At 34.5% G+C, this 72,089-nt stretch overlaps 3 protein-coding genes across 3 annotated transcripts; all 3 read right to left on the bottom strand.

Annotated features, from left to right (window-relative positions):
- Positions 1–49,108: 49,108 nt before the first annotated feature.
- LOC115142221 (olfactory receptor 52B2-like) lies at positions 49,109–51,869 on the bottom strand. Its single transcript, XM_029681680.2, has one exon. It carries the CDS (start codon positions 51,832–51,834, stop codon positions 50,896–50,898), a length of 939 nt encoding a protein of 312 aa, XP_029537540.1. The 5' UTR covers positions 51,835–51,869; the 3' UTR covers positions 49,109–50,895.
- A 9,583-nt stretch (positions 51,870–61,452) lies between these two features.
- On the bottom strand, positions 61,453–62,992 carry LOC115142220 (olfactory receptor 52J3-like). Its single transcript, XM_029681679.2, has one exon. It carries the CDS (start codon positions 62,961–62,963, stop codon positions 61,968–61,970), a length of 996 nt encoding a protein of 331 aa, XP_029537539.2. The 5' UTR covers positions 62,964–62,992; the 3' UTR covers positions 61,453–61,967.
- Positions 62,993–63,623: 631 nt separating this feature from the next.
- On the bottom strand, positions 63,624–66,477 carry LOC115142219 (putative gustatory receptor clone PTE01). Its single transcript, XM_029681678.2, has one exon. It carries the CDS (start codon positions 66,458–66,460, stop codon positions 65,525–65,527), a length of 936 nt encoding a protein of 311 aa, XP_029537538.1. The 5' UTR covers positions 66,461–66,477; the 3' UTR covers positions 63,624–65,524.
- Between the last annotated feature and the right edge of the window lie 5,612 nt (positions 66,478–72,089).

Below are 72,089 nucleotides of genomic sequence, written 5' to 3'. Positions count from 1 at the left end.
AGGACCCAAAAGCGGTTTAACAGAAACAGAGTCTTTTAATGTCCAAACACAGGGAAGACATAAATCCTCTTCAGATGTATCGGTTGACAAAATAGACAACCCGCAGAGAGGGCGACAAATAAATCATAAAGTCCTCTGATCTTTACAGGAGAGTCCCCTTCTAGCAGCAGAGGAGAATAGCAGGGTTAGCGGCAACAGACTGCTGGTCTCTCCGGGTAGGCGCGGGTTGTAGAGGACAGAGGTACCTGATCACACGTAGCATCTGATGAAGAGGCAGATTACGACAGGACGGGACAAGGGTGAAGCAAACGAGAATCTGACAAAGACAGAAGCAGAAACAGAGAGAGAAATAGAGACCTAATCAGAGGGAAAAAAGGGAACAGGTGGGAGAGAGTAAACGAGGTAGTTAGAGGACATGAGGAACAGCTGGGGGAAGGAAAGGGAGAGAAGGTAACCTAATACGACCAGCAGGGGGAAACGAAGTGAAGAGAAAGAACAGGAACAAGACATAACATGACAATACATGACAGATTCATTTGATATTGACAAATGCTCCACATAAATATTCTGCGGTTGGTGTTTTTTGTTATGATTTAAGTGACCAATGTGCTGTTGTTGCTGTTAGAAATACTAAGGTTCCTAAGACAAATCCAAGTTTTATTCGTAAGAGAAATTTTAAGTGTTTTAATGAGCAGGCTTTCTTTCATGATTTGTTTTATTTTGACTGGAGCAAGATTGAGCTTATCCCTGATGTGGAAACTGCCTGGAAATTCTTCTAAACCCAGTAGTATATGGTATTAAAACTAAAGAGAAGATAGTGAAATTACTTCAGCTTTTCTCCATATCAAAAGGCTCAGTTAGAGCAGTAAAAGTCAACGTTCATTCTTCATTGTTCTGTTTGTTATACACTGAGTGTACAAAACATGAAGAACTTTCCTAATATTGATTTTCACCCTTCCCTTTTGCCATCAGAACAGCCTCAATTCATCGGGGCATGGACTCTGCAAGGTGTCAAATGTTCCACAGGGATGCTTTTCCATGTTGACTCCAATGCCTCCCACAGTTGGCTAGATGTCCTTTGAATGGTGGACCCTCAGTGAAACACACAGGAAACTGTTGAGCGTGAAAAACCCAGCAGCGTTGCAGTTCATGGCACAAAATAAACGTAAAGAAAATAATACTCAAGTGTATGTTAGAAACTATAGGGACGTCAATATATATTAGAAACCATAGGAATGTCAATATATATTAGAAACCATAGGAACGTCAATATATATTAGAAACTATAGGGACGTCAAAATATATTAGAAACTATAGGGACGTCAATATAAATTAGAAACTATAGGGACGTCAATATATATTAGAAACCATAGGGACGTCAATATACTGTATATTAGAAACCATAGGGACATCAATATATATTAGAAACCATAGGAACGTCAATATATATTAGAAACCATAGGGACGTCAATATATATTAGAAACTATAGGGACGTCAATATATATTAGAAACCATAGGAACGTCAATATATATTAGAAACCATAGGGACGTCAATATATATTAGAAACTATAGGGACGTCAATATATATTGGACACCATAGGGACGTCAATATACTGTATATTAGAAACCATAGGGACATCAATATATATTAGAAACCATAGGAACGTCAATATATATTAGAAACTATAGGGACGTCAATATATATTAGAAACCATAGGGACGTCAATATATATTAGAAACCATAGGGACGTCAATATATATTAGAAACTATAGGGACGTCAATATATATTAGAAACCATAGGGACGTCAATATATATTAGAAACCAAAGGGACGTCAATATATATTAGAAACCATAGGGACGTCAATATATATTAGAAACTATAGGGACGTCAATATATATTAGAAACCATAGGGACGTCAATATACTATATATTAGAAACCATAGGGACATCAATATATATTAGAAACCATAGGAACGTCAATATATATTAGAAACCATAGGGACGTCAATATATATTAGAAACTATAGGGACGTCAATATATATTAGAAACTATAGGGACATCAATATATATTACAAAACCATAGGGACGTCAATATATATTAGAAACCATAGGGACGTCAATATATATTAGAAACCATAGGGACGTCAATATATATTAGAAACTATAGGGACGTCAATATATATTAGAAACTATAGGGACGTCAATATATATTAGAAACCATAGGGACGTCAATATATATTAGAAACCATAGGGATGTCAATATATATTAGAAACCATAGGGACGTCTATATATATTAGAAACCATAGGGACGTTAATATATATTAGAAACCATAGGGACGTCAATATATATTAGAAACCATAGGGACGTCAATATATATTAGAAACCATAGGACGTCAATATATATTAGAAACCATAGGAACGTCAATATATATTAGAAACCATAGGGACGTCAATATATATTAGAAACCATAGGGACGTCAATATATATTAGAAACTATAGGGACATCAATATATATTAGAAACCATAGGGACGTCAATATATATTAGAAACCATAGGGACGTCAATATATATTAGAAACCATAGGGACGTCAATATACTGTATATTAGAAACCATAGGGACATCAATATATATTAGAAACCATAGGGAAGTCAATATATATTAGAAACAATAGGGACGTCAATATATATTAGAAACTATAGGAACGTCAATATATATTAGAAACCATAGGGACGTCAATATATATTAGAAACTATAGGGACGTCAAAATATATTACAAAACCATAGGGACGTCAATATATATTAGAAACCATAGGGACGTCAATATATACTAGAAACCATAGGGACATCAATATATATTACAAAACCATAGGGACGTCAATATATATTAGAAACCATAGGGACGTCAATATATATTAGAAACCATAGGGACGTCAATATATATTAGAAACCATAGGGACATCAATATATATTACAAAACCATAGGGACGTCAATATATATTAGAAACCATAGGGTCGTCAATATATATTAGAAACCATAGGGACGTCTATATATATTAGAAACCATAGGGACGTCAATATATATTAGAAACCATAGGAACGTCAATATATATTAGAAACCATAGGACGTCAATATATATTAGAAACCATAGGGACGTCAATATATATTAGAAACCATAGGGACGTCAATATATATTAGAAACTATAGGGACATCAATATATTTTACAAAACCATAGGGACGTCAATATATATTAGAAACCATAGGGACGTCAATATATATTAGAAACCATAGGGACGTCAATATATATTAGAAACCATAGGGACGTCAATATATATTAGAAACCATAGGAACGTCAATATATATTAGAAACCATAGGGACGTCAATATATATTAGAAACTATAGGGACGTCAATATATATTAGAAACCATAGGGACGTCAATATACTGTATATTAGAAACCATAGGGACATCAATATATATTAGAAACCATAGGAACATCAATATATATTAGAAACCATAGGGACGTCAATATATATTAGAAACCATAGGAACGTCAATATATATTAGAAACCATAGGGACGTCAATATATATTAGAAACTATAGGGACGTCAAAATATATTACAAAACCATAGGGACGTCAATATATATTAGAAACCATAGGGACGTCAATATATATTAGAAACCATAGGGACATCAATATATATTAGAAACCATAGGGACGTCAATATATATTAGAAACCATAGGAACGTCAATATATATTAGAAACCATAGGGACGTCAATATATATTAGAAACCATAGGGACGTCAATATATATTAGAAACTATAGGGACGTCAATATATATTAGAAACCATAGGGACGTCAATATATATTAGAAACCATAGGGACGTCAATATATATTAGAAACCATAGGGACGTCAATATATATTAGAAACTATAGGGACGTCAATATATATTACAAAACCATAGGGACGTCAATATATATTAGAAACCATAGGGACGTCAATATATATTAGAAACCATAGGGACGTCAATATACTGTATATTAGAAACCATAGGGACATCAATATATATTAGAAACCATAGGGACGTCAATATATATTAGAAACCATAGGGACGTCAATATATATTAGAAACCATAGGGACGTCTATATATATTAGAAACCATAGGGACGTCAATATATATTAAACCATAGGGAAACCATAAACCATAGGGACGTCAATATATATTAGAAACCATAGGGACGTCAATATATATTAGAAACCATAGGGACGTCAATATATATTAGAAACCATAGGGACGTCAATATATATTAGAAACTATAGGGACATCAATATATATTAGAAAACCATAGGGACGTCAATATATATTAGAAACCATAGGGACGTCAATATATATTAGAAACCATAGGGACGTCTATATATATTAGAAACCATAGGGACGTCAATATATATTAGAAACCATAGGAACGTCAATATATATTAGAAACCATAGGGACGTCAATATATATTAGAAACCATAGGGACGTCAATATATATTAGAAACCATAGGGACGTCAATATACTGTATATTAGAAACCATAGGGACATCAATATATATTAGAAACCATAGGAACGTCAATATATATTAGAAACCATAGGGACGTCAATATATATTAGAAACCATAGGAACGTCAATATATATTAGAAACCATAGGGACGTCAATATATATTAGAAACTATAGGGACGTCAAAATATATTACAAAACCATAGGGACGTCAATATATATTAGAAACCATAGGGACGTCAATATATACTAGAAACCATAGGGACATCAATATATATTAGAAACCATAGGGACGTCAATATATATTAGAAACCATAGGGACGTCAATATATATTAGAAACCATAGGGACGTCAATATATATTAGAAACCATAGGGACGTCAATATATATTAGAAACTATAGGGACGTCAATATATATTAGAAACCATAGGGACGTCAATATATATTAGAAACCATAGGAACGTCAATATATATTAGAAACCATAGGGACGTCAATATATATTAGAAACCATAGGGACGTCAATATATATTAGAAACCATAGGGACGTCAATATATATTAGAAACCATAGGGACATCAATATATATTACAAAACCATAGGGACGTCAATATATATTAGAAACCATAGGAACGTCAATATATATTAGAAACCATAGGGACGTCAATATATATTAGAAACCATAGGGACGTCAATATATATTAGAAACTATAGGGACGTCAATATATATTAGAAACCATAGGGACATCAATATACTGTATATTAGAAACCATAGGGACATCAATATATATTAGAAACCATAGGAACGTCAATATATATTAGAAACCATAGGGACGTCAATATATATTAGAAACTATAGGGACGTCAATATATATTAGAAACCATAGGAACGTCAATATATATTAGAAACCATAGGGACGTCAATATATATTAGAAACCATAGGGACGTCAATATATATTAGAAACCATAGGGACGTCAATATATATTAGAAACCATAGGGACGTCAATATATATTAGAAACCATAGGGACGTCAATATATATTAGAAACTATAGGGACATCAATATATATTACAAAACCATAGGGACGTCAATATATATTAGAAACCATAGGGACGTCAATATATATTAGAAACCATAGGGACGTCAATATATATTAGAAACCATAGGGACGTCAATATATATTAGAAACCATAGGGACGTCAATATATATTAGAAACCATAGGGACGTCAATATATATTAGAAACCATAGGGACGTCAATATATATTAGAAACCATAGGGACGTCAATATATATTAGAAACCATATATATTAGAAACCATAGGGACGTCAATATATATTAGAAACCATAGGGACGTCAATATATATTAGAAACCATAGGGACGTCATTATATATATTAGAAACTATAGGGACGTCAATATATATTAGAAACCATAGGGACGTCAATATATATTAGAAACTATAGGGACGTCAATATATATTAGAAACTATAGGGACGTCAATATATATTAGAAACCATAGGGACGCCAATATACTAGTCAATATATATTAGAAACCATAGGGACATCAATATATATTAGAAACCATAGGGACGTCAATATATATTAGAAACCATAGGGACGTCAATATATATTAGAAACCATAGGGACGTCAATATATATTAGAAACCATAGGGACGTCAATATATATTAGAAACTATAGGGACATCAATATATATTAGAAACCATAGGGACGTCAATATATATTAGAAACCATAGGGACGTCAATATATATTAGAAACCATAGGGACGTCAATATATATTAGAAACCATAGGGACGTCAATATATATTAGAAACCATAGGGACGTCAATATATATTAGAAACCATAGGGACGTCAATATATATTAGAAACTATAGGGACGTCAATATATATTAGAAACCATAGGGACGTCAATATATATTAGAAACCATATAATATATATTAGAAACCATAGGGACGTCAATATATATTAGAAACTATAGGGACATCAATATATATTACAAAACCATAGGGACGTCAATATATATTAGAAACCATAGGGACGTCAATATATATTAGAAACCATAGGGACGTCAATATATATTAGAAACCATAGGGACGTCAATATATATTAGAAACCATAGGGACGTCAATATATATTAGAAACCATAGGGACGTCAATATATATTAGAAACTATAGGGACGTCAATATATATTAGAAACCATAGGGACGTCAATATATATTAGAAACCATAGGGACGTCAATATATATTAGAAACCATAGGGACGTCAATATATATTAGAAACCATAGGGACGTCAATATATATTAGAAACCATAGGGACGTCAATATATATTAGAAACCATAGGGACGTCAATATATATTAGAAACCATAGGAACGTCAATATATATTAGAAACTATAGGGACGTCAATATATATTAGAAACCATAGGAACGTCAATATATATTAGAAACCATAGGGACGTCAATATATATTAGAAACTATAGGGACGTCAATATATATTAGAAACCATAGGGACGTCAATATATATTAGAAACCATAGGGACGTCAATATATATTAGAAACCATAGGGACGTCAATATATATTAGAAACCATAGGGACATCAATATATATTAGAAACCATAGGGACGTCAATATATATTAGAAACCATAGGGACGTCAATATATATTAGAAACCATAGGGACGTCAATATATATTAGAAACCATAGGGACGTCAATATATATTAGAAACTATAGGGACGTCAATATATATTAGAAACCATAGGGACGTCAATATATATTAGAAACCATAGGGACGTCAATATATATTAGAAACCATAGGAACGTCAATATATATTAGAAACCATAGGGACGTCAATATATATTAGAAACTATATATATATAAAAACTATAGGGACGTCAATATATATTAGAAACCATAGGGACGTCAATATATATTAGAAACCATAGGGACGTCAATATATATTAGAAACCATAGGGACGTCAATATATATTAGAAACTATAGGGACGTCAATATATATTAGAAACTATAGGAAATATATATTAGAAACCATAGGGACGTCAATATATATTAGAAACCATAGGGACGTCAATATATATTAGAAAACGGGACGTCAATATATATTAGAAACCATAGGGACATCAATATATATTAGAAAAACCATAGGGACGTCAATATATATTAGAAACCATAGGGACGTCAATATATATTAGAAACCATAGGGACGTCAATATATATATTAGAAACCATAGGGAAACAATATATATTAGAAACCATAGGAACGTCAATATATATTAGAAACCATAGGGACGTCAATATATATTAGAAACCATAGGGACGTCAATATATATTAGAAACTATAGGGACGTCAATATATATTAGAAACCATAGGGACGTCAATATATATATAGAAACCATAGGGACATCAATATATATTAGAAACCATAGGAACGCAATATATATTAGAAACCATAGGGACGTCAATATATATTAGAAACTATAGGGACGTCAATATATATTAGAAACCATAGGGACGTCAATATATATTAGAAACCATAGGGACGTCAATATATATTAGAAACCATAGGGACGTCAATATATATTAGAAACTATAGGGACATCAATATATATTACAAAACCATAGGGACGTCAATATATATTAGAAACCATAGGGACGTAATATTAGAAACCATAGGGACGTCAATATATATTAGAAACCATAGGGACGTCAATATATATTAGAAACCATAGGGACGTCAATATATATTAGAAACCATAGGGACGTCAATATATATTAGAAACTATAGGGACGTCAATATATATTAGAAACCATAGGGACGTCAATATATATTAGAAACCATAGGGACGTCAATATATATTAGAAACCATAGGGACGTCAATATATATTAGAAACCATAGGGACGTCAATATATATTAGAAACCATAGGAACGTCAATATATATTAGAAACCATAGGGACGTCAATATATATTAGAAACTATAGGGACGTCAAAATATATTACAAAACCATAGGGACGTCAATATATATTAGAAACCATAGGGACGTCAATATATATTAGAAACCATAGGGACATCAATATATATTAGAAACCATAGGGACGTCAATATATATTAGAAACCATAGGAACGTCAATATATATTAGAAACCATAGGGACGTCAATATATATTAGAAACCATAGGGACGTCAATATATATTAGAAACTATAGGGACGTCAATATATATTAGAAACCATAGGGACGTCAATATATATTAGAAACCATTAGAAACCCATAGGGACGTCAATATATATTAGAAACCATAGGGGCGTCTTAGAAACCATAGACGCCAATATATATAGAAACCATAGGGACGTCAATATATATTAGAAACCATAGGGACGTCAATATATATTAGAAACCATAGGGACGCCAATATATATTAGAAACCATAGGGACGTCAATATATATTAGAAACCATAGGGACGTCAATATATATTAGAAACTATAGGGACGCCAATATATATTAGAAACCATAGGGACGGAAACCATAGGGACGTCAATATATATTAGAAACCATAGGGACGTCAATATATATTAGAAACCATAGGGACGTCAATATATATTAGAAACCATAGGGACGTCAATATATATTAGAAACCATAGGGACGTCAATATATATTAGAAACCATAGGGACGTCAATATATATTAGAAACTATAGGGACGTCAATATATATTAGAAACCATAGGGACGTCAATATATATTAGAAACCATAGGGACGTAATATATATTAGAAACCATAGGGACGTCAATATATATTAGAAACCATAGGGACGTCAATATATATTAGAAACCATAGGGACGCCAATATATATTAGAAACTATAGGGACGTCAATATATATTAGAAACCATAGGGACGCTAATATATATTAGAAACCATAGGGACGTCAATATATATTAGAAACCATAGGGACGTCAATATATATAGAAACCATATATATATTAAAACCATAGGGACGTCAATATATATTAGAAACCATAGGGACGCAATATATATTAGAAACCATAGGGACGTCAATATATATTAGAAACCATAGGGACGTCAATATATATTAGAAACCATAGGGACGTCAATATATATTAGAAACCATAGGGACGTCAATATATATTAGAAACCATAGGGACGTCAATATATATTAGAAACCATAGGGACGCCAATATATATTAGAAACTATAGGGACGTCAATATATATTAGAAACCATAGGGACGTCAATATATATTAGAAACCATAGGGACGTCAATATATATTAGAAACCATTAATATATATTAGAAACCATAGGGACGTCAATATATATTAGAAACCATAGGGACGTCAATATATATTAGAAACCATAGGGACGTCAATATATATTAGAAACCATAGGGACGTCAATATATATTAGAAACCATAGGGACGCAATATATATTAGAAACCATAGGGACGCCAATATATATTAGAAACCATAGGGACGCCAATATATATTAGAAACCATAGGGACGTCAATATATATTAGAAACCATAGGGACGTCAATATATATTAGAAACCATAGGAAACCATAGGGACGCCAATATATATTAGAAACCATAGGGACGTCAATATATATTAGAAACCATAGGGACGAAACCATAGGGACGTCAATATATATTAGAAACCATAGGGATATATATTATATAGGGACGTCAATATATATTAGAAACCATAGGAACGTCAATATATATTATAGGGACGTCAATATATATTAGAAACCATAGGGACGTCAATATATATTAGAAACCATAGGGACGTCAATATATATTAGAAACCATAGGGACGTCAATATATATTAGAAACCATAGGGACGTCAATATATATTAGAAACCATAGGGACGCTAATATATATTAGAAACCATAGGGACGTCAATATATATTAGAAACCATAGGGAAACCATAGGGACGTCAATATATATTAGAAACCATAGGGACGTCAATATATATTAGAAACCATAGGGACGTCAATATATATTAGAAACCATAGGGACGTCAATATATATTAGAAACCATAGGGACGTCAATATATATATATATTAGAAACCATAGGGACGTCAATATATATTAGAAACCATAGGGACGTCAATATATATTAGAAACCATAGGGACGTCAATATATATTAGAAACCATAGGGACGCCAATATATATTAGAAACCATAGGGACGTCAATATATATTAGAAACCATAGGGACATCAATATATATTAGAAACCATAGGGACGTCAATATATATTAGAAACCATAGGGACGTCAATATATATTAGAAACCATAGGGACGTCAATATATATTAGAAACCATAGGGACGTCAATATATATTAGAAACCATAGGGACGTCAATATATATTAGAAACCATAGGGACGTCAATATATATTAGAAACCATAGGGACGTCAATATATATTAGAAACCATAGGGACGTCAATATATATTAGAAACCATAGGGACGTCAATATATATTAGAAACCATAGGGACGTCAATATATATTAGAAACCATAGGGACGTCAATATATATTAGAAACCATAGGGACGTCAATATATATTAGAAAAACCATAGGGACGTCAATATATATTAGAAACCATAGGGACGTCAATATATATTAGAAACTATAGGGACGTCAATATATATTAGAAACCATAGGGACGTCAATATATATTAGAAACCATAGGGACGTCAATATATATTAGAAACCATATAATATATATTAGAAACCATAGGGACGTCAATATATATTAGAAACCATAGGGACGTCAATATATATTAGAAACCATAGGGACGTCAATATATATTAGAAACCATAGGGACGTCAATATATATTAGAAACCATAGGGACGTCAATATATATTAGAAACCATAGGGACGTCAATATATATTAGAAACCATAGGGACGTCAATATATAGGGACGTCAATATATATTAGAAACCATAGGGACGCTCAATATATATTAGAAACCATAGGGACGTCAATATATATTAGAAACCATAGGGACGTCAATATATATTAGAAACCATAGGGACGTCAATATATATTAGAAACCATAGGGACGTCAATATATATTAGAAACCATAGGGACGTCAATATATATTAGAAACCATAGGGACGTCAATATATATTAGAAACCATAGGGACGTCAATATATATTAGAAACCATAGGGACGTCAATATATATTAGAAACCATAGGGACGTCAATATATATTAGAAACCATAGGGACGTCAATATATATTAGAAACCATAGGGACGTCAATATATATTAGAAACCATAGGGACGTCAATATATATTAGAAACCATAGGGACGTCAATATATATTAGAAACCATAGGGACGTCAATATATATTAGAAACCATAGGGACGTCAATATATATTAGAAACCATAGGGACGTCAATATATATTAGAAACCATAGGGACGCCAATATATATTAGAAACCATAGGGACGTCAATATATATTAGAAACCATAGGGACGTCAATATATATTAGAAACCATAGGGACGTCAATATATATTAGAAACCATAGGGACGCGTCAATATATATTAGAAACCATAGGGAAATATATATTAGAAACCATAGGAACGCCAATATATATTAGAAACCATAGGGACGCTCAATATATATTAGAAACCATAGGGACATCAATATATATTACAAAACCATAGGGACGTCAATATATATTAGAAACCATAGGGACGTCAATATATATTAGAAACCATAGGGACGTCAATATATATTAGAAACCATAGGGACGTCAATATATATTAGAAACCATAGGGACGTCAATATATATTAGAAACCATAGGGACGTCAATATATATTAGAAACCATAGGGACGTCAATATTAGAAACCATATATTAGAAACCATAGGGACGTCAATATATATTAGAAACCATAGGGACGTCAATATATATATATAGGGACGTAATATATATTAGAAACCATAGGGACGTCAATATATATTAGAAACCATAGGGACGTCAATATATATTAGAAACCATAGGGACGTCAATATATATTAGAAACTATAGGGACGTCAATATATATTAGAAACCATAGGGACGTCAATATACTGTATATTAGAAACCATAGGGACGTCAATATATATTAGAAACCATAGGATAATATATATTAGAAACCATAGGGACGTCAATATATATTAGAAACTATAGGGACGTCAATATATATATAGAAACCATAGGGACGTCAATATATATTAGAAACCATAGGGACGTTATATATTAGAAACCATAGGGACGTCAATATATATTAGAAACCATAGGGACGTCAATATATATTAGAAACTATAGGGACGTCAATATATATTAGAAACCATAGGGACGTCAATATATATTAGAAACCATAGGGACGTATTATTAGAAACCATAGGGACGTCAATATATATTAGAAACCATAGGGACGTCAATATATATTAGAAACCATAGGGACGTCAATATATATTAGAAACCATAGGGACGTCAATATATATTAGAAACCATAGGGACGTCAATATATATTAGAAACCATAGGGACGCCAATATATATTAGAAACCATAGGGACGTCAATATATATTAGAAACCATAGGGACGTCAATATATATTAGAAACCATAGGGACGTCATATATATTAGAAACCATAGGGACGTCAATATATATTAGAAACCATAGGGACGCAATATATATTAGAAACCATAGGGACGTCAATATATATTAGAAACCATAGGACGTCAATATATATTAGAAACCATAGGGACGCTAATATATATTAGAAACCATAGGGACGTCAATATATATTAGAAACCATAGGGACGTCAATATATATTAGAAACCATAGGGACGTCAATATATATTAGAAACCATAGGGACGTCAATATATATTAGAAACCATAGGGACGTCAATATATATTAGAAACTATAGGGACGTCAATATATATTAGAAACCATAGGGACGTCAATATATATTAGAAACCATAGGGACGTCAATATATATTAGAAACCATAGGGACGTCAATATATATTAGAAACCATAGGGACGTCAATATATATTAGAAACCATAGGGACGTCAATATATATTAGAAACCATAGGGACGTCAATATATATTAGAAACCATAGGGACGTCAATATATATTAGAAACCATAGGGACGTCAATATATATTAGAAACCATAGGGACGTCAATATATATTAGAAACCATAGGGACGCTCAATATATATTAGAAACCATAGGGACGTCAATATATATTAGAAACCATAGGGACGTCAATATATATTAGAAACCATAGGGACGTAATATATATTAGAAACCATAGGGACGTCAATATATATTAGAAACCATAGGGACGTCAATATATATTAGAAACCATAGGGACGTCAATATATATTAGAAACCATAGGGACGTCAATATATATTAGAAACCATAGGGACGTCAATATATATTAGAAACCATAGGGACGTCAATATATATTAGAAACCATAGGGACGTCAATATATATTAGAAACCATAGGAAATATATATTAGAAACCATAGGGACGTCAATATATATTAGAAACCATAGGGACGTCAATATATATTAGAAACCATAGGGACGCCAATATATATTAGAAACCATAGGGACGTCAATATATATTAGAAACCATAGGGACGTCAATATATATTAGAAACCATAGGGACGTAATATATATTAGAAACCATAGGGACGTCAATATATATTAGAAACCATAGGGACGTCAATATATATTAGAAACCATAGGGACGTCAATATATATTAGAAACCATAGGGACGTCAATATATATTAGAAACCATAGGGACGTCAATATATATTAGAAACCATAGGGACGTCAATATATATTAGAAACCATAGGGACGTCAATATACTGTATATTAGAAACCATAGGGACGTCAATATATATTAGAAACCATAGGGACATCAATATATATTAGAAACCATAGGGACGTCAATATATATTAGAAACCATAGGGACGTCAATATATATTAGAAACTATAGGGACGTCAATATATATTAGAAACCATAGGGACGTCAATATATATTAGAAACCATAGGGACGTCAATATATATTAGAAACCATAGGGACGTCAATATATATTAGAAACCATAGGGACGTCAATATATATTAGAAACCATAGGGACGTCAATATATATTAGAAACCATAGGGACGTCAAATATATATTAGAAACCATAGGGACGTCAATATATATTAGAAACCATAGGGACGTCAATATATATTAGAAACCATAGGGACGTCAATATATATTAGAAACTAATATATATTAGAAACCATAGGGACGTCAATATATATTAGAAACCATAGGGACGCCAATATATATTAGAAACCATAGGGACGTCAATATATATTAGAAACCATAGGGACGTCAATATATATTAGAAACCATAGGGACGTCAATATATATTAGAAACCATAGGGACGTCAATATATATTAGAAACCATAGGGACGTCAATATATATTAGAAACCATAGGAACGTCAATATATATTAGAAACCATAGGGACGTCAATATATATTAGAAACTATAGGGACGTCAATATATATTAGAAACCATAGGGACGTCAATATATATTAGAAACCATAGGGACGTCAATATATATTAGAAACCATAGGGACGTCAATATATATTAGAAACCATAGGGACGTCAATATATATTAGAAACCATAGGGACGTCAATATATATTAGAAACCATATTATATATTAGAAACCATAGGGACGTCAATATATATTAGAAACCATAGGGACGTCAATATATATTAGAAACCATAGGGACGTCAATATATATTAGAAACCATAGGGGACGTCAATATATATTAGAAACCATAGGACGTCAATATATATTAGAAACCATAGGGACGTCAATATATATATAGGGACGTCAATATATATTAGAAACTATAGGGACGTCAATATATATATTAGAAACCATAGGGACGCCAATATATATTAGAAACCATAGGGACGCCAATATATATTAGAAACCATAGGACGTCAATATATATTAGAAACTATAGGGACGTCAATATATATTAGAAACCATAGGGACGCCAATATATATATATTAAAACCATAGGGACATCAATATATATTAGAAACCATAGGAACGTCAATATATATTAGAAACCATAGGGACGTCAATATATATTAGAAACTATAGGGACGTCAATATATATTAGAAACCATAGGGACGTCAATATATATTAGAAACCATAGGGGGGACGTCAATATATATTAGAAACCATAGGGACGCCAATATATATTAGAAACCATAGGGACGTCAATATATATTAGAAACCATAGGGACGTCAATATATATTAGAAACCATAGGGACATCAATATATATTAGAAACCATAGGGACGTCAATATATATTAGAAACCATAGGGACGTCAATATATATTAGAAACCATAGGGACGCCATATATTAGAAACCATAGGACGTCAATATATATAGGGACGAAACCATAGGGACGTCAATATATATTAGAAACCATAGGGACGTCAATATATATTAGAAACCATAGGGACGTCAATATATATTAGAAACCATATATATTAGAAACCATAGGGACGTCAATATATATTATTAGAAACCATAGGGACGTCAATATATATTAGAAACCATAGGGACGTCAATATATATTAGAAACCATAGGGACGTCAATATATATTAGAAACCATAGGGACGTCAATAATATATATTAGAAACCATAGGGACATCAATATATATTAGAAAACCATAGGGACGTCAATATATATTAGAAACCATAGGGACGTCAATATATATTAGAAACCATAGGGACGTCAATATATTAGAAACCATATATATATTAGAAACCATAGGAACGTCAATATATATTAGAAACCATAGGGACGTCAATATATATTAGAAACCATAGGGACGTCAATATATATTAGAAACCATAGGGACGTCAATATATATTAGAAACTATAGGGACGTCAATATATATTAGAAACCATAGGGACATCGGGACGCCAATATATATTAGAAACCATAGGGACGTCAATATATATTAGAAACCATAGGGACGTCAATATATATTAGAAACCATAGGGACGTCAATATATATTAGAAACCATAGGGACGTCAATATATATTAGAAACCATAGGGACGTCAATATATATTAGAAACCATAGGGACGTCAATATATATTAGAAACCATAGGGACGTCAATATATATTAGAAACCGTCAATATATATTAGAAACCATAGGACGTCAATATATATTAGAAACTATAGGGACGCCAATATATATTATTATTAGAAACCATAGGGACGCCAATATATATTAGAAACCATAGGGACATCAATATATATTAGAAACCATAGGGACGTCAATATATATTAGAAACCATAGGGACGTCAATATATATTAGAAACCATAGGGACGTCAATATATATTAGAAACCATAGGGACGCCAATATATATTAGAAACCATAGGACGTCAATATATATTAGAAACCATAGGGACGTCAATATATATTAGAAACCATAGGGACGTCAATATATATTAGAAACCATAGGGACGTCAATATAATTAGAAACCATAGGGACGTCAATATATATTAGAAACCATAGGGACGTCAATATATATTAGAAACCATAGGGACGTCAATATATATTAGAAACTATAGGGACGTCAATATATATTAGAAACCATAGGGACGTCAATATATATTAGAAACCATAGGGACGCAATATATATTAGAAACCATAGGGACGTCAATATATATTAGAAACCATAGGGACGTCAATAATATATATTAGAAACCATAGGGACGTCAATATATATATAGAAACCATAGGAACGCTAATATATATTAGAAACCATAGGGACGCCAATATATATTAGAAACCATAGGGACGTCAATATATATTAGAAACCATAGGGACGTCAATATATATTAGAAACCATAGGGACGTCAATATATATTAGAAACCATAGGGACGTCAATATATATTAGAAACCATAGGGACGTCAATATATATTAGAAACCATAGGGACGTCAATATATATTAGAAACCATAGGGACGCCAATATATATTAGAAACCATAGGGACGCCAATATATATTAGAAACTATAGGGACGTCAATATATTAGAAACCATAGGGACGTCAATATATATTAGAAACCATAGGGACGAAACCAATAATATATTAGAAACCATAGGGACGTCAATATATATTAGAAACCATAGGGACGCAATATATATTAGAAACCATAGGGACGCTCAATATATATTAGAAACCATAGGGACGCAATATATATATAGAAACCATAGGGACGTCAATATATATTAGAAACCATAGGAACGTCAATATATATTAGAAACCATAGGGACGTCAATATATATTAGAAACCATAGGGACGTCAATATATATTAGAAACCATAGGGACGTCAATATATATTAGAAACCATAGGGACGCCAATATATATTAGAAACCATAGGGACGTCAATATATATTAGAAACCATAGGGACGTAATATATATTAGAAACCATAGGGACGTCAATATATATTAGAAACCATAGGGACGCTCAATATATATTAGAAACCATAGGACGTCAATATATATTAGAAACCATAGGGACGCCAATATATATTAGAAACCATAGGGACGTCAATATATATTAGAAACCATAGGGACGAATATATATTAGAAACCATAGGGACGTCAATATATATTAGAAACCATAGGGACGTCAATATATATTAGAAACCATAGGGACATCAATATATATTAGAAACCATAGGAACGTCAATATATATTAGAAACCATAGGAAAATATATATTAGAAACCATAGGGACGTCAATATATATTAGAAACCATAGGGACGCAATATATATTAGAAACCATAGGGACGTAATATATAGGGACGCAATATATATAGAAACCATAGGGAAAATATATATTAGAAACCATAGGAACGCAATATATATTAGAAACCATAGGGACGTCAATATATATTAGAAACCATAGGGACGCCAATATATATTAGAAACCATAGGGACGCAATATATATTAGAAACCATAGGGACGCAATATATATTAGAAACCATAGGGACGTAATATATATTAGAAACTATAGGGACGCCAATATATATTAGAAACCATAGGGACGTCAATATATATTAGAAACCATAGGGACGTCAATATATATTAGAAACCATAGGGACGTCAATATATATTAGAAACCATAGGGACGTCAATATATATTAGAAACTATAGGGACGTCAATATATATTAGAAACCATAGGGACGTATATTAGAAACCATAGGGACGTCAATATATATTAGAAACCATAGGGACGTCAATATATATTAGAAACCATAGGGACGTCAATATATATTAGAAACCATAGGGACGTCAATATATATTAGAAACCATAGGGACGTCAATATATATTAGAAACCATATAGGGACGCCAATATATATTAGAAACCATAGGGACGTCAATATATATTAGAAACCATAGGGACGCCAATATATATTAGAAACCATATATATATATAGAAACCATAGGGACGCCAATATATATTAGAAACCATAGGGACGTCAATATATATTAGAAACCATAGGACGCCAATATATATTAGAAACCATAGGGACGTTATATATTAGAAACCATAGGGACGTCAATATATATTAGAAACCATAGGGACGCCAATATATATTAGAAACTATAGGGACGTCAATATATATTAGAAACCATAGGGACGTCAATATATATTAGAAACCATAGGGACGTCAATATATATTAGAAACCATAGGGACGTCAATATATATTAGAAACCATAGGGACGCAATATATATTAGAAACCATAGGGACGCCAATATATATTAGAAACCATAGGGACGCAATATATATTAGAAACCATAGGGACGCCAATATATATTAGAAACCATAGGGACGTCAATATATATTAGAAACCATAGGGACGTCAATATATATTAGAAACCATAGGGACGTATATATTAGAAACCATAGGGACGCCAATATATATTAGAAACCATAGGGACGTCAATATATATTAGAAACCATAGGGACGCCAATATATATTAGAAACCATAGGGACGCAATATATATTAGAAACCATAGGGACGTCAATATATATTAGAAACCATAGGGACGCCAATATATATTAGAAACTATAGGGACGTCAATATATATTAGAAACCATAGGGACGTCAATATATATTAGAAACTATATATTAGAAACCATAGGGACGTCAATATATATTAGAAACCATAGGGACGCCAATATATATTAGAAACCATAGGGACGTCAATATATATTAGAAACCATAGGGACGTCAATATATATTAGAAACCATAGGGACGTCAATATATATTAGAAACGGGACGTCAATATATATTAGAAACCATAGGGACGTCAATATATATTAGAAACCATAGGGACGCTAATATATATTAGAAACCATAGGGACGTCAATATATATTAGAAACCATAGGGACGTCAATATATATTAGAAACCATAGGGACGCCAATATATATTAGAAACCATAGGGACGCCAATATATATTAGAAACCATAGGGACGCCAATATATATTAGAAACCATAGGGACGTCAATATATATTAGAAACCATAGGGACATCAATATATATTAGAAACCATAGGAACGTCAATATATATTAGAAACCATAGGGACGCCAATATATATTAGAAACCATAGGGACGCCAATATATATTAGAAACCATAGGGACGTCAATATATATTAGAAACCATAGGGACGTCAATATATATTAGAAACCATAGGGACGCAATATATATTAGAAACCATAGGGACGTCAATATATATTAGAAACCATAGGGACGTCAATATATATTAGAAACCATAGGGACGTCAATATATATTAGAAACCATAGGGACGCAATATATATTAGAAACCATAGGGACGTCAATATATATTAGAAACCATATATATTAGAAACCATAGGACGTCAATATATATTAGAAACCATAGGGACGCCAATATATATTAGAAACCATAGGGACGTCAAAACCATATATATATTAGAAACCATAGGGACGCCAATATATATTAGAAACCATAGGGACGTCAATATATATTAGAAACCATAGGGACGCCAATATATATTAGAAACCATAGGGACGCTAATATATATTAGAAACCATAGGGACGTCAATATATATATAGAAACCATAGGGACGCAATATATATTAGAAACCATAGGGAATCAATATATATTAGAAACCATAGGGACGTCAATATATATTAGAAACCATAGGGACGTCAATATATATTAGAAACCATAGGGACGTCAATATATATTAGAAACCATAGGGACGTCAATATATATTAGAAACCATAGGGACGTCAATATATATTAGAAACCATAGGGACGTCAATATATATTAGAAACCATAGGGACGCCAATATATATTAGAAACCATAGGACAATATATATTAGAAACCATAGGGACGTCAATATATATTAGAAACCATAGGGACGCCAATATATATTAGAAACCATAGGGACGTCAATATATATTAGAAACCATAGGGACGTCAATATATATTAGAAACCATAGGGACGTCAATATATATTAGAAACCATAGGGACGCCAATATATATTAGAAACCATAGGGACGTCAATATATATTAGAAACCATAGGGACGTCAATATATATTAGAAACCATAGGGACGCCAATATATTAGAAACCATAGGGACGTCATATATATTAGAAACCATAGGGACGTCAATATATATTAGAAACCATAGGGACGTCAATATATATTAGAAACCATATATATTAGAAACCATAGGGACGTCAATATATATTAGAAACCATAGGGACGAATATATATTATTAGAAACCATAGGGACGTCAATATATATTAGAAACCATAGGGACGTCAATATATATTAGAAACCATAGGGACCATAATATATATTAGAAACGGGACGTCAATATATATTAGAAACCATAGGGACGTCAATATATATTAGAAACCATAGGACGTCAATATATATTAGAAACCATAGGGACGTCAATATATATTAGAAACCATAGGGACGTCAATATATATTAGAAACCATAGGGACGTCAATATATATTAGAAACCATAGGGACGTCAATATATATAGGAACGTAGAAACCATAGGGACGTCAATATATATTAGAAACTATAGGGACGTCAATATATATTAGAAACCATAGGGACGTCAATATATATTAGAAACCATAGGGACGTCAATATATATTAGAAACCATAGGGACGTCAATATATATTAGAAACCATAGGGACGTCAATATATATTAGAAACCATAGGGACGTCAATATATATTAGAAACCATAGGGACGTCAATATATATTAGAAACCATAGGGACGTCAATATATATTAGAAACCATAGGGACGTCAATATATATTAGAAACCATAGGGACGTCAATATATATTAGAAACCATAGGGACGCCAATATATATTAGAAACCATAGGGACGTCAATATATATTAGAAACCATAGGGACGTCAATATATATTAGAAACCATAGGGACGTCAATATATATTAGAAACCATAGGGACGTCAATATATATTAGAAACCATAGGGACGTCAATATATATTAGAAACCATAGGGACGTCAATATATATTAGAAACCATAGGGACGTCAATATATATTAGAAACCATAGGGACGTCAATATATATTAGAAACCATAGGGACGTCAATATATATTAGAAACCATAGGGACGTCAATATATATTAGAAACCATAGGGACGTCAATATATATTAGAAACCATAGGGAAATATATATTAGAAACCATAGGGACGTCAATATATATTAGAAACCATAGGGACGTCAATATTAGAAACCATATTAATATATATTAGAAACCATAGGGACGTCAATATATATTAGAAACCATAGGGACGTCAATATATATTAGAAACCATAGGGACGTCAATATATATTAGAAACCATAGGGACGTCAATATATATTAGAAACCATAGGGACGCCAATATATATTAGAAACTATAGGGACATCAATATATATTAGAAACCATAGGGACGTCAATATATATTAGAAACCATAGGGACGTCAATATATATATATATTAGAAACCATAGGGACGTCAATATATATTAGAAACCATAGGGACGTCAATATATATTAGAAACCATAGGGACGTCAATATATATTAGAAACCATAGGGACGTCAATATATATTAGAAACCATAGGGACGTCAATATATATTAGAAACCATAGGGACGTCAATATATATTAGAAACCATAGGGACGTCAATATATATTAGAAACCATAGGGACGTCAATATATATTAGAAACCATAGGGACGTCAATATATATTAGAAACCATAGGGACGTCAATATATATTAGAAACCATAGGGACGTCAATATATATTAGAAACCATAGGGACGTCAATATATATTAGAAACCATAGGGACGTCAATATATATTAGAAACCATAGGGACGTCAATATATATTAGAAACCATAGGGACGTCAATATATATTAGAAACCATAGGGACGTCAATATATATTAGAAACCATAGGGACGTCAATATATATTAGAAACTATAGGGACGTCAATATATATTAGAAACCATAGGGACGTCAATATATATTAGAAACGTCAATATATATTAGAAACCATAGGGACGTCAATATATATTAGAAACCATAGGGACGTCAATATATATTAGAAACCATAGGGACGTCAATATATATTAGAAACCATAGGGACGTCAATATATATTAGAAACCATAGGGACGTCAATATATATTAGAAACCATAGGGACGTCAATATATATATTAGAAACCATAGGGACGTCAATATATATTAGAAACCATAGGGACGTCAATATATATTAGAAACCATAGGGACGTCAATATATATTAGAAACCATAGGGACGTCAATATATATTAGAAACCATAGGGACGTCAATATATATTAGAAACCATAGGGACGTCAATATATATATAGAAACCATAGGGACGTCAATATATATTAGAAACCATAGGGACGTCAATATATATTAGAAACCATAGAAAACCATAGGGACGTCAATATATATTAGAAACCATAGGGACGTCAATATATATTAGAAACCATAGGGACGTCAATATATATTATATTAGAAACCATAGGGACGTCAATATATATTAGAAACCATAGGGACGTCAATATATATTAGAAACCATAGGGACGTCAATATATATTAGAAACCATAGGGACGTCAATATATATTAGAAACCATAGGGACGTCAATATATATTAGAAACCATAGGGACGTCAATATATATTAGAAACCATAGGGACGTCAATATATATTAGAAACCATAGGGACGTCAATATATATTAGAAACCATAGGGACGTCAATATATATTAGAAACCATAGGGACGTCAATATATATTAGAAACCATAGGGACGTCAATATATATTAGAAACCATAGGGACGTCAATATATATTAGAAACCATAGGGACGTCAATATATATTAGAAACCATAGGGACGTCAATATATATTAGAAACCATAGGGACGTCAATATATATTAGAAACCATAGGGACGTCAATATATATTAGAAACCATAGGGACGTCAATATATATTAGAAACCATAGGGACGTCAATATATATTAGAAACCATAGGGACGTCAATATATATTAGAAACCATAGGGACGTCAATATATATTAGAAACCATAGGACGTCAATATATATTAGAAACCAATATATATTAGAAACCATAGGGACGTCAATATATATTAGAAACTATAGGGACGTCAATATATATTAGAAACTATAGGGACGTCAATATATATTAGAAACCATAGGGACGTCAATATATATTAGAAACCATAGGGACGTCAATATATATTAGAAACCATAGGGACGTCAATATATATTAGAAACCATAGGGACGTCAATATATATTAGAAACCATAGGGACGTCAATATATATTAGAAACCATAGGGACGTCAATATATATTAGAAACCATAGGGACGTCAATATATATTAGAAACCATAGGGACGTCAATATATATTAGAAACCATAGAAATATATATTAGAAACCATAGGGACGTCAATATATATTAGAAACCATAGGGACGTCAATATATATTAGAAACCATAGGGACGTCAATATATATTAGAAACCATAGGGACGTCAATATATATTAGAAACCATAGGGACGTCAATATATATTAGAAACCATAGGGACCAATATATATTAGAAACCATAGGGACGTCAATATATATTAGAAACCATAGGGACGTCAATATATATTAGAAACCATAGGGACATCAATATATATTACAAAAAGGGACGTCAATATATATTAGAAACCATAGGAACGTCAATATATATTAGAAACCATAGGGACGTAATATATATTAGAAACCATAGGGACGTCAATATATATTAGAAACCATAGGGAAATATATCAATATATATTAGAAACCATAGGGACGTCAATATATATTAGAAACCATAGGGACGTCAATATATATTAGAAACCATAGGGACGTCAATATATATTAGAAACCATAGGGACGCAATATATATATTAGAAACCATAGGGACGTCAATATATATAGAAACCATAGGGACGTCAATATATATTAGAAACCATAGGGACGTCAATATATATTAGAAACCATAGGGACGTCAATATATATTAGAAACCATAGGGACGTCAATATATATTACCAAAATATATAGAAACAATATATATTAGAAACCATAGGGACGTCAATATATATTAGAAACCATAGGGACGTCAATATATATTAGAAACTATAGGGACGTCAATATATATTAGAAACCATAGGGACGTCAATATATATTAGAAACCATAGGGACGTCAATATATATTAGAAACCATAGGGACGTAATATATATTAGAAACCATAGGGACGTCATATATTAGAAACCATAGGGACGTCAATATATATTAGAAACCATAGGGACGTCAAATATATATTAGAAACCATAGGGACGTCAATATATATTAGAAACCATAGGGACGTCAATATATATTAGAAACCATAGGGACGTCAATATATATTAGAAACCATAGGGACGTCAATATATATTAGAAACCATAGGGACGTCAATATATATTAGAAACCATAGGGACGTCAATATATATTAGAAACCATAGGGACGTCAATATATAGGGACGTCAATATATATTAGAAACCATAGGGACGTCAATATATATTAGAAACCATAGGGACGTCAATATATATTAGAAACCATAGGGACGTCAATATATATTAGAAACCATAGGGACGTCAATATATATTAGAAACCATAGGGACGTCAATATATATTAGAAACCATAGGGACGTAATATATATTAGAAACCGTCAATATATATTAGAAACCATAGGAAACCATAGGGACGTCAATATATATTAGAAACCATAGGGACGTCAATATATATTAGAAACCATAGGGACGTCAATATATATTAGAAACCATAGGGACGTCAATATATATTAGAAACCATAGGGACGTCAATATATATTAGAAACCATAGGGACGTCAATATATATTAGAAACCATAGGGACGTCAATATATATTAGAAACCATAGGGACGTCAATATATATTAGAAACCATAGGGACGTCAATATATATTAGAAACCATAGGGACATCAATATATATTAGAAACCATAGGGACGTCAATATATATTAGAAACCATAGGGACGTCAATATATATTAGAAACCATAGGGACGTCAATATATATTAGAAACCATAGGGACGTCAATATATATTAGAAACCATAGGGACGTCAATATATATTAGAAACCATAGGGACGTCAATATATATTAGAAACCACCATATATATATTAGAAACCATAGGGACGTCAATATATATTAGAAACCATAGGGACGTCAATATATATTAGAAACCATAGGGACGTCAATATATATTAGAAACCATAGGGACGTCAATATATATTAGAAACCATAGGGACGTCAATATATATTAGAAACCATAGGGACGTCAATATATATTAGAAACCATAGGGACGTCAATATATATTAGAAACCATAGGGACGTCAATATATATTAGAAACCATAGGGACGTCAATATATATTAGAAACCATAGGGACGTCAATATATATTAGAAACCATAGGGACGTCAATATATATTAGAAACCATAGGAACGTCAATATATATTAGAAACCATAGGGACGTCAATATATATTAGAAACCATAGGGACGTCAATATATATTAGAAACCATAGGGACGTCAATATACTGTATATTAGAAACCATAGGGACGTCAATATATATTAGAAACCATAGGGACGTCAATATATATTAGAAACCATAGGGACGTCAATATATATTAGAAACCATAGGGACGTCAATATATATTAGAAACCATAGGGACGTCAATATATATTAGAAACCATAGGGACGTCAATATATATTAGAAACCATAGGGACGTCAATATATATTAGAAACCATAGGGACGTCAATATATATTAGAAACCATAGGGACGTCAATATATATTAGAAACCATAGGGACGTCAATATATATTAGAAACCATAGGGACGGAAACCATAGGGACGTCAATATATATTAGAAACCATAGGGACGTCAATATATATTAGAAACCATAGGGACGTCAATATATATTAGAAACCATAGGGACGTCAATATATATTAGAAACCATAGGGACGTCAATATATATTAGAAACCATAGGGACGTCAATATATATTAGAAACCATAGGGACGTCAATATATATTAGAAACCATAGGGACGTCAATATATATTAGAAACCATAGGGACGTCAATATATATTAGAAACCATAGGGACGTCAATATATATTAGAAACCATAGGGACGTCAATATATATTAGAAACCATAGGGACGTCAATATATATTAGAAACCATAGAAATATATTAGAAACCATAGGGACGTCAATATATATTAGAAACCATAGGGACGTCAATATATATATTAGAAACCATAGGGGACACGTCAATATATATTAGAAACCATAGGGACATCAATATATATTAGAAACCATAGGACGTCAATATATATTAGAAACCATAGGGACGTCAATATATATTAGAAACTATAGGGACGTCAATATATATTAGAAACCATAGGAACGTCAATATATATTAGAAACCATAGGGACGTCAATATATATTAGAAACCATAGGGACGTCAATATATATTAGAAACCATAGGGACGTCAATATATATTAGAAACCATAGGGACGTCAATATATATTAGAAACCATAGGGACGTCAATATATATTAGAAACCATAGGACGTCAATATATATTAGAAACCAAACTATAGGGACGTCAATATATATAAACCATAGGACGTCAATATATATTAGAAACCATAGGGACGTCAATATATATTAGAAACCATAGGGACGTCAATATATATTAGAAACCATAGGGACGTCAATATATATTAGAAACCATAGGGACGTCAATATATATTAGAAACCATAGGGATATATATTAGAAACCATAGGGACGTCAATATATATTAGAAACCATATCAATATATAAGAAACCATAGGGACGTCAATATATATTAGAAACCATAGGGACGTCAATATATATTAGAAACCATAGGAACGTCAATATATATTAGAAACCATAGGGACGTCAATATATATTAGAAACCATAGGGACGTCAATATATATTAGAAACCATAGGGACGTCAATATATATTAGAAACCATAGGGACGTCAATATATATTAGAAACCATAGGGACGTCAATATATATTAGAAACCATAGGGACGCGAAACCATCAATATATATTAGAAACCAGAGGGTCGTCAATATATATTAGAAACCATAGGGACGTCTATATATATTAGAAACCATAGGGACGTGAATATATATTAGAAACCATAGGAACGTCAATATATATTAGAAACCATAGGGACGTCAATATATATTAGAAACCATAGGGACGTCAATATATATTAGAAACCATTAATATATATTAGAAACCATAGGGACGTCAATATATATTAGAAACTATAGGGACGTCAATATATATTAGAAACCATAGGGACGTCAATATATATTAGAAACCATAGGGACGTCAATATATATTAGAAACCATAGGGACATCAATATATATTAGAAACCATAGGGACGTCAATATATATTAGAAACCATAGGGATATATTAGAAACCATAGGGACGTCTATATATATTAGAAACCATAGGGACGTCAATATATATTAGAAACCATAGGAACGTCAATATATATTAGAAACCATAGGGACGTCAATATATATTAGAAACCATAGGGACGTCAATATATATTAGAAACCATAGGGACGTCAATATATATTAGAAACCATAGGGACGTCAATATATATATAGAAACCATAGGGACGTCAATATATATTAGAAACCATATCAATATATTAGAAACCATAGGGACGTCAATATATATTAGAAACCATAGGGACGTCAATATATATTAGAAACTATAGGGACGTCAATATATATTAGAAACCATAGGGACGTCAATATATATTAGAAACCATAGGGACGTCAATATATATTAGAAACCATAGGGACATCAATATATATTAGAAACCATAGGGACGTCAATATATATTAGAAACCATAGGGACGTCAATATATATTAGAAAACCATAGGGACCAATATATATTAGAAACCATAGGGACGTCAATATATATTAGAAACCATAGGGACGTCAATATATATTAGAAACCATAGGGACGTCAATATATATTAGAAACCATAGGGACGTCAATATATATTAGAAACCATAGGGACGTCAATATATATTAGAAACCATAGGGACGTCAATATATATTAGAAACCATAGGACGTCAATATATATTAGAAACCATAGGGACGTCAATATATATTAGAAACCATAGGAAACCATAGGGACGTCAATATATATTAGAAACCATAGGGACGTCAATATATATATAGAAACTATAGGGACGTCAATATATATTAGAAACCATAGGGACATCAATATATATTAGAAACCATAGGAACGTCAATATATATTAGAAACCATAGGGACGTCAATATATATTAGAAACTATAGGGACGTCAATATATATTAGAAACCATAGGGACGTCAATATATATTAGAAACCATAGGGACGTCAATATATATTAGAAACCATAGAAACCATAGGACGTCAATATATATTAGAAACCATAGGGACGTCAATATATATTAGAAACCATAGGGACGTCAATATATATTAGAAACCATAGGGACGTCAATATATATTAGAAACCATAGGGACGTCAATATATATTAGAAACCATAGGGACGTCAATATATATTAGAAACTATAGGGACGTCAATATACTGTATATTAGAAACCATAGGGACGTCAATATATATTAGAAACCATAGGGACATCAATATATATTAGAAACCATAGGAACGTCAATATATATTAGAAACCATAGGGACGTCAATATATATTAGAAACTATAGGGACGTCAATATATATTAGAAACCATAGGAACGTCAATATATATTAGAAACCATAGGGACGTCAATATATATTAGAAACTATAGGGACGTCAATATATATTAGAAACCATAGGGACGTCAATATATATTAGAAACCATAGGGACGTCAATATATTAGAAACCATAGGGACGTCAATATATATTAGAAACCATAGGGACATCAATATATATTACAAAACCATAGGGACGTCAATATATATTAGAAACCATAGGGACGTCAATATATATTAGAAACCATAGGGACGTCAATATATTAGAAACCATAGGGACGTCAATATAGAAACCATAGGGACGTCAATATATATTAGAAACCATAGGGACGTCAATATATATTAGAAACCATAGGGACGTCTATATATATTAGAAACCATAGGGACGTCAATATATATTAGAAACCATAGGGACGTCAATATATATTAGGGACGTCAATATATATTAGAAACTATAGGGACGTCAATATATATTAGAAACCATAGGGACGTCAATATATATTAGAAACCATAGGGACGTCAATATATATATAGAAACCATAGGGACGTCAATATATATTAGAAACCATAATATATATTAGAAACCATAGGAACGTCAATATATATTAGAAACCATAGGGACGTCAATATATATTAGAAACCCATAGGGACGTCAATATATATTAGAAACCATAGGGACGTCAATATATATTAGAAACCATAGGGACGGGACGTCAATATATATTAGAAACCATAGGGACGTCAATATATATTAGAAACCATAGGGACGTCAATATATATTAGAAACCATAGGGACGTCAATATATATTAGAAACCATAGGGAAATATATATTAGAAACCATAGGGACGTCAATATATATTAGAAACCATAGGGACGTCAATATATATTAGAAACCATAGGATCAATATATATTAGAAACCATAGGGACGTCAATATATATTAGAAACCATAGGGACGTCAATATATATTAGAAACCATAGGGACGTCAATATATATTAGAAACCATAGGGACGTCAATATATATTAGAAACCATAGGGACGTCAATATATATTAGAAACCATAGGGACGTCAATATATATTAGAAACCATAGGGACGTCAATATATATTAGAAACCATAGGGACGTCAATATATATTAGAAACCATAGGGACGTCAATATATATTAGAAACTATAGGGACGTCAATATATATTAGAAACCATAGGGACGTCAATATATATTAGAAACCATAGGGACGTCAATATATATTAGAAACCATAGGGACGTCAATATATATTAGAAACTATAGGGACGTCAATATATATTAGAAACCATAGGGACGTCAATATATATTAGAAACCATAGGGACATCAATATATATTAGAAACCATAGGAACGTCAATATATATTAGAAACCATAGGGACGTCAATATATATTAGAAACTATAGGGACGTCAATATATATTAGAAACCATAGGAACGTCAATATATATTAGAAACCATAGGGACGTCAATATATATTAGAAACCATAGGGACGTCAATATATATTAGAAACCATAGGGACGTCAATATATATTAGAAACCATAGGGACGTCAATATATATTAGAAACCATAGGGACGTCAATATATATTAGAAACCATAGGGAAATATATATTAGAAACTATAGGGACGTCAATATATATTAGAAACCATAGGGACGTCAATATACTGTATATTAGAAACCATAGGGACATCAATATATATTAGAAACCATAGGAACGTCAATATATATTAGAAACCATAGGGAAATATATATTAGAAACTATAGGGACGTCAATATATATTAGAAACCATAGGGACGTAATATATATTAGAAACCATAGGGACGTCAATATATATTAGAAACCATAGGGACGTCAATATATATTAGAAACCATAGGGACGTCAATATATATTAGAAACCATAGGGACGTCAATATATATTAGAAACTATAGGGACATCAATATATATTACAAAACCATAGGGACGTCAATATATATTAGAAACCATAGGGACGTCAATATATATTAGAAACCATAGGGACGTCAATATATATTAGAAACCATAGGGACGTCAATATATATTAGAAACCATAGGGACGTCAATATATATTAGAAACCATAGGGACGTCAATATATATTAGAAACCATAGGGACGTCAATATATATTAGAAACCATAGGGACGTCAATATATATTAGAAACCATAGGGACGTCAATATATATTAGAAACCATAGGGACGTCAATATATATTAGAAACCATAGGGACGTCAATATATATTAGAAACCATAGGGACGTCAATATATATTAGAAACCATAGGGACGTCAATATATATTAGAAACCATAGGGACGTCAATATATATTAGAAACCATAGGGACGTCAATATATATTAGAAACCATAGGGACGTCAATATATATTAGAAACCATAGGGACGTCAATATATATTAGAAACCATAGGGACGTCAATATATATTAGAAACCATAGGGACGTCAATATATATTAGAAACCATAGGGACGTCAATATATATTAGAAACCATAGGGACGTCAATAGAAACCATAGGGAAACCATATTAGAAACCATAGGGACGTCAATATATATTAGAAACCATAGGGACGTCAATATATATTAGAAACCATATATTAATATATATTAGAAACCATAGGGACGTCAATATATATTAGAAACCATAGGGACGTCAATATATATTAGAAACCATAGGGACGCAATATATATTAGAAACCATAGGGACGTCAATATATTAGAAACCATAGGGACGTCAATATATATTAGAAACCATAGGGACGTCAATATATATTAGAAACCATAGGGACATCAATATATATTAGAAACCATAGGGACGTCAATATATATTAGAAACCATAGGGACGTCAATATATATTAGAAACCATAGGGACGTCAATATATATTAGAAACCATAGGGACGTCAATATATATTAGAAACCATAGGGACGTCAATATATATTAGAAACCATAGGGACGTCAATATATATTAGAAACCATAGGGACGTCAATATATATTAGAAACCATAGGGACGTCAATATATATTAGAAACCATAGGGACGTCAATATATATATAGAAACCATAGGGACGTCAATATATATTAGAAACCATAGGGACGTCAATATTATTAGAAACCATAGGGACGTCAATATATATTAGAAACCATAGGGACGTCAATATATATTAGAAACCATAGGGACGTCAATATATATTAGAAACTAAGGGACCATAGGGACGTCAATATATATTAGAAACCATAGGGACGTCAATATATATTAGAAACCATATATATTAGAAACCATAGGGACGTCAATATATATTAGAAACCATAGGGACGTCAATATATATTAGAAACCATAGGAATAATATATATTAGAAACCATAGGGACGTCAATATATATTAGAAACCATAGGGACGTCAATATATATTAGAAACCATAGGGACGTCAATATATATTAGAAACCATAGGACGTCAATATATATTAGAAACCATAGGGACGTCAATATATATTAGAAACCATAGGGACGTCAATATATATTAGAAACCATAGGGACGTCAATATATATTAGAAACCATAGGGACGTCAATATATATTAGAAACCATAGGGACGTCAATATATATTAGAAACCATAGGGACGTCAATATATATTAGAAACCATAGGGACGTCAATATATATTAGAAACCATAGGGACGTCAATATATATTAGAAACCATAATATATATTAGAAACCATAGGGACGTCAATATATATTAGAAACCATAGGGACGTCAATATATAATATATTAGAAACCATAGGGACGTCAATATATATTAGAAACCATAGGGACGTCAATATATATTAGAAACCATAGGACGTCAATATATATTAGAAACCATAGGGACGTCAATATACGTCATATATATATTAGAAACCATAGGGACGTCAATATATATTAGAAACCATAGGGACGTCAATATATATTAGAAACCATAGGGAAACCATAGGGACGTCAATATATATTAGAAACCATAGGGACGTCAATATATATTAGAAACCATAGGGACGTCAATATATATATAGAAACCATAGGGACGTCAATATATATTAGAAACCATAGGGACGTCAATATATATTAGAAACCATAGGAACGTCAATATATATTAGAAACCATAGGGACGTCAATATATATTAGAAACTATAGGGACGTCAATATATATTAGAAACCATAAAATATATATTAGAAACCATAGGGACGTCAATATACTATATTAGAAACCATAGGGACGTCAATATATATTAGAAACCATAGGGACGTCAATATATATTAGAAACCATAGGGACGTCAATATATATTAGAAACCATAGGGACGTCAATATATATTAGAAACCATAGGGACGTCAATATATATTAGAAACCATAGGGACATCAATATATATTAGAAACCATAGGGACGTCAATATATATTAGAAACCATAGGGACGTCAATATATATTAGAAACCATAGGGACGTCAATATATATTAGAAACCATAGGGACGTCAATATATATTAGAAAACCATAGGGAAGTCAATATATATTAGAAACCATAGGGACGTCAATATATATTAGAAACCATAGGGACGTCAATATATATTAGAAACCATAGGGAACGTCAATATATATTAGAAACTATAGGGACGTCAATATATATTAGAAACTATAGGGACGTCAATATATATTAGAAACCATAGGGACGTCAATATATATATAGAAACCATAGGGACGTCAATATATATTAGAAACCATAGGGACGTCAATATATATTAGAAACCATAGGGGACGTCAATATATATTAGAAACCATAGGGACGTCAATATATATTAGAAACTATAGGGACGTCAATATATATTAGAAACCATAGGGACGTCAATATATATTAGAAACCATAGGGACGTCAATATATATTAGAAACCATAGGGACGTCAATATATATTAGAAACCATAGGGACGTCAATATATATTAGAAACCATAGGGACGTCAATATATATTAGAAACCATAGGGACGTCAATATACTGTATATTAGAAACCATAGGGACGTCAATATATATTAGAAACCATAGGGACATCAATATATATTAGAAACCATAGGGAAGTAAATATATATTAGAAACCATAGGGACGTCAATATATATTAGAAACCATAGGGACATCAATATATATTAGAAACCATAGGGACATCAATATATATTACAAAACCATAGGGAAGTCAATATATATTAGAAACCATAGGAACGTCAATATATATTAGAAACTATAGGGACGTCAATATATATTAGAAACCATAGGAACGTCAATATATATTAGAAACTATAGGGACGTCAATATATATTAGAAACCATAGGGACGTCAATATATATTAGAAACTATAGGGACGTCAATATATATTAGAAACCATAGGGACGTCAATATATATTAGAAACTATAGGGACGTCAATATATATTAGAAACCATAGGGTCAATATATATTAGAAACCATAGGGACATCAATATATATTAGAAACCATAGGGACGTCAATATATATTAGAAACCATAGGGACGTCAATATATATTAGAAACCATAGGGACGTCAATATATATTAGAAACCATAGGGACGTCAATATATATTAGAAACCATAGGGACGTCAATATATATTAGAAACCATAGGGACGTCAATATATATTAGAAACTATAGGGACGTCAATATATATTAGAAACCATAGGGACGTCAATATACTGTATATTAGAAACCATAGGGACATCAATATATATTAGAAACCATAGGGACGTCAATATATATTAGAAACCATAGGGACGTCAATATATATTAGAAACTATAGGGACGTCAATATATATTAGAAACCATAGGGACGTCAATATATTAGAAACCATAGGGACCAATAGGGGACGTCAATATATATTAGAAACCATAGGGACGTCAATATATATTAGAAACCATAGGAACGTCAATATATATTAGAAACCATAGGGACGTCAATATATATTAGAAACCATAGGGACGTCAATATATATTAGAAACCATAGGGACGTCAATATATATTAGAAACCATAGGGACGTATAAAAACCATAGGGACATCAATATATATTAGAAACCATAGGAACGTCAATATATATTAGAAACCATAGGGACGTCAATATATATTAGAAACCATAGGGACGTCAATATATATTAGAAACCATAGGGACGTCAATATATATTAGAAACCATAGGGACGTCAATATATATTAGAAACTATAGGGACAAATATATATTACAAAACCATAGGGACGTCAATATATATTAGAAACCATAGGGACGTCAATATATATTAGAAACCATAGGGACGTCAATATATTAGAAACCATAGGGACGTCAATATATATTAGAAACCATAGGGACGTCAATATATATTAGAAACCATAGGAACGTCAATATATATTAGAAACCATAGGGACGTCAATATATATTAGAAACTATAGGGACGTCAATATATATTAGAAACCATAGGGACGTCAATATATATTAGAAACCATAGGGACGTCAATATATATTAGAAACTATAGGGACGTCAATATATATTAGAAACCATAGGGACGTCAATATATATTAGAAACCATAGGGACGTCAATATATATTAGAAACCATAGGACGTCAATATATATTAGAAACCATAGGGACGTCAATATATATTAGAAACCATAGGGACGTCAATATATATTAGAAACCATAGGGACGTCAATATATATATAGAAACCATAGGGACGTCAATATATATTAGAAACCATAGGGACGTCAATATATATTAGAAACTATAGGGAAGTCAATATATATTAGAAACCATAGGGACGTCAATATATATTAGAAACCATAGGGACGTCAATATATATTAGAAACCATAGGGACGTCAATATATATTAGAAACCATAGGGACGTCAATATATATTAGAAACCATAGGGACGTCAATATATATTAGAAACCATAGGGACGTCAATATATATTAGAAACCATAGGGACGTCAATATATATTAGAAACCATAGGGACGTCAATATATATTAGAAACCATAGGGACGTCAATATATATTAGAAACCATAGGGACGTCAATATATATTAGAAACCATAGGGATATCAATATATATTAGAAACCATAGGGACGTCAATATATATTAGAAACCATAGGGACGTCAATATATATTAGAAACCATAGGGACGTCAATATATATTAGAAACCATAGGGACGTCAATATATATTAGAAACCATAGGGACGTCAATATATATTAGAAACCATAGGGACCAATATATATTAGAAACCATAGGGACGTCAATATATATTAGAAACCATAGGGACGTCAATATATATTAGAAACCATAGGGACGTCAATATATATTAGAAACCATAGGGACGTCAATATATATAGGGACGTCAATATATATTAGAAACCATAGGGACGTCAATATATATTAGAAACCATAGGGACGTCAATATACTGTATATTAGAAACCATAGGGACGTCAATATATATTAGAAACCATAGGGACATCAATATATATTAGAAACCATAGGAACGTCAATATATATTAGAAACCATAGGGACGTCAATATATATTAGAAACTATAGGGACGTCAATATATATTAGAAACCATAGGGACGTCAATATATATTAGAAACCATAGGGACGTCAATATATATTAGAAACCATAGGGACGTCAATATATATTAGAAACCATAGGGACCATAGGGACGTCAATATATATTAGAAACCATAGGGACGTCAATATATATTAGAAACTAATATATATTAGAAACCATAGGGACGTCAATATATATTAGAAACCATAGGGACGTCAATATATATTAGAAACCATAGGGACGTCAATATATATTAGAAACCATAGGGACGTCAATATATATTAGAAACCATAGGGACGTCAATATATATTAGAAACCATAGGGACGTCAATATATATATAGAAACCATAGGGACGTCAATATATATTAGAAACCATAGGGACATCAATATATATTAGAAACCATAGGGACGTCAATATATATTAGAAACCATAGGGACGTCAATATATATTAGAAACCATAGGGACAAATATATATTAGAAACCATAGGGACGTCAATATATTACAAAACCATAGGGGCGTCAATATATATTAGAAACCATAGGGACGTCAATATATATTAGAAACTATAGGGACGTCAATATATATTAGAAACCATAGGAACGTCAATATATATTAGAAACTATAGGGACGTCAAAATATATTAGAAACTATAGGGACGTCAATATATATTAGAAACCATAGGGACGTCAATATATATATTAGAAACCATAGGGAAATATATATTAGAAACCATAGGGACGTCAATATATATTAGAAACCATAGGAACGTCAATATATATTAGAAACCATAGGGACGTCAATATATATTAGAAACTATAGGGACGTCAATATATATTAGAAACCATAGGGACGTCAATATATATTAGAAACCATAGGGACGTCAATATACTGTATATTAGAAACCATAGGGACGTCAATATATATTAGAAACCATAGGGACGTCAATATATATTAGAAACCATAGGGACGTCAATATATATTAGAAACCATAGGGACGTCAATATACTGTATATTAGAAACCATAGGGACGTCAATATATATTAGAAACCATAGGGACGTCAATATATATTAGAAACCATAGGGAAGTCAATATATATTAGAAACCATAGGGACGTCAATATATATTAGAAACCATAGGGACGTCAATATATATTAGAAACCATAGGGACGTCAATATATATTAGAAACCATAGGGACGTCAATATATATTAGAAACCATAGGGACGTCAATATATATTAGAAACTATAGGGACGTCAATATATATTAGAAACCATAGGAACGTCAATATATATTAGAAACTATAGGGACGTCAATATATATTAGAAACCATAGGGACGTCAATATATATTAGAAACTATAGGGACGTCAATATATATTAGAAACCATAGGACGTCATATATATTAGGGAAATATATATTAGAAACTATAGGGACGTCAATATACTGTATATTAGAAACCATAGGGACGTCAATATATATTAGAAACCATAGGGACATCAATATATATTAGAAACCATAGGAACGTCAATATATATTAGAAACCATAGGGACGTCAATATATATTAGAAACCATAGGAACGTCAATATATATTAGAAACCATAGGGACGTCAATATATATTAGAAACCATAGGGACGTCAATATATATTAGAAACCATAGGGACGTCAATATATATTAGAAACCATAGGGACGTCAATATATATTAGAAACCATAGGGACGTCAATATATATTAGAAACCATAGGGACGTCAATATATATTAGAAACCATAGGGACGTCAATATATATTAGAAACCATAGGGACGTCAATATATATTAGAAACCATAGGGACGTCAATATATATTAGAAACCATAGGGGCGTCAATATATATTAGAAACCATAGGGACGTCAATATATATTAGAAACCATAGGGACGTCAATATATATTAGAAACTATAGGGACGTCAATATATATTAGAAACCATAGGAACGTCAATATATATTAGAAACCATAGGGACGTCAATATATATTAGAAACCATAGGGACGTCAATATATATTAGAAACTATAGGGCGTCAATATATATTAGAAACCATAGGGACGTCAATATATATATAGGGACATCAATATATATTAGAAACCATAGGGACGTCAATATATATTAGAAACCATAGGGACGTCAATATATATTAGAAACCATAGGGACGTCAATATATATTAGAAACCATTATATATTAGAAACCATAGGGACGTCAATATATATTAGAAACTATAGGGACATCAATATATATTAGAAACCATAGGGACGTCAATATATATTAGAAACCATAGGGACGTCAATATATATTAGAAACCATAGGGACGTCATATATATTAGAAACCATAGGGACGTCAATATATATTAGAAACCATAGGGACGTCAATATATATTAGAAACCATAGGGACGTCAATATATATTAGAAACTATAGGGACGTCAATATATATTAGAAACTATAGGGACGTCAATATATATTAGAAACCATAGGGACGTCAATATATATTAGAAACCATAGGGACGTCAATATATATTAGAAACCATAGGGACGTCAATATATATTAGAAACCATAGGGACGTCAATATATATTAGAAACCATAGGGACGTCAATATATATTAGAAACCATAGGGACGTCAATATATATTAGAAACCATAGGGACGTCAATATATATTAGAAACCATAGGGACGTCAATATATATTAGAAACCATAGGGAACCATAGGGACGTCAATATATATTAGAAACCATAGGGACCATAGGGACGTCAATATATATTAGAAACCATATCAATATATATTAGAAACTATAGGGACGTCAATATATATTAGAAACCATAGGGACGTCAATATACTGTATATTAGAAACCATAGGGACGTCAATATATATTAGAAACCATAGAAAATATATATTAGAAACCATAGGGAATATATATTAGAAACCATCAATATATATTAGAAACCATAGGGACGTCAATATATATTAGAAACCATAGGGACGTCAATATATATTAGAAACCATAGGGACGTCAATATATATTAGAAACCATAGGGACGTCAATATATATTAGAAACCATAGGGACGTCAATATATATTAGAAACCATAGGGACGTCAATATATATTAGAAACCATAGGGACGTCAATATATATTAGAAACCATAGGGACGTCAATATATATTAGAAACCATAGGGACATCAATATATATTACAAAACCATAGGGACGTCAATATATATTAGAAACCATAGGGACGTCAATATATATTAGAAACCATAGGGACGTCAATATATATTAGAAACCATAGGGACGTCAATATATATTAGAAACCATAGGAACGTCAATATATATTAGAAACCATAGGGACGTCAATATATATTAGAAACCATAGGGACGTCAATATATATTAGAAACTATAGGGACGTCAATATATATTAGAAACCATAGGGACGTCAATATACTGTATATTAGAAACCATAGGGATGTCAATATATATTAGAAACCATAGGGACATCAATATATATTAGAAACCATAGGAACGTCAATATATATTAGAAACCATAGGGACGTCAATATATATTAGAAACCATAGGGACGTCAATATATATTAGAAACCATAGGGACGTCAATATATATTAGAAACCATAGGGACGTCAATATATATTAGAAACCATAGGGACATCAATATATATTAGAAACCATCAATATATATTAGAAACCATAGGGACGTCAATATATATTAGAAACTATAGGGACGTCAATATATATTAGAAACCATAGGAACGTCAATATATATTAGAAACCATAGGGACGTCAATATATATTAGAAACCATAGGGACGTCAATATATATTAGAAACTATAGGGACGTCAATATATATTAGAAACCATAGGGACGTCAATATACTGTATATTAGAAACCATAGGGACATCAATATATATTAGAAACCATAGGGACGTCAATATATATTAGAAACCATAGGGACGTCAATATATATTAGAAACTATATATTAGAAACTATAGGGCCGTCAATATATATTAGAAACCATAGGAACGTCAATATATATTAGAAACCATAGGGACGTCAATATATATTAGAAACTATAGGGACGTCAATATATATTAGAAACCATAGGGACGTCAATATATATTAGAAACCATAGGGACGTCAATATATATTAGAAACCATAGGGACGTCAATATATATTAGAAACTATAGGGACATCAATATATATTACAAAACCATAGGGACGTCAATATATATTAGAAACCATAGGGACGTCAATATATATTAGAAACCATAGGGACGTCTATATATATTAGAAACCATAGGGACGTCAATATATATTAGAAACCATAGGGACGTCAATATATATTAGAAACCATAGGAACGTCAATATATATTAGAAACTATAGGGACGTCAAAATATATTAGAAACTATAGGGACGTCAATATATATTAGAAACCATAGGGACGTCAATATATATTAGAAACTATAGGGACGTCAATATATATTAGAAACCATAGGGACGTCAATATATATTAGAAACTATAGGGACGTCAATATACTGTATATTAGAAACCATAGGGACGTCAATATATATTAGAAACCATAGGGACATCAATATATATTAGAAACCATAGGAACGTCAATATATATTAGAAACCATAGGGACGTCAATATATATTAGAAACTATAGGGACGTCAAAATATATTACAAAACCATAGGGACGTCAATATATATTAGAAACTATAGGGACGTCAATATATATTAGAAACCATAGGGACATCAATATATATTACAAAACCATAGGGACATCAATATATATTAGAAACCATAGGAACGTCAATATATATTAGAAACTATAGGGACGTCAATATATATTAGAAACCATAGGGACGTCAATATATATTAGAAACTATAGGGACGTCAATATATATTAGAAACTATAGGGACGTCAATATATATTAGAAACCATAGGGACGTCAATATATATTAGAAACCATAGGGACGTCAATATATATTAGAAACCATAGGGACGTCAATATATATTAGAAACTATAGGGACGTCAAAATATATTAGAAACTATAGGGACGTCAATATATATTAGAAACCATAGGGACGTCAATATATATTAGAAACCATAGGGACGTCAATATATATTAGAAACCATAGGGACGTCAATATATATTAGAAACCATAGGGACATCAATATATATTAGAAACCATAGGGAACGAAACCAATATATATTAGAAACCATAGGGACGTCAATATATATTAGAAACTATAGGGACGTCAATATATATTAGAAACCATAGGAACGTCAATATATATTAGAAACCATAGGGACGTCAATATATATTAGAAACCATAGGGACGTCAATATATATTAGAAACTATAGGGACGTCAATATATATTAGAAACCATAGGGACGTCAATATATATTAGAAACCATAGGGACATCAATATATATTAGAAACCATAGGAACGTCAATATATATTAGAAACCATAGGGACGTCAATATATATTAGAAACTATAGGGACGTCAATATATATTAGAAACCATAGGAACGTCAATATATATTAGAAACCATAGGGACGTCAATATATATTAGAAACCATAGGGACGTCAATATATATTAGAAACTATAGGGACGTCAATATATATTAGAAACCATAGGAACGTCAATATATATTAGAAACCATAGGGACGTCAATATATATTAGAAACCATAGGGACGTCAATATATATTAGAAACTATAGGGACGTCAATATATATTAGAAACCATAGGGACGTCAATATACTGTATATTAGAAACCATAGGGACATCAATATATATTAGAAACCATCAATATATATTAGAAACCATAGGGACGTCAATATATATTAGAAACTATAGGGACGTCAATATATATTAGAAACCATAGGAACGTCAATATATATTAGAAACCATAGGGACGTCAATATATATTAGAAACCATAGGGACGTCAATATATATTAGAAACCATAGGGACGTCAATATATATTAGAAACTATAGGGACATCAATATATATTACAAAACCATAGGGACGTCAATATATATTAGAAACCATAGGGACGTCAATATATATTAGAAACCATAGGGACGTCAATATATATTAGAAACCATAGGGACGTCAATATATATTAGAAACCATAGGGACGTCAATATACTGTATATTAGAAACCATAGGGACGTCAATATATATTAGAAACCATAGGGACATCAATATATATTAGAAACCATAGGGAAGTAAATATATATTAGAAACCATAGGGACGTCAATATATATTAGAAACCATAGGGACATCAATATATATTAGAAACCATAGGGACATCAATATATATTACAAAACCATAGGGAAGTCAATATATATTAGAAACCATAGCGACGTCAATATATATTAGAAACCATAGGGACGTCAATATATATTAGAAACCATAGGAACATCAATATATATTAGAAACCATAGGGACGTCAATATACTGTATATTAGAAACCATAGCGACATCAATATATATTAGAAACCATAGGGACATCAATATATATTAGAAACCACAGGGACATCAATATATATTAGAAACCATAGGGACATCAATACCAATTAGAAACCATAGGGACATCAATATATATTAGAAACCATAGGGACGTCAATATATATTAGAAACCATAGGGACGTCAATATATATTAGAAACCATAGGGACGTCAATATATATTAGAAACCATAGGGACATCAATATATATTAGAAACCATAGGGACGTCAATATACTGTATATTAGAAACCATAGGGACATCAATATATATTAGAAACCATAGGGACGTCAATATATATTAGAAACCATAGGGACGTCAATATATTAGAAACCATAGGGACATAATATTATTAGAAACCATAGGGATCAATAATATAGAAACCATAGGGACATCAATAAATATTAGAAACCATAGGGACGTCAATATACTGTATATTAGAAACCATAGGGACGTCAATATATATTAGAAACAATAGGGACGTCAATATACTGTATATTAGAAACCATAGGGACGTCAATATATATTAGAAACCATAGGGAAGTCAATATACTGTATATTAGAAACCATAGGGACGTCAATATATATTAGAAACCATAGGGACGTCAATAAATATTAGAAACCATAGGGAAGTCAATATACTGTATATTAGAAACCCTAGGGACGTCAATATATATTAGAAACCATAGGGACATCAATATATATTTGAAACCATAGGGACGTCAATATACTGTATATTAGAAACCATAGGGACGTCAATATATATTAGAAACCATAGGGACATCAATATATATTAGAAACTATAGGGAAGTAAATATATATTAGAAACCATAGGGCCGTCAACATATATTAGAAACCATAGGGATGTCAATATATATTAGAAACCATAGCGACGTCAATATATATTAGAAACCATAGGGACGTCAATATATATTAGAAACCATAGGGACGTCAATATATATTAGAAACCATAGCGACATCAATATATATTAGAAACCATAGGGACGTCAATATATATTAGAAACCATAGGGACATCAATATATATTAGAAACCATAGGGACATCAATATATATTAGAAACCATAGGGACGTCAATATATATTAGACACCATAGTGATATCAATATATATTAGAAACCATAGGGACGTCAATATATATTAGAAACCATAGAGACATCAATATATATTAGAAACCATAGGGACGTCAATATATATTAGAAACCATAGGGACATCAATATATATTAGAAACCATAGGGACATCAATATATATTAGAAACCATAGGGACATCAAAATATATTAGAAACCATAGGGACATCAATATATATTAGAAACCATAGGGACGTCAATATATATTAGAAACCATAGGGACATCAATATATATTAGAAACCATAGGGACGTCAATATATATTAGAAACCATAGGGACGCCAATATATATTAGAAACCATAGGGACGTCAATATATATTAGAAACCATAGGGACGCCAATATATATTAGAAACCATAGGGACGTCAATATATATTAGAAACCATAGGACGCTCAATATATATTAGAAACCATAGGGACGTCAATATATATTAGAAACCATAGGGACGTCAATATATATTAGAAACCATAGCGACGTCAATATATATTAGAAACCATAGGGACATCAATATATATTAGAAACCATAGGGACATCAATATATATTAGAAACCATAGCGACGTCAATATATATTAGAAACCATAGGGACGTCAATATATATTAGAAACCATAGGGACGTCAATATATATTAGAAACCATAGCGACGTCAATATATATTAGAAACCATAGGGACATCAATATATATTAGAAACCATAGGGACATCAATATATATTAGAAACCATAGGGACGTCAATATATATTAGAAACCATAGGGACGTCAATATATATTAGAAACCATAGGGACATCAATATATATTAGAAACCATAGGGACATCAAAATATATTAGAAACCATAGGGACATCAATATATATTAGAAACCATAGGGACGTCAATATATATTAGAAACCATAGGGACGTCAATATATATTAGAAACCATAGGGACATCAATATATATTAGAAACCATAGGGACGTCAATATACTGTATATTAGAAACCATAGGGACGTCAATATATATTAGAAACCATAGGGACGTCAATATACTGTATATTAGAAACCATAGGGACGTCAATATATATTAGAAACCATAGGGAAGTCAATATACTGTATATTAGAAACCATAGGGACGTCAATAAATATTAGAAACCATAGGGAAGTCAATATACTGTATATTAGAAACCCTAGGGACGTCAATATATATTAGAAACCATAGGGACATCAATAAATATTAGAAACCATAGGGACATCAATATATATTAGAAACCATAGGGACATCAATATATATTAGAAACCATAGGGACGTCAATATACTGTATATTAGAAACCATAGGGACGTCAATATATATTAGAAACCATAGGGACGTCAATATACTGTATATTAGAAACCATAGGGACGTCAATATATATTAGAAACCATAGGGAAGTCAATATACTGTATATTAGAAACCATAGGGACGTCAATATATATTAGAAACCATAGGGACGTCAATATACTGTATATTAGAAACCATAGGGACGTCAATATATATTAGAAACCATAGGGACGTCAATAAATATTAGAAACCATAGGGAAGTCAATATACTGTATATTAGAAACCCTAGGGACGTCAATATATATTAGAAACCATAGGGACATCAATTTATATTAGAAACCATAGGGACGTCAATATACTGTATATTAGAAACCATAGGGACGTCAATATATATTAGAAACCATAGGGACATCAATATATATTAGAAACTATAGGGAAGTAAATATATATTAGAAACCATAGGGACGTCAATATATATTAGAAACCATAGGGACGTCAATATATATTAGAAACCATAGCGACGTCAATATATATTAGAAACCATAGGGACGTCAATATATATTAGAAACCATAGGGACGTCAATATATATTAGAAACCATAGGGACGTCAATATATATTAGAAACCATAGGGACGTCAATATATATTAGAAACCATAGGGACGTCAATATATATTAGAAACCATAGCGACGTCAATATATATTAGAAACCATAGGGACGTCAATATATATTAGAAACCATAGGGACGTCAATATATATTAGAAACCATAGGGACATCAATATATATTAGAAACCATAGGGACATCAATATATATTAGAAACCATAGGGACATCAATATATATTAGAAACCATAGGGACGTCAATATATATTAGAAACCATAGAGACATCAATATATATTAGAAACCATAGGGACGTCAATATATATTAGAAACCATAGGGACATCAATATATATTAGAAACCATAGGGACATCAATATATATTAGAAACCATAGGGACATCAAAATATATTAGAAACCATAGGGACATCAATATATATTAGAAACCATAGGGACGTCAATATATATTAGAAACGTTCTGACCTTTATTTCCTTTGTTTTGTATTTATTTAGTATGGTCAGGGCGTGAGTTGGGTGGGCAGTCTATGTTTGTTTTTCTAGGTTTTGGGTATTTCTATGTTTCGGCCTAGTATGGTTCTCAATCAGAGGCAGGTGTCATTAGTTGTCTCTGATTGAGAATCATACTTAGGTAGCCTGGGTTTCACTGTGTGTTTGTGGGTGATTGTTCCTGTCTCTGTGTTTGCACCAGGTATGACTGTTTTTGGTTTTCCACATGTATAGTTTTGTTAGTTATTTCATGTCTAGTTCCTTTATTAAAGAACATGAATAACCACCACGCTGCATTTTGGTCCGCTTCTCCTTCACCACAGGAAAACCCTTACAGTAGGGACATCAATGTACACTCCCATACGTATTTATTTGGACTGTAAAACTAAAAGTTTTCATTTGGTTCTATACTCATACTATGAATATGGTACCAAATGAGTGAATAAGTGAATTTGTCCAAATATGTATGACCCCTTCAAATGGGGGGGACTAGATACAAAAAGTGCATTCATTTCTAAATGGTAAAACAGATATGTATGAAAAATACCATCATATAAAACGTGTGATCTAAAATCCAAAATGCTGGAGTATAGTGCCAAATTAAGTTTTAGCTTCGCTGTGCAAATAAATATGTTGGGGTATTTATTTGTTAGCGGACCATTTCCAGACTTGAGCTGCATGTGCAAAATGTGGACAGTAATATAATGTATTGATGTGCAGAGCCTGTTGTTTAGCTGCAACATGCATGGCCAGTCACAAACCACTCCCCCATGGAGACCAGGGCTCAATCTATGTGTCCACCCTTCCTACTGTTGTCCCACTTGCCTGTCTCCCCTCTGTTTCCAGACATCTAAATAAAGGGTCAAATACTGTGTGTATATATATATATATATATATATGATGTACATTTCAGATTCATGTAAGTTGATTGTGTTTCAAGTTACCTGAATTTCCACAAAAAGAAACAAACACATATTTAACCTATTTCAATTTACTACACATATTTTCATTTTTAATTTGGTTTTATTTATGAAAACTGTCGTCTGGAATACAAATGTTCTATTAACATCAAATTCATCATAAAATATAAACTTTTTTCAATAATTATTTCAATTTGTAAACAAAACTTTTCACTACTCTTTGCCTGACACATTTTCACTTTATATTTGTTTTTCTATCCGTTTTAAGTATTGGTTCATTTCTTTGATTCAGCCTGGAACTGAGTTGTATCTGAGCTGTGATGAAGGGTGTTACACTACAATCAATAGACCAAATCTTCAGAAGCCACTTTTATCCACTTGGGCTAAAACCGCCCATCGTTTCTGAGAGGACGCTGATGCCTCTACTGGAGAGTTTCCAGACTGAATCATTGACCTGAAACAATGGTGAAACACTGGATTCTAGGCTGTATTTTGTGCAAAACAAATACACTAGAGGGCGCTGTGAACTAATTCAATTCATCAACATTGTTGTAATCAGCATCACAGACTTTAGAGATGAAGACAATTTCTAGACCTAAATAGAAATGTGTATGTCTCGTTTTCTGCATTTGAAATATGTCTTGTTTTGTGGTATGGTTTGTAAGATGGATAGAAGAGGAACCATGTTGTTACTGTAGGCCTACAACTGAAACACGAGGTCATTACACAGCAGACACACTGATTGGAATATGATGTCATGTCTTTAATGTGACCAGACATAACATGGCAGAGGGAGTGCATAGGCCGATATATAACCATTTGTTTTTGTGTTAGCATTTGAGAATCCAGGGAAATATTGCCAGAGTATTAATTGGACATGATTAAAATTCAACATTATTTTACCAAATCAGACCAATGTTGAAGATATTGGAAATCAGTTGATCAATTTTAGACATATGTCCACAGATCAATAAGTCTAGTCAAGATGAGTCCGTGTCTCACCCCATCTGTGTTGTTGATCCATCTTTATACATGAATCCCCATGAAGGAGGAAAGATAGGCGCTATGCAATTTCATTATTTTACTTCATGCATTTTAAAATGTAGACTATTATAACCATGATCAAAGATATCACAGGATGAATGACCTCTGTCATAGGGGGGCTTCAAATGGCTTTAAATGTCTCTCATAGTTTGATGTCTTTAGGAAGATCTTAATTTCGCACTCCTCGCGTCCTCTCTCCTCTCTCCTCGTCTCCCTCTCAAAACCCATTGGAGGAGAAGGTCACAGGGGAGGGACCCCTGACTTTCTCATCCAATGGGTTTTGAGAAGGAGAGGAGGTAAGAGGAGAGAGGACACAAGGAGTAGGCAGTTAAGAGCTCCACATTGACGTTATGATTTACATTGTCTTGTGAAACCTTGACAATCCACAAAAAGCACAGGGTTCAAATATTCTTACTAGTTCATTCAAAATATGATCTTCTATTTACGTTGACTGTTGTTGGTTGACCCAGACCGTTTTTAAGTGTATTTGTGGGTTTATTTAATTTGTTCCAACAAAATCAGTCTCTGATTAACACTAGTGTCCTAGGGCCTAAAATGAATGGCACCCAACAATGACTCTTATGTCATTTCAAATCAGGTGAGTGATTTCTTGATACCCCGGGGTGGTTAATTGATTTACTGGGTTTTGGAATACAAGTGATACATTTACAGTTATTATAAATAAAGATAACAACAAGGGGTACACCAAGCTGCCAGACTGTAAAAAACAGCAAAATAGCCTAAATACAATTGCACTGAGTAGATCGTGACAAATGTCAACAATTCATATAGTTCTGGATAAATGATGTAGTGGTTCTCTTCAAATCTATGTCTACTATTGAAAACATAGCCTAGGATGGAAAGATCTTTTTCCGCAAGAAATGCATTGCTTTTACTCTGATATCCTTTGTTTTAAGACCATATATGATTGGATTTAAAGTTGGGGGGAAAATTAATGTGGAAACTCCTATGAGTCTCCGTAACTGCGGGGGAAATTGGCTCAGTCTGTATGAAATAACAGTGAGAAGACCTAAACACTCTAAGAGGAGAAAAACTATTAAATGTGTAGCACAAGTCTGCAGAGCTTTGCTTTTAGTGTCAGCTGATCCTTTGTTTCTAAAACATGTGACAAGTATCTGAACGTAAGTGTAGAGAATGGTAGAAACAACTATGACCTGCATGAGGGCAGTAATAAAGAGTCCATAGATGTTATTGATGGCTGTGTTAGCACAGACCAGTTTCAACAGGGAGGGATTGTCACAGTATGAGTGTGACATCAGAGATCTGCAGCGTGGTAATCGAAGCAGCAGGAAAAAGAGCACTCCAATTAAAATCAAGTCACACACCCATACCAGTGTGATGATTTTCCTGAGATGAGCATTGGTCATCAATGTGTTGTACCTCAAAGGGGAACATATGGCAATGTATCTGTCATACGCCATAGCAGTCAGAATGAACACAGCTCCCGTTCCATAGACATGAATAAAGAAAGCTTGTGTGACACAAGCAGAGTATTGAATGGTCCCTGTGTCAAGTAAAAGCTCTTTGATGAGCTGCGTAAAGAGTGCCGTGGAGCCTATAAGGTCATTGATGGGTAGGTTTAGCAGCAGAAGGTACATGGGCTGGTGGAGACTCCTATTGAGGATGATGGTGAGAATCAGGACCAGATTACAGAAGAGAATGACCATATAGCTCAGTGTGGCAAAAATAAATGCGGAAAATGCACTTTCAGGGGGGATATTGAAGCCTTCTAGTGTCAAAACAGAAGACACATTTGAGAAGTCATCCATTTTCTCCGATTCACCTTTTCCTCTTCAAGCCTGTAGATGTACGACAACAACTGTTATGTTTACAATACATTTTAACAATGAAAACATTATTATAATCACATTATGAAAACTGATGAATAGTTGAGTCATTAATAAATCAATTCATCAATACATGTTAGTAGTTCTAAATACTAGAACTGTATAAAAAATGGACAATAATACATTACCTTGACATTTATGTTAACATACTGGAACAAGATTATGACCATGGATGAATACTGCTTGTATTCATGAATACCTTTTACATACAGTTGATTTTCCACAGCATAAAAATGATTTGCTTGTGACCAGGCACCCCTTCTTTATAAAACTCAATGTGGTGAGTCATGACACCCAATTTTAAAACAAATCATATAGTGAGGAAATCACAGTGTAAAATGTATACGACTCACGCTTTAGAGAAATCATTACCTGAAACTCCGAGAGAAACTAACTCTATCATATGACTTGGTAAGGTATTTATAGAGACTGTGAGGAACATTCGCCATTCCTCTGAGATATCTAATAGTTGATCTTCAAATAATGGGTTAGTCTCTCAAGAGAGGTCATGTCTTGAAAAATATGTGTGACTCATTATGAGGAACAAAATACTGTAATTGAAACAGAAAAATAAATTAAAGTGCTTATTAACTATCCACTACATAATTTTATGTTTAGGATTTGTTTTTGTAGTAGTATGTTTTTTCAAGTATTCATTCACTCCACATCTCTTCGACCAAAGCGATGGAAGGCTGCATCCATTCTTGGTGTGATTGGACCATAAGAACCTGGAATATCTCCGCACTGCCAAGTGCCTCAACTCCAGGCAGGCGAGATGGGCCCTGTTATTCACTCTTTTCCATTTCACTATCTCCCACCACCTGGGGTCCAAGAATGTGAAGCCTGGCGCACTCTCACGTCTGTACAACCCCGCTACAACACCATTGGACCCCGAGATCATCTTCGCTGCACAGCTATTTTCAGGTCTCTCCAGAGATGTTCGATTGGGTTCAAGTCCGTGCTCTGACTGGGCCACTCAAGGACATTCAGCCACTCCTGCATTGTCTTGGCTATGTGCTTAGGGTCGTTGCTCGATCCTGACTTGTCTCCCAGTCCCTTCCACTGAAAAACATGATGCTGCCACCACCAGTATCACTACTTGCACATCATCATCTGCTCATCTATCACTCCAGTGTTAATCTGCTAAATTGTAATTACTTTGCTACCATGGTCTATTTATTGCCTTACCTCCTCACGCCATTTGCACACACTGTATATAGACTTTCTTTTTTCCCCAATTGTGTTATTGACTGTACACTTGTTTATTCCATGTGTAACTCTGTGTTGTTGTTTGTGTCACACTGCTTTGCTTTATCTTGGCCAGGTCGCAGTTGTAAATGAGAACTCGTTCTCAACTAGCTTACCTGGTTAAATAAAGGTGAAATATATATATATTTTTTAAATGACTGAGTACCACTCTCCATATTTTCAAGCATAGTGGTAGCTGCATCATGTTATGGGTATGCTTGTAATCATTAACGACTGGAGAGATTTTTAGGATAAAAAAGAAATGGCATGGAGCTAAGCACAGGCAAAATCCTAGAGGAAAACTTGGTTCAGTCTGCTTTCCACCAGACATTGGGAGATTAATTTACCTTTCAGCAGGACAATAACCTAATATAAGGCCAAATCTACACTGCAGTTGCTTACCAAGAAGACAATTAATGTTCTTACAGCTGTAATTAAAACTTACAGCTGTAATCACTGCCTAAGGTATTTCTCCAAGGTTTTTTAGAAGGGGTGTGAAATCTTATGTAAATTAGATATTTATGTATTTCATTTTCAATACATTTAAAACAATATCTAAAAACATGTTCACTTTGTCAATATGGGGCATTGGGGTATTGTGTGCATATGAGTTAGCGCAGAGGCTATTTGCCCTATTAGGAAGCCCACTCTATGCAGTTCACTATGTGTGCAGTTCACATCAGCTCAATCACAAATATCACTGTAATGCCTACCTCTGAAAATCCTCCCAGTAAAGCATAAAAATCAAAAATTGCAAAAAAAATGGCTTACATTAACATATGTAGCCTAAGAAACAAAGTGCATGAAATCGGTAACTTGCTACTAAAAGATAACATTCATATCCTGACTATCTTAATTAAGCAATAAGGCCCGAGGAGGTGTGGTATATGGCCAATATGCCACGGCTAAGGGCTGTTCTTATGCACAACACATATCACAAACCCCTGAGGTGCCTTATTGCTATTATAAACTGGTTACCAATGTAATTAGAGCAGTAAAAAAAAAATTGGGACATACCCGTGGTATACGGTCTGATATACCATGGCTGTCAGCCAATCAGCATTCAGGGCTCGAACCACCCAGTTTATAAACTCACTTAGATAGTAAAAACTGTTACATCTCTGTGGATGGTACAGATGAGAGGGATGAGGCAAAAGGAATGGCAAATAAGTCTGGCTGCATAGCCGATTGGCAAACAATGTTAACCGAGAAATCGTTATGATACGGAACAAAAAGTAGAAGAAACTGTACTATGAAAAAATATATATATGATTTAAAGGATTAATGCTAAAAAGCTTTGGAGCACCTTAAATGACATTTTGGGCAAAAAGGCAAACTAAGCTCCATCCTTCATTGAATCAGATGACTCATTCATCACACAACCAACTGATATTCCCAACTACTTTAATCATTTTTTCGTCGGCAAGATTAGCAAATTTAGGAATGACATTCCAACAACAAATTCTGAACATACACATCCACGCATAACTGACAAAATTATGAAAGACAATCTCTGTAATTTTGAATTCCAAAAAGTCGATTAGAATAGCAAAGCACACTTTACTGTCTCAAACAGCCGACCAATCCGCCAACCCTTAGTAAACCCCTACAGTATATGTCCATGGCCCCACGGTAATCAAATTAGCTAAATAAAAAATCCCCAGGAAAATGTGTCAGCTGTCATACACGTCGACCCAGAGCATCCCAAACGTGCTCGATGGGTGACATGTTTAGTGAGTATGCAGGCCACGGAAGAACTGGGACATTTTCAGCTTCCAGAAATGGTGTACAGATCCTTGTGACATTGGGCTGTGCCAGGCCGTGCATTATCATGTTGAAACATGAGTTGGTGATGGATGAATGGCATGACAATGGGCCTCAGGATCTCGTCACGGTATCTCTGTGCATTCAAATTGCCATCGATTAAAATGCAATTGTGTTAGTTGTCAGTAGCTTATGCCTGCCCATACCATGACCCCACCGCCACCATGGGGAACTCTGTTCACAACGCTGATATCAGCAAACCGCTCGTCCACATAATGCCATACACACTGTCTGCCATCTGCCCGGTACAGTTAAAACCGGGATTCATCCGTGAAGAGCACGCTTCTCCAGCATGCCAGTGGCCATCGAAGGTGAGCATTTGCCCACTGAAGTCGCTTACGACGCCAAACTACAGTCAGGTCAAGACCCTGGTGAGGACAACCATGCAGATGAGCTTCCCTGAGATGGTTTCTGACAGTTTGCGCAGAAATTATTCAGTTGTGCAAACCCACAGTTTCATAAACTTGTCGTGCCCTCTTCACAACTGTCTTGATGTGTTTGGACCATGATAGTTCACTGGTGATTTGAAATTCTCGACCCGCTCCTCCACTACAGCCCCGTCAATGTTAATGGGGGCCTGATCGGCCCTCCTTTTCCTGTAGTCCACAATCAGCTCCTTTGTCTTGCCCACATTGAGGGAGAGGTTGTTGTCCTGGCACCACACTACCAGGTCTCTGACCTCCTCCCTATAGTCTGTTTCATTGTTGTCGGTGATCAGGCCTACCACTGTTGTGTTGTCAGCAAACGTAATGATGGTGTTGGAGTCGTATTTGGCCACGCAGTCATGGGTGAACAGGGAGTACAGGAGGAACTAAGCATGCACCCCCGAGGGGCCCCAGTGTTGAGGATCAGCTTACAGATGTGTTGTGGGCTTTGTGGGCACTATGGTGTTGAACGCTGAGCTGTAGTCAATGAACAGCATTCTCACATAGGTGTTCCTTTGTCCAGGTGGGAAAGGGCAGTGTGGAGTGCGATTGAGATCGCATTATCTGTGGATCTGTTGGGGCGGTATGCGAATTGGCTGTGTACAGGTACAGGGATTGGTAAGCTGTTCTGACAGCTGATGCTTAAAGTTAGAGAGTTAGATATAAGACTACAGCTTCAGTGAGTTTTGCAATTCGTTCTAGTAAGTGGCAGCAGAGAACTGGAAGGAAAGGCGGCCAAAGTAAGTGTTGGCTTTGGGGACGACCAGTGAAATATACCTACTGGAGCGTGTCCTACAGGTGGGTGTTGCTATGGTGACCAGTGAGCTGAGATAAGGCAGGGCTTTACCTAGCAAAGACTTATAGATGACTTGGAGCCAGTGGGTTTGGTGACGAATATGTAGTGAGGGCCACCCAACGAGAGCATACAGGTCGCAGTGGTGGGTAGTATATGGGGCTTTGGTGACAAAACAGATGGCACTGTGATCGACTACATCCAGTTTGCTGAGTAGAGTTTTGGAGGCTATTTTGTAAATGACATCACCGAAGTCAAGGATAGTCAGTTTTACAAGGGTATGTTTGGCAGCATGAGTGAAGGAGGCTTTGTTACGAAATAGGAAGCCGATTATAGATTTAATTTTGGATTGGACCTAGGACCTAGGTATCTGTAGTTGTCCACATATTGGTTGAAGAGCATGCATTTCGTTTTTCTAGCATTTAAAAGCAGTTGGAGGCCACGGAAGGAGTGTTGTATGGCATTGAAGCTCGTTTGGAGGTTAGTTAACACAGTGTCCAAAGAAGGGCCAGAGGTATACAGAATGGTGTCGTCTGCGTAGAGGTGGATCAGAGAATAACCAGTAGCAAGAACGACATCATTGATATATACAGAGAAAAGAGTCGGCCCGAGAATTGAACCCTGTGCCACCTCCACAGAGACTGCCAGAGGTCCGGACAACAGGCCCTCCGATTTGACACCCTGAACTCTACCTGAGAAGTAGTTGGTGAACCAGGCGAGGCAGTCATTTGAGAATCGAAGGATTAGTCTGCCGATAAGAATGTGGTGATTGACAGAGTCGAAAGCCTTGGCCTGGTCGATGAAGACGGCTGCACAGTACTGTCTTTTATCGATGGCGGTTATGATATCGTTTTGGACCTTGAATGTGGCTGAGGTGCACCTATCACCCACTCTGAAACCAGTTTGCATAGTGGAGAAGGTACGGTGAGATTTGAAATGGTCGGTGATCTGTTTGTTAACTTGGCTTTCGAAGACCTTAGAAAGGCAGGGTATGATGATTAAGGTCTTTAACAGTTTGGGTCTAGAATGTCTCCCCCTTTGAAGAGGGGGATGACTGCGGCAGCTTTCCAATCTTTTGGGATCTCAGACGATACGAAAGAGAGTTTGAACAGTCTAGTAATAGGGGTTGCAACAATTTCAGTGGATAATTTTAGGAAGAGAGGGTCCAGATTGTCTAGCCCAGCTGAATTGTTGGGATCCAGATTTTGCAGTTCATTCAGAACTTCATCTGTCTGGATTTGGGTGAAGGAGAAGCGGGGTGGGGGAGGGGGGGGGGCTTGGGCAAGGTGTTGCAGGTGGTGCTGAGCTGTTGCCCGGGGTAGGGATAGCCAGGTTGAAAGCATGGCCAGCCGTAGAAAAATGCTTATTGAAATGATCGTAGATTTATTGGTGGTGATAGTGTTTCCTAGCCTCAGTGCAGTGGGCAGCTGGGAGAAGGTGCTCTTATTCTCCATGGACTTTACAGTGTCCCAACACTTTTTGGAATTAGTGCTACAGGATGCAAATTTCTGTTTGAAAAAGCTAGCCTTAACTTTACTAACTGACTGAGTATATTGGTTCCTGACTTCCCTGAAAAGTTGTATATTGTGGGGGCTATTCGATGCTAATGCAGAAAGCCAGAGTATATTTTGTTGCTGGTCAAGGGCAGTCAAGTCTGGGGTGAACCCAGGGATATATCTGTTCTTTGTTCTACATTTTTTGAATGGGGCATGGAACTCCACCACCTTTGGCAGTTTTGTCTTGTCGGAAGATGTTATGGTTAGGGATGGAAATTTAAGGATTTTTGGTGGCCTTCCTAAGCCATAATTCAGACATTGCTAGGACATCAGGGTTGGCAGAGTGTGCTAAAGCAGTGAATAAAACAAACTTAGAGTTAAAATGCATGTTAACATGCATGAAACCAAGGCTTTTATGGTTATCCTGGGGAATGGGAGTGGTGCTGGGTGCTTCTGGGCCTGGGTTAACCTCTACATCACCAGAGAAACAGAGGAGCAGTAGGATAAGGGTACGGCTAAAGGCTATAAGAACTGGTTGTCTAGTGCTTTCGGAACAGAGAGTAAAATGAGCAGATTTCTGGGCACGGAAGAATAGATTCAAGGCATAATGTACAGACAAGGGTATGATAGGATGTGAGTACAGTGGAGGTAAACTTAGGCATTGAGTGACGATGAGAGAGGATTTGTCTCTAGGGGCACCAGGTGAGGTCACCGCATGTGTGGGGGGTGAAACGAAAGGTCTATCTAAGGCATATTCGTCAGGGCTGGGGGCTCTACAGTGAAATAAAGACAATAATTACTAACCAAAACAGCAATAGACAAGGCATTATGACATTAGGGAGAGGCATGTGTAGCCAAGTGATCATAGGGTCCAATGAGAAGCACTAGATGAGTCAGGGAGCAAATTCAGTAGTCCCTGCTATGCTAGGCGAGCAGGATATACGGTTATTCAGACAGCTAGCGGGCTAGGGCTAGCAGATGGGCATCCGGTGACGTCGCAACGAAAGAGCCTGTTAAAACCACGGGGCTCCGTGACGGCAGTAAAGGGTCTAGTACAATTTCACAAAGGAGGTATTGTAGCCCAAGTATTGGCTGGTCCACCTCTTTGGCTAGCCGGGAAATGGCCCTAGCTCGAGGCTAGTAATGACCGGCCTTTCAAAGCACTTCATGGCTAAAGACCTTCGCTTTCTTGGACAGCAGATAGCGATATACCTGTCATAAGCCATGGCAGTCAGGGTAGTGAAGGAGCCAGCTCCGTACAGGTGGATGAGCAGAGCCTGGGGGTAGGAGATAGACCTATTCTGAGCCAGGATGCTCACCACCAGCTGAGAGAAGAAAGCTGTAGCACTCAGGACCGAGTTTAGGGAACCCTGATCTAATTCTTGATAACATTTTAAAACAACTGTATTGCAATATTAACAGTGCCTCCAGAAAGTATTTACATCCATTGACTTTTTCCAGATGTTGTTGTTTTACAAGATGGGATTGAAATGGATTTAAATGTATTTTTGTCAACGATTTACACATTTTTGTCAAAGATTTACACAAAATACTCTGTAATGTCAAAGTGGAAGAATTATTATAATTTTTTTTTATAATTAAAGAAAAAGAAAACACTTATATATCATGATTGCATAAGTATTCAACCCCCTGAGAAAAGACATCTTGTAAACTGGGTTGTTTGAATCGTGAATGCTGATTGGCTGACAGATGTGGTATATCAGACCATATACCACTGGTATGACAAAATATTATTTTTACTGCTCTAATTACGTCAGTAATCAGTTTATAATAGCGATAAGGCAGCTCAGGGGTTTGTGATATATAGCCAATACCGCAGCTAAGGGCTGTGTCCAGGCACATGCCAATGGTATATTGGCCATATACCACACCCCCTTGGGTCTTATTGCTTTGGCACCTTTCTGGGTAAGTCTATACACACCGGGAACTTTTTTAAGTCGGTTGTTGATCATTGCTGTACATGATCATCTGATCATTTATCACTCCAGTGTTAATCTGCAATATTGTAATTATTCGCCTACCTCCTCATGCCTTTTGCACACATTGTATATAGACTCCACTTTTTTTCTCTACTGTGTTATTGACTTGTTAATTGTTTACTCCATGTGTAACTCTGTGTTGTCTGTTCACACTGCTATGCTTTATCTTGGCCAGGTCGCAGTTGCAAATGAGAACCTGTTCTCAACTAGCCTACCTGGTTAAATAAAGGTGAAATAAAATTAAAATAAATAAATTGCTATACAGCCATTTTCATGTCTTGCCATAGATTTTCAAGACGATTTAAGTCAACACTGTAACTAGGCCACTCATGAACATTCAATGTCCTCTTGGTAAGCAGCTCCAGTTTATATTTGGCCTTGTGGTTTAGGTTATTGTCCTGCTGAAAGGTGCATTTCCCAGTGTATGTTGGAAAGCAGATTGAACCAGGTTTTCCTCTAGGATTTTGCCTGTGCTTAGCTCTAATCAGTTTATTGTTATCATGAGAAAACTCCTTAGTCTTTGCTGATGACAAGCATACCCTAAACATGATGCAGCCACCATCATGCTTGAAAATACGAAGAGTGGTACTCAGTGAAGTGTTGAATTTCCCCCATACATAACACTTTGTACTCAGGACATAAAGTTCCTTTCTTTCCAACATTTTTTGCAGTTTTATGTTAGTGCCACACATGTTCTACTGCTTGATCTCCTGTTCCTTTTATAGAATATTAGCTCAAAAGTATTGTGGAGTTCCTGCACCTAAATATAAACAGTACCGGCACCCAAAATGAGCACCGGCACCTATTTCAGTCAAAGTCAAGCACTGGTTCTACCCCTCCCATTGTTTGGCATTCAATGATGATAATGATATGTTGTGAGTAGTAAACTAAGCCACGTTTTCGGGTGCTGACTTTCATAATCTATATACTTGCCAGTTATCTGTACATTTGAAATTTGTCTGAACTATCGTTTTAAAACAGCCCAATGTGAATGAAACGAGTATGCAAATCGGTAGACCAAGCTCTGACTGACTAAGCTCAAAGTACTGTGGTGATTATAGATACAGCCCCGGAAGACAGGTAAACTGTGACAGAGAGACAAAAGGAAGTCCCCTTGGGTTTCCATGGTGCTGCTGTCCCGGTTGTGGAGTACAGCTGTCGTCACACATGACCCCTAACAGTCACACCTCCTAACTGAACAGTACACAACCACAAGGCCTTACTTAAAGGTCCAATGCAGCTGTTTTTATCTCAATATCAAATCATACATGGGTAACAATTAAGTACCATGTTGTGTTTGTTTTCAATTAAAATGGTCAAAAAGAAACAAAAATAGCAAAGAGCAATTTCTTAATCAAGAATTTTGCTGAGTCTTCTTAGTGGGGAGGGAAAAACTGAAAATGAGCTGTTATTGGCAGAGATGTTTACTGCCAATTTACTGCCTGGTGACCAAAACTCCATCCAACCAAAACAGGCTGAAATGTTTTCAAACAGCTCTTACACTAAAAGGGCATTATCATAATTTTCACAATTTCACATTATTAAGTGTGGAAATATATATAAAACACAGAAAACTCACATTTTTGACTGCACTGGGCCTTTACGTCATTGGGACTGTGTAAACCATAAAGCTGTCTAAAGGCCTTATCTTAAATCATTGGGACTGGGTAAGATGACCAATTACACATACAGCTGTCTCATAGTCTGCTCGAGTACAATGACATAAGAGGCTTGTATAGACTGATGCAGTTCATTTTCAATTTAATAATTCGTAATCACAGTCACATTCCTAATGACACTTATTGATAATATGTCATAGGGTTTCTTGGCTGATTGAACAATATAATACAGGACCAAGTGGTTCAGTCTGGGTGGCTTGGGAAATTGCAGGACTACTCATTCACATGACAGAATTTTCCACACTGAGGTCACCTTGCAATATATCAGTTTATATGAAACAACTTTATGCATATATTAAGATATCCCATAAAATACATGAGTAAAACATACCTTTAAAAAGGCCACTGCCTAACATGTCCAGTTTACAAAATGAGATTGAATTGTATTCTCAAAACAAGTCAAGGAAGAAAGGTATTAAACAGATGTTAGGTATTTTACTATGACAGGGGATTGATCGGCCTACACTACATCAGCAGAGTAAGTGGATGTTGCCCCGAAACAGATTCATTTTCCATGTGATTAGCGGAGATATACGCATGAGCCCTAAGACACACAGGAAACCAGTATGGAGCTGACAGTTATGAAATATTCACTTGAACGCTATCTTTTTCTTCCTCACCACCATGAAAAATGCTTTTCTGATGTCCTTTGTTTTCATCCCGTATATAATTGGATTAATAATTGGTAAGAGCAGGTAGATCATCATACCGCACAGTTTCTGTGTATTAGGAGGTATGTTCTGGAAGCGATATGACAGTATTACAAAGGTGGAAGTACATTCAAAAAGAAGAAATGTCACTAGCTGAGCAACACAGGTGTTTACAGCCTTGCTCTTGGTGTCAGATTGTCGATTAATTATGCATATTACAAGAATGTTAATATAGGAAAATAGCTGAATACCAACACTGATAATCTGCATAACCGCTGTCATAGCCAAACCATAAATGTTGTTAGCTGTGACATCTTCTCCACATGAGAGGCGAAGTAGAGAGGGGTTGTCACAGTAGATATTTAGTATGTAAGCCTTGCACCTCTTAACTCGGGACTGAAGAGCAAACAGGGTCAATACCATGGCCATGTCCAGGCCCCAAGCAGCTGATATAATGACACATAGTGTAAAAGGTGTCATGATCGAGGGGTATTGCAGTGGTTTGCAAATGGCAAAATATCTATCAATTGACATCGCTGCAAGTACAAAAAGCACACCACCCCCGTACAGGTGGCAAAGAAAAGCTTGCAAAACACATGCGGGATAGTACACAGAGTGAGTCTGTGTCACGATGTCTGACAACACCCTGGGTAGCATAGAGCTGATTCCTACCAGGTCATTCAGGGGGAGGCTGAAGAGGATGTAAAACATGGGCTTGTGGAGAGTCCGCTGTGTGATGATCAACAGCAGGATGGTCAGGTTACAGAAAACAGAGAACAGATAGAGCAGGAGACCCATGATGAACACAGGGTAGGTCATTGGGGTAGGGATGTCAAAACTGGCAATCTGCAAGTGGTAACTGAATGTCTGATTAAGAGTCTGGACCAACATAGTCAAATACCTGTAAAGGAAGAAAAGCAAATCTAATGTACACATTTTAAAGTACTATTCAACTAATTGGTATGCAAATCTGACTCAATACTAGCAACAATGTATCTTAAGCTAGTTAGCTCCAGTCTAGCTTAATGTAAGGTTCTTATTAACATATTTACTGAATTATCAGATTGGTTATATTCAGTCACTGTAGATGGTGAATTGAAATGTAATCATATTGTAGTTTATAATTGAAAACATTTATTGTCTTTATCTTAACATGTACTCTGCATTAAAGCAATGTGTATGTAAGTATACGGAATGTTATTCAGATGAATGGTATAGCTTACCTGAGGATTTACCTGTCTGTCACGTTTTGTCTAAGAGCAAACAATTCCCTGCTACTATGTTGCCAATCTTTCTGAACTAGTTTGGACAGAGCTGCGGCACTAGCAGAAATATTGCCCTAACTCATTGTACAGTAGTGAGTTATTTAAAGGAAACAGATTCATGTGATTGTAATCCCAGAGAACCACTCACACATTCTGACGTAACTCAAGACTAAGTCATTGGTTGTTGGGATGATTGCATGTTGATGTATTCATTTCTGTATTTAAATACATGATGATGTCATGTTGTGGTAAATTACAGTGTAGGTATAACATTGGCTATATTTTAAACGTTAACACAAATAAAATGTCAATTTCTTTCTGAATTCAGTAATGACCTATGAAAAGGCTTTATTGTAAAATCACCACATCAGCACATATTAAATACAACACTTTTAAAATGTCCCAAAACTACAATGGGCTCTATTCAATCAATACCAGTGAAGTTCAACTTTACTGTGTGATTGAAAATGAAAGTGTTTTCTCTTTAGCGGAGACAGCATTCACAGTAAACGCTGCCTGCATACAGTGTGACGGCTGTATTGGAAATGTACTTTTACATTTATATCGCAGAATCTGTTATGTTTCAGCTTTACAGATTGAATTGAGTCCAAAGTAGAAAATAAATTGTACATTTAGAAAACAATAAAATATTAAATAAAAATGTTTATGGGGAACAATAAAAGCAAAATTACTCCTTGTGCTATAGAAATCAAGGGCAAAAAATAGTATTTATACTATTTACTTTTAAGGGCAATCTGAAGCTCAAACAAAACAATGTCACGTTCTGACCTTTATTTCCTTTGTTTTGTATTTATTTAGTATGGTCAGGGCGTGAGTTGGGTGGGCAGTCTATGTTTGTTTTTCTATGATTTGGGGATTTGTATGTTTCGGCCTAGTATGGTTCTCAATCAGAGGCAGGTGTTATTTGTTTATTGTTTTTGTATTCAGTGTTCAGTACTTTCTTTAATTAAATATCAAGATGAACGCAAACCACGCCGCGTTTTGGTCCGCCTTTCCTTCAACAGAAGTAAACCATGACAACTCACCACTGTTTTGGTAAACAGCCAACTTGCAGATGCTGTTATCCAAAGCCACTTATAGTCATACTGTCCCGGGAATCAAACCCACTATGCTTGTGTTACAAACACCATGCTTTACCAACTGAGCTAGAAAATGGTCTGGATAACTGTAATCTTTCTCAAATTTATAGACAGAGCTATAGATGCAAGAAGTGACCATCCATGATATCAAAATGATAGTTTTAACCATGAGTGTTTGTTTACAATGGAGTGAAACAAGCGTATATGTTGGGTCCTGATGTGGGTACTACACTTGAACTAAGATAATGAGGCATTTATAATTATACTGTATTCTTCAAGAACCAATGGGTATTGATAATTAATTTTAATGTCCAAAAATGGATGTACCAATCACAGATTAGACCTTAACATATATTTTCAAGTGTTCCCTCCCATATTTTACCTTAATGTTTAACTTTGTATGTTTCCCTCTGGAAACGTGTAAATGCTTTCTGATGATGGAAAAATTAAATTAAAATAAATACCAAGAAACATTGAGATATAAATAAAGATTAGGTAAAGGGAAACAACTTAAAAGCACAATCTCTAATTTCAACTACCAGTGACTTTTAGGGATTCAGGGACTGCCAGTCCATGAGGTTGAAATGATAGTTTGATGAATGATTTGAAGCTATGGTATACTTCAGCAATAAGGCCAGAAGGGGTGTGGTGTATGGCCAATATATCACGGTTCTAACACACGACGCAACGCGGAGTGCCTGGATACAGCACTTAGCCGTGGTATATTGCATTTCGCTACACCTGCAATAACATCTGCTAAACATGTTATGTGACCAATAACATTTGATTTGATTGGAATTATACCACAAACTCCCGAGGTGCCTTGTTGCTATGATAAACTGGTTACCAATGTAATCAGAGCAGTAAGAATAAATATTTTGTCATACCCGTGGTATACGGTTTGATATAACACAACCTTCAGCCATGGTATATCAGCATTCAGGGCTCGAACCACAACGTTTATAATGTGAATTGCTTACCAATACAAAGCACAGAAATAGTGATGAACTACCAATAGGAAGTATTACGTAACTATTCGTTTCATGTGTTCTGTGCAAAAACAATACACTGCCCCACATCTGGCTAAATTATTACCGTAAACCACCATCATCACACCATGTTTATAATTGGTTCAGACTGATACTTTGTTGAGAAATACTTTCAGTAGGGTGATTCGTATTTCACTTGCATTCAGCCCGTATACAATTGGATTCATAAGTGGAGATACTAGAAAGATGAGCATGCCCATAATCTTTTGCAAGTCAGCTGAGACAATCTTGAATCTGTGTGATAAAATTGTGAAGGTTCCTACAACCTCAAATATGAAGAATATGACCAACTGTGCCACACAGGTGTTCAAAGCCTTACTCTTAGCGTCAGACTTTCTTGTAACCAAGCAAGTGATCAGAATCTTCACATAGGAAAAAATCTGAATGGACACACTTATAACCTGCATGACTGCAGTGTTAAACAGTCCTATGACATTATTCAGTGTAGTATTACCACAGGTGAGTTTAAGAAGGGAGGGGTTATCACAAAACACATTCATTATGGAGGATCTACACCGGGGAAGCTTTATCTGCAGAGAGAACAGCAGTAGGATCAAGAGGAGGTCAAGACCCCAAACCAGTAAAATAATGACCGCCACATTCCTGGGTGTCATTATAGTACTGTACCTCAACGGCTGGCAGATGGCAACATAACGATCAAAGGCCATAGCCGCAAGGATAAAGAGAACCGCGCCTCCGTACATGTGGAGCAGAAACCCCTGAATAACGCAGAGGGGGTAAAAGACCGTGTTTGTCTCAGTCACAATGTCTGACAGCACCTTTGGGAGCATCGCAGTGATTCCTATCAGATCGTTGAGAGGAAGACTGAAGAGAATAAAATACATGGGTTTGTGAAGGTTCCTTTGCATGACGATGACGGACAGTAAGGTCAGGTTGCAGAACGCACAAAATGAATAGATAGCAACGCCCAGGAAAAAGATGGGATACTTTCCACCAGGTGGAATAAAAAATGGGTCCAGAGTTAACTTATAGCTGACGCTGAAGGATTCGTTCTCCATCGGAGCTCACCAGAGGGGTACTGGAAACCTAGAGAGAACAATGTTGACAATGAGTCTAAGAAATATGTACATGAAATTGGATAAATGTTGAATATACAATACAATGCATCACCTTCCACGAACAGCACAGCATGAATCTTGGGAAGATGTAGGTGCCTCCAGGGTGGAGCACTGCTTTGTGCCTATTGGACTTTGAAGAGTTCTTTTATTGCTGCCTTCTGACTGCTATGAGTCAGTCTTAGAATCCCATGAGGTAGTGGAGCTTTGATTGCTAAATGAAAAGGATCAACTTAGCATGGGTTCAACATAAATTATAATAAATGAATGAATGAATTGAAATTAATCAGGGTTAGGGTTAAGGGCTTTACAGACAGGACGCGGCGCCATGGTTGCCCATTCATTTTCATTGTGTTGATCGGCAGTGCTCATGCACGTGATTTATACAATATTTTTTTGTATTATCCAGTAGTGAAAAAGGTGCTCAACTTTCATACTTGAGTAAAAGTAAAGATACCTTAATGGAAAATGATTAAATTAGAATGTCACCCAGTAAATTAGTACTTGAGTAAAAATCTAAAACTATCTGGTTAAATTGTATTTAAGTAGAGTGGGGGGAAAGTACTCAATTGTCATACTTAAGTCAAAAATAAGAGTAAATTCTATACCGTACATCAAAATCCTTTAATTAAGCTAACCAGACGGCACAACAAAAACATTTTACAGACAGACGGAGACACTCCAACACTCATCATTTACAAACACAGTATTTGTATTTAGTGTGTCCACCAGATCAGAAGCAGCAGGGGTGGCATTGCTTTATATTGATAGGTGTGTGAATTGGGGGATGTTGATGTCCTACCTAAGCATTCGAAATGTAACGAGTACTTTTGGGTGTCAGGGTAGTAAAAAGTACATATTTTCTTTAGAAATGTAGTGAAAAAGTTGTAAAAAATATAAACATTAAAGTCCAGATACCCTTAAAAAACCTAAGTAGTACTTTAAAGTATTTTTACTTAAGTATTTTACACCACTGGTATTATCAACTGTAAACTGTGAAACACAAAACACATCTCCCCTCATTGAATTTCATTAATTCATCCATCCATCCATCCATTCATTCAGTCATTCATTCATTTATTCATTCACTAATTAATTGATTAATTCATTAATTCATTACGATTACAGTAACATTTACTTTTTTACAGTACAATTCACTCAAAGTCAAAATTATATCATGACATTCAGGAGCGCCTCTACTGGGTGCACGCACACACATTTTTTTATGGGCCTAACAGCCAAACATGTCAATAAAAAATTATATATGGACCTAATAGTAAAGACATGTCAATTAAAAATTATATATGGGCCTAATAGTAAAGACATGTCAATTAAAAATGATATATGGGCCTAATAGTAAAGACATGTCAATTAAAAACTATATATGGGCCTAATAGTAAAGACATGTCAATTAAAAAACTATATATGGGCCTAATAGTAAAGACATGTCAATTAAAGAAAAATATATATTGGCCTAATAGTAAAGACATGTCAATTAAAAAAAGTATATGTGGGCCTAATAGTAAAGACATGTCAATTAAAGAAAAATATATATTGGTCTAATAGTAAAGACATGTCCATTTAAAAAATATATATATTGGCCTAATAGTAAAGACATGTCAATTAAAGAAAAATATATATTGGCCTAATAGTAAAGACATGTCCATTTAAAAAAATATATATTGGCCTAATAGTAAAGACATGTCCATTTAAAAAAATATATATTGGCCGAATAGTAAAGACATGTCCATTTTAAAAAATGTATGGGCCTAATAGTAAAGACATGTCAGCAGAATACAACCCTCTATCCCACTGATGGCTTGCTTCTAACGCTGAGCAGGGCTGGTCGTGGTCAGTCCCTGGATGGGAGACCAGATGCTGCTGGAAGTGGTGTTGGAGGGCCAGTAGGAGGCCCCCTTTCCTCTGGTCTAAAAAAATATCCCAATACCCCATGACACTTATCGTAAGAGTAGGGGTGTTAACCCTGGTGTCCTGGCTAAATTCCCAATCTGGCCTTCATACCATCACGGCCACCTATTCATCCCCATCCTCGCCCCTGTAACTCTTCCCCAGGCTGTTGCTGTACATGAGTGTGTTCTCAGTCAACTTACATGGTAAAATAAGGGTAAAATAAAACTGTAATAAATAAAAATGTATGGGCATAACAGTAAAGATATGTCAATAAAAAAACAGCAGGTAGCCTAGTGGTTAGAGTGTTGGGCCAGTAACCACTAGGTAGCCTAGTGGTTAGAGTGTTGGGCCAGTAACCACTAGGTAGCCTAGTGGTTAGAGTGTTGGGCCAGTAACCACTAGGTAGCCTAGTGGTTAGAGTGTTAAACCACTAGTAACCACTAGGTAGCCTAGTGGTTAGAGTGTTGGGCCAGTAACCACTAGGTAGCCTAGTGGTTAGAGTGTTAGGGCCCTAGTAACCACTAGGTAGCCTAGTGGTTAGAGTGTTGGGCCAGTAACCACTAGGTAGCCTAGTGGTTAGAGTGTTGGGCCAGTAACCACTAGGTAGCCTAGTGGTTAGAGTGTTGGGCCAGTAACCACTAGGTAGCCTAGTGGTTAGAGTGTTGGGCCAGTAACCACTAGGTAGCCTAGTGGTTAGAGTGTTGGGCCAGTAACCACTAGGTAGCCTAGTGGTTAGAGTGTTGGGCCAGTAACCACTAGGTAGCCTAGTGGTTAGAGTGTTGGGCCAGTAACCACTAGGTAGCCTAGTGGTTAGAGTGTTTAGGGTGTGCAGTAACCACTAGGTAGCCTAGTGGTTAGAGCGTTGGGCCAGTAACCACTAGTTGGCCTAGTGGTTAGAGTGTTGGGCCAGTAACCACTAGGTAGCCTAGTGGTTAGAGTGTTGGGCCAGTAACCACTAGGTAGCCTAGTGGTTAGAGTGTTGGGCCAGTAACCACTAGGTAGCCTAGTGGTTAGAGTGTTAGGGCCAGTAACCACTAGGTAGCCTAGTGGTTAGAGTGTTGGGCCAGTAACCACTAGGTAGCCTAGTGGTTAGAGTGTTGGGCCAGTAACCACTAGGTAGCCTAGTGGTTAGAGTGTTGGGCCAGTAACCACTAGGTAGCCTAGTGGTTAGAGCGTTGGGCCAGTAACCACTAGTTGGCCTAGTGGTTAGAGTGTTGGGCCAGTAACCACTAGGTAGCCTAGTGGTTAGAGCGTTGGGCAAACCACTAGGTAGCCTAGTGGTTAGAGTGTTGGGCCAGTAACCACTAGGTAGCCTAGTGGTTAGAGTGTTGGGCCAGTAACCACTAGGTAGCCTAGTGGTTAGAGTGTTAATAGTAACCACTAGGTAGCCTAGTGGTTAGAGTGTTGGGCCAGTAACCACTAGGTAGCCTAGTGGTTAGAGTGTTGGGCCAGTAACCACTAGGTAGCCTAGTGGTTAGAGTGTTGGGCCAGTAACCACTAGGTAGCCTAGTGGTTAGAGCGTTGGGCCAGTAACCACTAGGTAGCCTAGTGGTTAGAGTGTTGGGCCAGTAACCACTAGGTAGCCTAGTGGTTAGAGTGTTGGGCCAGTAACCACTAGGTAGCCTAGTGGTTAGAGTGTTAGGCCAGTAACCACCTAGTTGGCCTAGTGGTTAGAGTGTTAGGGCCAGTAACCACTAGGTGGCCTAGTGGTTAGAGCTGTTAGACTGTTGGGCCAGTAACCACTAGGTAGCCTAGTGGTTAGAGTGTTGGGCCAGTAACCACTAGGTAGCCTAGTGGTTAGAGCGTTGGTCCAGTAACCACTAGTTGGCCTAGTGGTTAGAGTGTTGGGCCAGTAACCACTAGGTAGCCTAGTGGTTAGAGTGTTGGGCCAGTAACCACTAGGTAGCCTAGTGGTTAGAGCGTTGGGCCAGTAACCACTAGTTGGCCTAGTGGTTAGAGTGTTGGGCCAGTAACCAAAAAGTTGCTAGATTGAATCCCAGAGCTGACAAGGTAAAAATCACCTGAACAAGGCAGTTAACCCACTGTTTCTAGGCCATCATTGTAAATAAGAATTTGTTCTTAAACTGACTTGCCTAGTTAAATAAAGGTTACATTAAAAAAACAAAGACATGTCAATTAACATGTTGTTTTATGTGGCATGAACACAACCAGGCATGATGTTTTCATCTGATTGTCAAACAAATCACTTCAAAAAGCAGGCTACCTGCACACGTTGGTCCACTCCAAATCATTCCAGCTTCCAAACAGTGCACTGTGCACCCACCATTTGATGAATGGTAGGAGACAGTGTGATGTCATTCAGCGTTTTTCCTACACAGTGGTGTGTATTCATGGATGCCAATGGAAAATATTAAACTCTCAAAAAAAAGAAAAAAAACTATTATTCTTTCTTGTCTCGAAATTGTCATTCAATTTGCAAGTAGCTGAATCTATCTCATGGGATAAAGTCAAGTCACGCTCCTTTTGACCAGACAGCATCCGATACATTGGCTACACGTACAGGGGACTCTGTTTCTCTCACTCTGATGCGTTCTCTGGTGAGATTGATGTGTCTTGCTGTCGGCGGGCATCTCTGTCAAATGATCAATATGAAGAGAGACCACCCCAGTGTTTTGTTACCTGTGGAGGAGCTCATGTCTCATTCAGATACCTTATACAATATCCAATACAGTAAGACGTAGTTTATTTTTAAATATCATTGACATCTAAAAACAAGTTATTGATATATGTTTTATAATTATAATACTCTGTTACAAGTCAGGATGTCTCTTTTGAACTTTTACTGTCTTATAAAGTCCCCATCTCGTTTTCCATGTTTTTACCATTATTTATCTAATACAGTTCACTGTGGCTACTTCATTCCATGATTACATCAGCTAGAAGAGACTGTGTCATCTTGGTGTAAAAACATGTATTAATGAACACCGTAGAGAGCTGATTAAATGATGTCTCATTAACTGTCTCTTGTTGTAATTAATCCATTGGGACTTCAGAAACCTCTTGCCAGTTATTGGAGTCTCTCGCTAATGAAGCGTGTTGATAAAAAATACCACTGAGGCACAAGTTCAAATTAGACCTCTGCCTTGTAGTTTGGTAGCATTACACATATGTCGATGAGATAAACCATAATGATGATATCTCAAATGTCCAATGCATTTCAATAGAGAGAAATGTATCTGCAGAAATGTATCTGCTAATCTGCTAATCATAACAGTGTCTTGTTGAATTATCCATGCCTGTAGCCCAGGCATGCTCTAACCATAGTATCCATGTTGATGCTCCTTCAGAACAGATATCTAATCATATGTTAAAAGTGAATATTGAATATCTGCTCGTCTCTATTCCCCCTTCCTTCCTGACGTGTCAGGATGTCCGCAGAGAGAAACATTTATTAAGTTTCTATTAAAACTAAAGGGGATAAGGGAATATGTGGACACTGACCGATGGGATTGCAGTGGAGACAAGCGGGCCTCTTTACCAAAGTGCTGTATAGAACTGGGGAATGGTCAGAAGGGATGGGTTAATCATCCCACCCAGGAGAGAGAGCTCTATTAGACAGGGTGGTGGTTAATTAGTTGAATCACGCTCTGGTCATTGTTAGTGGATGAATGGGTTACGGCGAGGCCACCAGAACCTCTCT

This window comes from Oncorhynchus nerka, linkage group LG14 (genome assembly GCF_034236695.1).
Source record: "Oncorhynchus nerka isolate Pitt River linkage group LG14, Oner_Uvic_2.0, whole genome shotgun sequence".
NCBI lineage: Eukaryota > Metazoa > Chordata > Actinopteri > Salmoniformes > Salmonidae > Oncorhynchus > Oncorhynchus nerka.
Note: the sequence above shows the minus strand (reverse complement) of the source record. Positions and strands in the feature narration are given on the sequence as shown.

What these genes read in the sequence shown, in the direction of transcription:
- LOC115142221 (XM_029681680.2), bottom strand. Translation starts at nt 51,834, where the DNA reads ATGGATGACTTCTCAAATGTGTCTTCTGTTTTGACACTAGAAGGCTTC.
- LOC115142220 (XM_029681679.2), bottom strand. Translation starts at nt 62,963, where the DNA reads ATGTGTACATTAGATTTGCTTTTCTTCCTTTACAGGTATTTGACTATG.
- LOC115142219 (XM_029681678.2), bottom strand. Translation starts at nt 66,460, where the DNA reads ATGGAGAACGAATCCTTCAGCGTCAGCTATAAGTTAACTCTGGACCCA.